Genomic DNA, 71,659 nt, shown 5'->3' on the forward strand with positions numbered 1-71,659 from the left:
AAGAGGGGAGTGGTCTGACCCGATAATGGTATCAGCCACCAAAGAACACAGGGGGAAGAGACTTTCCCACTCGGGGGAGACCAGCACCCTGTCAAGGACACAGCGAACGGGGGAAAGCTGTTTGTTGGTCCATGTGTACCTCGCCCCGGTCCTGCGAATCTCACGAAGCGCCAAAGAAGCAATGCAGTCATTGAATCTCTGGACTCGCGGCCAATCGATGTTGCCGTTGTTCTTGTCCTCCGATCCCCTGATCAGGTTAAAGTCCCCTCCCACCACCAACGGGAAGGGACAGGCGGTGACCGCCGTCGAGAGCTCCCCCAAGAAGTCGGCGGTTCTGCGGTGATCCGCGGGGCCATACACCACGAAGATCGACCACCGCGACGTGTTGCTGAGTTGCCTAACACCCGCCTGGATAAAGAAGGCACCCCAATGCCACTCCAAGACCTCAAACGCATCCTCATTCACCCCGAGGAGCATGCCTCCCGAGCGACCCTGCGCGGGGGTGAACTTCCAGGCAAATCTGCCTTGCGGGTCCAAGCTCAGAAGCTCCGCGGGGGTAAAAGACGCCTTGATGGTCTCTTGTAGGCCAACAAAATCCAGCCTCTCTCGGGAAATAAACTCCTTGATCTGTGTCCGTCGTCCCGGCCGACCGAACCCACGGATGTTGTAGAAGCCCGCCCGCATCACGCACGGGCTCCCTTCCTCCGCCCACGGCGGGAAGCCAACACGGCCTTGGAGCGCCTCAAGTTGGGCTGAGGCGCAGCCATCACAGGGATATCCACCAACGTGGACTCCAGCTCCCTATCCGCCGCTGCAGTAGTCCCAACTACTACAGACGACGACGGGGAAAGGGGCACGGAGCGTGCCGCCTCCACCTCCTTGCGAAAAACCGCAAGGGCTAGCGCTGCTTGCGCCTCCTCTTTAGCCCTAATCAGGGAGAGGGCTTCCTGGGGCGAGTGCGATTCACAAGTAAAAGAAAGTCCCGAATCGTGTGTAACCTTCAAGAGATGCTCATCAGAAACCTTAGGAAGAATAGCAAAGTCATCGAGTTTACCTGACGGGTCGAGGTTCCTGGTCGACGTCCTCTCCTGCGCCCTCTGCAGGACCGGGGTCGCCGCGCCCGGCCCTGTGAGGCGGGCGCTCTTGCGTGCAGGCTCCGCCGGGACGGTCCTCGTGCGCCTCCTCCTCGGGACCCCAGGCTGCTGGACCGTCAGACTGCGCCACCGTCGCCTCGTCCAACTCCGACGCCTCTCTCGTCAACTCGTCGCTGTCTAGGACCCCAATCGACACGAGCGACTCCGCCCCACCCAGGTCCTTGGACGGAGATCCCGTTGGAGTGGTATCCTCCGAGTCCGCGGTGATGAGGGTGGAGGAGTCGAAAGGTGGTGAGGCCGGCCGAACCGGCGCGGGACCCGACCCAACCGGCGCCTCCACCACCAACCGACTCGCGCGCGCCTGCTCAAGAACCGCAAGGGGGGCCGGCCAGGGGGAGCGCAGGTTGCTTCCGTACTGGTCCAAACCCGCCCCAAGCGGCTCCTCCACAGCGGGCTGCACGGTAGCCACGACGGCCTCGGGCGTACCCGACTGGGCTCGGGAGCGCTTCGCGCCTCCCGGAGAGGTGGCCTTGCCATGGGAGCCGCTCGGGACCCCCCTGCCGGTGGGGCTGCCACCCTCATGCTCGCCGGCACGGTCTTCCCGCCCCTCCGAATCCTTTCGCGAGGGGGAGAGATCATCCATGTCGTCGTCATCCTCCTCTTCCTCATCCCGAGGGTGAGGAGGCCGCGGTGGAGAGCGTGGTGGAGCCGACTCGGACGGGCCGGCCAGGGGCTCAACATGGACGCCAATGCTGAATCCCTGCTTCTTGTGGAAAACCTGCACCACACCCTTGAGTTTGTCCAGGTTGCGACAAGCAATGCGCATCCGAACGGGCTGACGGCACCGAAGCGAGACCTCGTCCACCTCCATCGGCCAGCCCAACATCCTCATCCCGGCCAACAGGCGGCTGGCCCGGCGCATCCGCTTGGGAACCCCGGTGAGCTTGACCCACACCTCCTGAAGGAGCTCCACCGGGGCCGGGTCAGCGTCCGCGAGCCTGATGTCCGCCACCGTCCCACTGAGAGGCAGGAAGAGGCGTCCACTGCGGGTGCTGAACTACAGTGACTCGCGCGAAGGGAACAGCACCGCAAACTCATTGCGGCCCACCTCCCGGACCTGCCGGTCCCGGCCGGCCTCCACCAGGTGCTGCAGCTTCCCGGCTGAGGTCACCCGCCGAGAACACCACCCGGCGAAGGAGATGACCGCCCCATTGGTCACCTCCTCATCCTCGTCCTCGTCTTCGTCGAAGTCCAGGTAGAAGAAACTCTCCCCGGGCACCGCTTGACTGAGGATGCGCAGCTCCGGCTGCTTACCCTTGGACAGGCAGGCGTTCGAGTTGTGCCCCTCCACCCCGCAGAGAAGACACACAGGCGGGAAGGTGCAGCTAGCTTGGAAGTGACCCATCCTTCCGCACTTGAAGCACTCCATGTTGGACGCAGCGGTCGTCACCTCCTCCACGGCGGCGGCGCGGTTCGGACCCGAGCTCGCCGCAGGACGTCCCTGCACCACGGGCTGTTTGCCCACCACGGTCTCCGAAGCCCGGCCCCTGCCGAGCTCCGGGATGGAAGGGGGAGCGAGCGGCGTCGCCGCCTCGAGAGCCCTCCGGGCCTCCCTCTTCTTCTCCCTCGCCACCCACTAGGCGGGAGGGGCGTTGTTGTTGCTGTCACCTGCGCTGGCACGGGAACCTCCCTGCCCCTGCCGACGCCGCCCTTGCTCCACGAGGGCCCGCTCCCGGAGCGCCGCCTCTTGCTGCAGTGGTTGCTGCTGCGCGCGGCCCGCTCCCGACGACCCCTGCGGCCGCCCCGCCGCCGCCTGCGAGCGTTCGTCCAGACGGCGCTTGTTGCCGGCCTGCCCCCGCTGGCCTCCGGCCCCCGCGCCTCCGCCCGTACCCGGACCGCCTCCCGCCGCCCGCTCCATGGTCACTTGCGCGAACGAGCGCGAGAGCGACGGAGGTGGTGCAGTTCGCCGAATTTTGCGCGCAGCGCGGTGGTGGCGGCGCACGTCTTGTGCAGAAGCGGGGAACCCTAACTCCAGACTCGAGCACCCTCGACGAATCCAGAGCCAGGTAAGTGGCTCAGCCACCACCGGGCCTTGCGCACTCCGACTATGGGCCTGGGACGCAGCAACCTCCTCAGCCTATAGTTCCAAAGCCTTTTGGCTCTCCTGGGCCTGAGAGGAGAGGGACAGGGAACAGGCCGGCCCAACATCCAGGCCCAGCCCAACCAGCAGTGGGGGAAACGGGTCCTCCCCGTCCGCCCGAGCGCTGCCCCGCCCCGCCGCCAGCGACGACACCGGCGCAGCATCCTCGCCAGCTCCAGGGACAGCCGCCTCCGGCGACCCAGACCCCGGCGACGGACATCGGGCGGGGGCCCAGTCCTGCGCCGGGAACGTCCTCCGCCGGCGAGCCTCCGCGCGCGCGAAACCGCGAGTAGAGCTGCTCCGACCAGAGATGGAACGAGCTCCTCCTCCACCACCGGAGGGAAACCGCGAAGGGCGGCCACCAGGCGCGAACGCCGACCGCCGGGCCGACCGGAGGGAGCCCCCTAGCGCCTCCGCCGCCCGAAGAAACAGACCAAGAGAAGGGGAGGGGGAAGGTTTACCTGCGTCCGTACCTGGAGAGGAGGGGGGGTCGTCGCTGGCCTCACTCACCGCCTCCGCGTCGTCCTCCGCCGGCGTGAGCACCCAGAACCGTCCGCCCAGCCCACCCCCAACCGGAGACGGCCGGGAGCAGAGGACCGACGGAGGGGAGCTCGACTTCGGGGAGGGGCGGGCGCCGCCGCCCGTCGCGTCGCAGGAGCGCATTTCCATAGTCGGCACAATCCTTGACGATGTCGCTGAAGCTCGATATGTACCCTTTTCGTGCCTATATACAACACATTATTGTCAACCACGTCATACATCACACTTGTTTTCAAAGGAATGAACCCAACCTAATTGTTCAAACAACATCGCAAGCATCAAGATTAATACATTCCAAACTACAATCCTGAGCCGAGAAGTAAAAAAAAAATAACTATGCTAGGCTACGAGACGCTTCAGTTGCTATTCTCCTATCAACTGCCATGAAGACTGAAAGAACCATCATTCCAACAAAACCTTAACTATTTCCAAACATATTAAGTAATGTCACGAGCACAATTTCACATGTAGAAGCACTGGGCAGTGCTACACTCACTCCATTTCTCAAAACTCACATCATTCTTTGACTTAACTATCTGAATAACATAGTTGGGCAAACCTATGGATATTTATATAAGCAGAAACTGTCAGCAGCTCTATATGAGCATTCCCTTCAGGGCAAGAGCCATTACCTCAGCTGGCTGCATTTATTTGGCAAAAGCTTAGTATTAAACAAGGATTCCAGTTCTTAAAACAGTGTGTCAACGGTGAGAAAACAGAAGTCCAATAAGAACGTAGCATCTTGCCCTCGCCCTCTTGACAGTGATGGCAGCGAGTCAGTGACTTGTCGCAGTGGGCACACTGTATAGTTCTTAGAAGCACTAAATAGTGAGAACTAAACTGAACATATAGTTTTCCTATGCACTCAACTAACAACTCCCTCCTGAAATTCAAATACCCTCAAGTTATAGAAACAGTTCTGCCTATGTCGGACAGTTTTCCGATTGCATCACCAGTGCAGCTAGATTTTGCTGCTACCTAACCATGCTTGCAAATTTGAAGGTAATAAAACTTCATCGGTTCAAATTTTGAGTAAATATCACCAGTACAGCAGCATTTGATAACACAACTAATAAATGTAACAGTGTTCCATCAGCCAAAGCTACGAACAGATTCTCAATCTTTCAAATGTATAAAATGAAACTTTGAATGGAAAACTGTGTAAATAATTATGTACTCTCGGTGAGGCAAGTGAGGCAAAAAGCTTCGAAAGGAAAAGTGGTCACATAATTATGTGTGTCATTATATGGTTCATGACTTCTGTTGCGGGAAATCAATTCTGTTTTGTTTTTCTTCGTAACTAAAACATTTGGTCTGCCACACAGAAATATTGCTAACCAAAAAGAAATGACATAACTTAAATAGCATCTCACAGCTTCTCCCACACACTATCTATTGTGTATGTATTTGTGCAACTAAACCTGGGACCTCTTACCCCCCATCAGCAATGTAACTTTTCTATTGTAAAGTAGCAATATACCGGACACAATATATTAGTGGCACAAACTGCACTTATCTTTGAAATGAGAAAAGGAATTATAAGAGTGTAGGATGAACAGATCGAATAAAAGCATATGATAGTTGCAAAAAAAAGAATAAAAACATATGATTTACACTACAGAACAGTAAAAAACATTACAACTTATGACCTGGTGGACGCACATGATAAATTTTGCCTGTTCAAATTACACTGCATAAAAAATTTGAACATTGTCACTATCACAAAGAGTGAAAAGCACACAACAGAAGTGGTTAATACTTAAAAAGGATCTTAGGTTCATCTTGCAGTCTGCGGCGCTTATCAAAATTTTAGTTCTATGAATCAGGGTTGTTTAATATTTACAACTTAAATTATCAACTGGTTGTGTTGTTATCATACCAACCTTTCGATTTTCTTTAATGGAAAAAGAATTATCATGGTTGATGTAGAATTACTGAATAGTGCATCTTAGAGCTGTTATCCAAGATAAAAATGCAAAGAACAATGATAAGTCTTTATTAATTATAACCAAAGAACAAATATCAGTTGACCAAAGAATAAAAATATCTCTAAAAATATATCCAATACAACATGCATGGCGTGGAGGGGAAGTCTTCTATATAAATGCCATGGGAACTTGAATTTGTTCTGCACAAATACAAGATATAACATTCGATACAACATCCAATTAAATGCCATGGCAAGTAACAATATATTATCTCATGCTAAGCGATGTATACCCATACAAAATAGTTGACTCTTTACAGTGTCAACATGATACCGATATTATTTGCTAAAAATGTATGCGACAATTAACAAACCTGGTAAATCAACATCATATTTGAACACTCACTGAAATGGCAGAAATAATGATCCGTAATAAGATCCAAAAACCTAGGCTAGGCTGTCAAAGTCACATTATATTTTCTCAACCAGTGCTATCAATAAGGTTATAGGGATGGTACTCTCAATGGGGACACCCTGCATAGAACGGAAATATGTCGGACTGAGAATTTATGAGAAGATCCTTAAAAATGCAGAATTACCATGATGAATGAGCATATATCTTGGGGGTGGGACAAGTACATGGGAAAGGCTCCTAGATAAATATAAGTCCGGAAAGAGATTCCCTGTGATATGGTATAATAATAGAATTAGATCAGTTGTTATAAGTATTTTTAGGACATACTGAACCGCAACATGTCAATAAGAAAGCTATCTTTAAACACAAGTTGACTGGGAATAGACAAAGGGGATTCTAGAACTGGAAATAGCCAGTAAATAGTGTGTTAGATCCAGAATGGAACATATCATTTCAGTTATAATAAGAGACATGTTTAGATGCGCAGGAAGAAGAAACATCCGTATAGGAGTCTGTTGTTCTTGGTCAGGGGCGTTGCACAGAATCTTACCAACAACACCTTACCGAGTATTATGGCTGCCATTGAGATCGAAGAGTAGCAGCCCAATGGATGTATGATCGTTTGCCGTCGCCAATGCCCGCCGTTTGCGATCGAGCGGAATTCATGGCTGCTAGAACTGTCTCCTAAAACAAACAACAAATTCACTGGATGGGGATAAGCAAGGTCCTCGCTTGAAATCACAAAGAGGAAAAGGGCAGCGGTCATATCCGTGTCGAAGAACATGGGGAATGATAGGACGTCGACCGCGCATCTCATATGAGGAACCATCGAGAGGAGGTGGGATGACATGAAACGGTCGTCGACCACCACCAGAAGGGAAGGGAACGGAAGGCGCCACACCTTCTATATACCATTAATGGCGTGAATTAACAGCGGTGCTCACCGCCATGTGGTCTTCTGATCTTCTCCCTGCCGCCGCTTTGCCGTCGTTTTTTTTTTTTCGAGGGATCCGATATGCCTTCGTGAATGGAGGAATCTTGCTGCACATACATTACGAAGGAAACTGGGCTCACCCAAGCGCCTAAGCCCATCAAAAAGTGGCTGAGCGTTTCCCGTGATTTCGGCCCGGTTTATGGCAAAGCACCCAGATCCGTTTCAGGAGTAGCGGCCCTATTACATTGGCGGGATGTCACGCGAGACCGGATATGGAGAAAACGTCGAGCGATGTTCGGTGATGATCTAGGACGTTCAATTGCAGAATCGGACGGTTCAGGGTGTCAAATCGCTGTGGAAAGGTCCTAATGGTTTCATTTTACTGTTACTCAATTCGCACACTGCCCCCAACGCGGTTACAGCACACACGGGACAGTAATATTATATTCGCACATTGCCCATTTTAGCATAAGCGTTACCGCATAGGCCACCATCTCAAACGGTTGGTAGGTCATGCACCGTGTGTAAACTGTTTGCTATATTTCCTTTATTCTGCTCATCTTATTTTCTTCTACCCATTTCAAATAGTAATAATTGAAAGTCTTGTGTAGAACTTTTTTGATGTTGTCTTCTGGTATTCCGTCACGTCTGTAGCTTTTTTGCCTTCTTACCGCATGGCACATACGCTTCGCCAACGACTTAGGCTTCATTGGCCGCGTTACATAAAACTCCGTGCCGCCTCTTGGCACACACCATCACTACGGTAGACACACAACACTTCAACATGGTTCGCAGCAAGAAGACCACTCGCCTCTCTTGCGTCTGGAAGTGCTCATCGACGCAGCCTCGCCGTGTTGATCCTGCACCTCCGGTGGCGGAGGAGGGACAAGCATATTTGGTCGCGGAGGAGGAGCAATCCCTCCTGCGGATTGACCATGAAGTCGGCTCATCGTACTCCAGTTGGTCCTCTGACGACGACGAAGGTGGAAGAATTTGAAGGACGACGAAGACGTGGCGATTGTGACAGACGAAGACGAGTTGCTGCAGCTCGAATGGTGTGTAAGTGTTGCCCCCAACTTTTATTTTGTGCCCCTGACCATTGATTTCTGATGTGGGAGTAAATCTAACATTTTTTCTAGTTCACAAGTCAGGGCCACAATATACAACATGTGCGGCCCCAAATATGTTCACGGGCTCCCCTTTCATCATGTGACCTAGTTTCCAACCATGGGCTCTGATACCATGTGTATGAACGCACATCAGTCTTCCTAACTCGTTATACCCACAAGCCGATGCCCTACCAGGCCAAGTCCCCTTGAGCCCGCAACCAACCAGGCATCAGGCTAACTCAAACGAAAAGATTAGCCTAATAGGCTATAGGTCTATAGTTTGGTATCTATTTTTGGCTGCCTTTAGAGAAGTACAAGATCGTGTCATGGAAGAAAGAAGAATTTGATGATCTGGATGAATTGACGGTTTCTTTTATACTTTATTTCGTAATCGTTGGATTCAGCTCATGTATCTCTACTATGTACTATTTCTTAGTACTATAAATATGTGTGGTATTGATTGTAACAAAAATAGGTCTAAATTGGTGGACGAAGCCATGTCCTACGCCATAGGATAATGAAAACGTGAAGCAGTCAAGGAGAGAGATTGGGCTTTGATACATGTAGATTAATAATAGCAAAATGGATGTAACGCACATTATATTCATCTTCATCGGTTATACAAGTGCATGCGCAACAAGTGATGTCTAAAGGAAACCAGAGATCGTATCTAACGTGCGCATGATGAGGATTATGGCAGAAGATTAGGGAGATGATGTAATTTAGGCAGTTTGGCAATGGTTAATTAGAATGCATGTACATGAAAAGTTGAAGATCCATTCCAACAGTTGGCTTTGACCATTTGTTAGCACAGCTCATACATTTTGCCGATTTCAGAAAAAGCAGCTCATAGCACAAGTATGGAGACGAAAAATCCCGAGGACAAGTACAATGTAGAATTTTCAGCATTTTGATACTACAATGTTACCATGCTCTTAATTATCCACGCTTGATGGGCCGAAGAACAGCATTCCATTCTTGTTTGGATTGCATGAACGTTCTTAATGCGATGAAGAGCAAGGTGGTCAGTTTCACCCGGTAACTCAGATCCTCGATGAGTGTAAATCCCTGGATAGGAGATTCTTATTTGCAGAGTTCTTTCCTTGACGGGGAGACCACGTGGATTAGTGCCACGTTTATTCCGTCGTGTTTTTGGCCGGATGAGCAGGCAGAGTTCCTGCTTGCTCTGTTGATCAAGGATGTAATGGTGATTGATTTTTTTTCGAAATGGAAAAAAAAATACTACAACGGTCCTAAACCGGGAATGAATCTCTTCAGTTCTCTCATTTGTAGAGCAAGATAGCACTGACGTACAGCCACTAATTCAGTTCTCTTCTAATATCGCATTGGCAATTTGTTTGTAGTACAGTAAGGAACTTGTGCGAGACTTTTGGGGTCGATAGCTATCTTGCAGTCTGCGTTCATCCCCTTTCTTGTCTCGGCTAAGACAGCGCGCCAAGCCATGCTATTAAATACGTATGGTAAGACGCTTAGGAGATGAGCATTAACCTGTCAAATGCGAAAGAAAAGAAACAGAATCGTTCGCCGTACAGAAACATGGCAAGAGCTTGATGGCCATTCGTCATACAAAATCATGATTTGACCGCCAAAATTTTGACGTACTTACTCAGAGTCCACATACTATGAAATCGATGTCAAAATATGCACGTTATACACGAAATCCAAAACAGAGATCGTTCTAAATGGCCCAACAAATTCGGAGAAAGCTGCACTTGCCAAAAAGTAGTCCATGCTAGCTAGCTAGTAGTAGTATCGGCATCGGGCCATTGACAGCATCATCACCATTTACCGATGCGTAGTGATGTACTGATGTTCACCCCCAACAAAGTTGTAGGCTGTAAGTCGGTGTGAAGCAAACGGGAAGAGTGTGATCCAGCGATATGCTTGATGAGCAACTCAAAACAACAAACGGGAAGAGTGTGAATTCCGGTCCGGGTACCCACGCCTTAAGAGCATCTCCACTCGTCTCCCCGACGAGACCCCCGAGCGACGTTTTTTTCATTCGGACGGCGAAATTCGGTCCAGTCGCGTCCCCGGTTCCTCGTTTTCGTCCGGATTTGGCCCTTCATCCATCCGGCGAGCCCACGCCATCCCCGACCCCCCGGGGACCTATCGGGGACTCCGGACGAGTGAAAAGAGGGAAAGGGCCCGATCTATCGGCGACTCGACACACGAACCCCACCGACACCTCGCTCAAAATCTCCCCCACCCCTCGTATCTCTCTCGCCGCCGGCACCACCCCGCCGGTTTGTTGCCCAGATTCCGCCGTCCCTCCTTCCCCACCTGCCTATATTCCACCGTCTTTCGACGACGGCCTATCTGGCTGCGCCTCCGCCGGCCTGTTTTCCGACTTTGGCCTACTCCTCGTCGCTCGCGGCTCGGGTTGCCTCGACCACGCCCGTCAGGTGTTTGTCCATTTGCCTCGCCGGCCATGGACTCGGACGAAGAGGAGGAGCAGATGTTCGTCGAGCTTATGCGAGAAGAGATGGCAGCCGCCGCCCAAGACGAGGAGCACGTGATGATCCTCGGTTGCTTGTCAAGCATGTACGCCGGACTGGCAACTGGTCGACGTGGTGGGTCGGCACCAGGTCGCCGGAAGTGCAAGCCGAGACAGCTAATGGAGGGCTACTGCATGTTGTACGCGGACTACTTCGCCGACAATCCATTGCACGGTGAGAGTGTTTTCCGGCGTCGTTTCAGGATGAGCAGAAAGCTATTTCTGCAAATTGTGTATGCCATCCGAGACTTTGACCCCTACTTCAGATGCAAGGCGGATTGCACTGGTTTGGTTGGATTTTCGTCACTGCGAAGTGCACAGTGGCTATGAGGATGCTGGCGTATGGAGCTCCCGGTGATGGTGCAGATGACTATCTTCGGATGGCGGAGTCCACCGCCCTTGATTGTTTCTACCGGTTCTGCAGTGCCATCATAGCAGTGTTCGGGGACTATTACTTGAGATCACCCACTGTCAAAGACACACAGAGGATCCTTGCAACAAATGAAGCTAGGGGTTTTCCAGGGATGCTTGGAAGCATTGACTCCATGCATTAGCAATGGAAGAACTGTCCGTTTGCGTGGCAGGGAATGTACAAGGGTCACAAAAAAGGCTGCACTGTAATACTTGAAGCAGTGTCTACCCATGATCTCTGGATTTGGCACTCTTTCTTTGGTATGCCTGGATCCAACAATGACATCAACGTCCTAAACTGCTCCCCTGTAAGGGTATATTGCCCCTATGTGTGATTTTGGTAATTAATGACAACCCCTATGGACTAATGTTTTCATTAAGCTTTTATGAAGGAATATTCCATAGGTACTACTTGTACTCCATGTGTTGGATTCAAGTATGGATGCCATGAAGATAAAGGTATATCTTGTGTATTGGCATCAAGATCATCGGTATGAGGATATATATGTGATATGATCAAGAAGAAGAAATAAAGATGGAGTTCTTATGTGGAACTCAATATTAGCCATGCTCCATCTTATGTGAGTATGAGAAGATACAAGGTTGAGTTGGGCAAGTTCAAGATGAGCATCTTGAGTGAATCACATGCTTGAAGCTTGCCGTCCATTTGGTGATAATGGACATGTGAAGATGTGCTTCAATGGAGCTTTCCCATCATAGTGTATGGGGGAGTATTTGTGAGTCTTCACGAAGCAACATTGATCAAGTGAGGCATTCCGGCTTGTGTAGAGCTTGAAGAGTTATCATCAAGATCAAGCGGGATGCGCAAGGCAAAGGTATGGCCTTGCTAGGTTTTCCTTTTACCGGTCTCAAGGTGGATGTTGGGAGACCTGATTATAGGATAGATAGCCGCACTATTAAGAGGGGCTTTCGGTTGAGTAACTTGATCACATCGTCTTAGGGAGCTCAATCCTTTGCATACTTTGCATATCCTTATTGCTTCTTGGTGTTTCTCTGTGTGAGGTTCTTGAGCTTGTTGCTAGCTTTACAACAAGCCCAAGTTCATCGAAAACGGAATCCGCATGCATCTTCTATTGCGTTTTCGAGTTTGGACGTCTTCACCGTTTCTTGACGGTGGGAGACTCCCTCTCTAAAAATCATCTAAAAATGTTCTGTGAGGAGTATCCATATTTCTAGTTTTTGTTGGGGTTCTATTCGTCGTTATCTTTCCAACAAAATTGGTTTCATGCGAATCGGAATTCTGGAGCATATTAGTTATTAAAGAAAAAGGAAAAAGGAAAAAGATTTGAAAGGGGAGGGGCAGCCGGCCAGGCGTCCGGTCTGCCGGCCCACACGCCGGCCCACCCGGTCAAAACCGGAGCCGGCACTGGTGCCATCCGGCCTGTGTCCAGTGGCCGCGGGGCCATGACCGGTTGCAGGCCCGGTCCACGACCGGCCTGCCTGGCGCGCCTTTCGGCCCGACCGGGATCCGCACTGGGCCGCCGAAGGCCCACGCGGCCTGCCTCTCCCCCGCGCGGCCTGAAGCAATCCGCCGCCTGTGCGCTGTTTGGCCCGCCCGGTTGCTGGGCCGGTCGGACCGCCTGCTAGCTCTGATACCAGGAAAAGCTAGCCATAAGGAAAGGGCCATTATCGTTCGTGGGTGTGGTTCGGAGAATAGGGTGAGCCTTCGTGGCGCGGGGAATCCTTCGTGGGACCTCCACTCCTCCAAACGTGACGTACCATGTTGCAAAGCAAGGGAACACGGGAATACATCCTCGTCTCCGCGTGCCTCGGTTATTTCTATACCCGAGCTCTCTTTCCTTGTGATAGCCATCGTGCTTGAAGTACATATATCTTGCTATCACTTGTGCTACATATATCTTGTGCCTATCTTGCTTAGCTCTAGTTGCTACCGTTACACTTAGTTGAGCTTAGCATATTTAGGGTTTGTGCTTGTCAACTAAACGATAGTTTAATTCCGCATTATTACAAGACAAATCCGTAAGAGTTTTTAATTGCCTATTCATCCCCCCCCCCCCCTCTAGGCGACATCTCGATCTTTCAATTGGTATCAGAGCAAGGTATGTCCTTGTTTAAGGCTTCACCGCCTTGAGAGTAAAGATGTCGGCTAGTATAGTGCACAATGACACAATTGTCTTTAATGGCACAAATTATCTTTTGTGGCGAAATTGCTTGCTTTGTAATCTTCGGACCTTGTGTCCACATATAGAGCAATTTCTAGATGTTGGTTTTTCTCCTCCGATGGATTCTCAAAATCTATCTTTAGAGGATGAGAAAAACTTACATCTTGAAGCTCAAGTATCTAATGAGCTTTTATTCTCCTTGAGACCCGATTTTCGTAGGTTCTTGATATATATAAAGCGAAAATCGTCTCATGAGATGTGGATCAAGCTTAAGGAAATGTTTGGTGGATCCACTTCTCAATTGGTCGGTGGTGACTCCGAGGAGCTCTCTTTCCCTTCACATCATGAAGAGCTCCAAGTTGCTTCCACCTCCGGTCGTGATGAGTTCTCATCTTCTTCCACTTCACCAACGTGTAGCAAGACACGAGGTAATGATATGGTGAGTGGTGAGGAAAATTGCAATGTTGATATTGTGCTCAATAGTGATGATTCTTCATCTCTATCCCATTGCAATGCTTCCTCTTTGGACTTAAACACATCTAGCATTGAAAATAATCTACATGCTTGTGTTGATAGTCCTTGCATATCATGTGTAAATTGCTTACATAGAACTCATGATGATATGCTTACCTTGTCTTGTTCCCATAATCGAAATGCTTCTATTTCCTCTAGTTGGTTGTTGACTAACAATGTAGAGGAAACCGAACACTCTATGGATCAAGACAAAAGGATCAAGACACAATTTCAAATGAGGATTCAAGAATATCTTCATCTTCATTCTCCGGTTTGCACATGTGCCTTATGGCAAAAGGATCAAAGGTATCTCCTACTTTGACTCCTAACACATCCTCTAATGATGAGAATGATGATGATGATAATGATGAAGAATATAATACCTTGGTGCATAATATGGCAATGGTATATGCTTCTCTTCATGGTAATAAAGAAGCTCGTGCTAATCTCGAACACTCTATGGATACCTTGAATAAATATAGGGAAACCATAGTGGAGTTGGAGTCCCATGTTGAAAATGAGGAAATGAGATTCACTCTCCTCAAGCATGAGTTAAAAGATGAGAAGCATACTAATTTTATGCTTACACAAAAAATTGAATCCTATGAGCTTGAAAAAGAAAAATCTATTGATGATGTTTGTGCTACTAACTCTACTTCTTGTGAAGCATCTATCTTAGAGGATAATGTTGAGCTAAGGGCTCAACTTGAGTTGCTAACTAGCAATTATAGAGAATTGGAAGAAAGTCATAAAAAGCTCTCAAGCTATCATGATGATCTTCTAATTTCCTATGATGGGCTAAAATTAGCTCATGAGGCAAGTATCACTAAGGTAACATCTTGTGAGCCTCATATGGATGTTAGCACAATCTCTACTACAAATGCTATATTGCCATGTGCTAGTCCTTGTAATCCATCTAGTCAAACTAGTGATACACCTTGTGTTGGATTACTCACTTTGCCTTGTTGCTCTAACAATGAAGCTTCTACTTCCTCTAGTACTTGTATTTCTACTAATCATGTAGAGGAAATAAAAGAGCTCGAGGCCCAAGTCCTTTCTTTGAAGAAAGACTTGGAAAAGCGTCATGAAGGGAAATCCGCACTTGACAAGATGTTGAGTATGCAACAATCCCCCAATGACAAGAGTGGACTTGGATTCAACTCCAATAACAAGAACAAGTCCAAGAGCAAGAGCAACAAGAAGAAGGGCCAATACAAAGTCAAGGATCCGGCCAAATTGGTTTGCTTCAAGTGCAAGGTTGAAGGGCATCATGTTAGATCATGCCCATTGAAGAAGAAGAAGAAGCACTTGAGTGAGAAACAACAAGGGAAACGGCCACAAGGTCAAGTTCAAGCTCATGCTCGACCTCAAGTTGAAGATAGGCCACTTCCAAAGAAGAATCAAGATATTGTTCCCCAAGAGAAGAAATCAATAAAGAAGAGAAAGGGGAACACTTGCTACTTATGTCATGAGAAGGGGCACTTTGCTTCTTCTTGCTTAGGTGGTACCTTATCTAACCCTATAATTGTTGATAATGATTATTCTCTAGGGAAGGATAAGGATGGCAATGTGTTTGCCAAGTTTGTTGGAACTCAAAGTGGTTTCAAGAAAAGAACCATTTGGGTTGCCAAGCCTATTGTGACTAACCTTTTAGGACTCAACTTGGTTGGGGACCAACAATCTCGAACTTGATCAATAGGTACAAATGGAGGTCATTGGAGACTTGGCTACTTCATGAAGAATTAAGGGATCTTCATATATTATATTTTGACCAAGTCAAGTCATATGGATTATCATCTATATCTTATATCCAATGTTACTCCTTGCGGTAACTTATACTTCAACTCATCATATTTATTGTAAGTTACTTGCCCCTTTGCATGTTTGGTTTTGTACCAAATATTTGTGTGTAAATGTTGTGTCTTACTTACCTATCTTGTGTATTCAAGTATGTTTGTTTGACTCATCATATACTTGTGTATTGTTTTGGAGCCTAATGCATCTTGATGATATCTTATTTGGCTCTCTTTGAAGTGATTAATGGAACATCCCATTTTGGGGGAGTGATATGCTTTGTGCATCTTTCTTTCTTTAAAATGTGTGTACATGGGTACCACCACTTAGTATTGATATTGCAAGATTATCTAGTCACTATGTGGTGTGTCATACTCATGAGAAATTCAAATTCTAAAATATCCATTTAATCATCTCTAGTTGAATTTTAGTTGCCTCTTGTTTAGAAGAAATGTTTTATCACATTATGGGGGAGTAATATGTTTTGTACATATCACAAACCTAAGAAAATGTGAACATATGAGGTTATGCCACTTGGAGTTGATACACGTAATTATCTTGTTCCTAGGTGGCATGTTTGCTCAAACAAGCTCCACTTCTATTAAAAAGCTTTTATTGGCTCATCCTATGGATTCTTGTTTGATTAAGAGATTCTTGGTACGGTTTTCCTCAAATACATATCTCTATATCTTATTTGGGACACCGTTTGCTTCAAGTTATTCTAATCATTGCCGTGCGTGATTGTTTGACTAGTTGAAGCTATCAAGAATCTTCATCCGTGCATAGTGCTTAATTCTATATACTTATCCTATGCCTTTTATTGTGAAGTTGATCCTTGCTATCATTGTCAATTCACCACCGGAAACTATTTCCAATATACTCATTGTCTTTGACAATTGATAACCTTGTATGTGGTTGAAGTCATGGATCATCTTCACCTTGGATTGCTTCTTATTCACTTATTTTATTTCCAAGAAATCTTTGTTGCTCCCACGTGTCTTCTTTGTCCCTTTGAAAAATCTTTGGATAAATTCTCTTGATTCATATCAAGTGTTTGTTTTGGTAGACAAACCTTTTCCTTACGGTACATTGTGCCATTGTGTAAAGTGTAGAGGGTTTGGTTTATTTGTTCGAACCTTGCTCTTTTGGGAGTTTGCTATCTCATTCCTTCCTACATGTTTTATTTTCTTGAATGAGATAAATCTTTGAGCATGTTTGCTTTATTTCATCATTTATGCTCAATGGTTTCTTCTTAGTTCATTTGTTGAACTTTGTTGACCAAATCTTTTGTGATTTGCGTCTTTGATATAATTTGGACAACAAATTTGTTTGGTCACACCTTTTATGCCGTATTCAATTCATTTGGTGTTTTGTCCAAAGTATATCTCTCTTGGATCTTTAAAAGTCTTTGTGCGTGCTTATATGTAATTTATTTATATTTATAGCATGCTTTTCTTTCTTCGATCCATTATATAGTATATACTCCATCAAATCCTAAACGGCTAAGATGTGCATGAAATTCAAATTTCATCTATAAATATGCACATATTTATATGAGTGTGTCCTATGTATTGTGGTTAGTCTAACCATTTTTGGACCCAATGAGTTTGGGGACCAAGATGTACTTGAATGTTGTTTTAGGTACATTGGAGATGCAATGGAGGCTTGTCTCATTTATAAGGAAGGTGTCGTCACCATATGAAAATTGGAGTCAAGCTAGGATGATCGATGAACTCTTATCTACTACATCATGCCATTGCTATCTCGGTAACAAGTATCTTATTCATGCATACTCATATAGCATCCAACCTCTTGTAGGTTGCATCTTGGCATGAAATTCTTCATTTCGAAAATATTGCGATTCTTGAAAAATCCTTTTAAAAGAAAACTTCTTATTGTACATTTGAGTAATTTGAGAAGATGCATATGATAGGAATATATATATATATATATATATATATATCATGTTTATGATTCACCTATCTCAAATATGCCCTCTAGCAAGTTATTGCACATCAATTCCTCAAAGAGCTCTTATGTGCAATATTGATGAAATTGCAAAATAAATCCATATTTATGATACTTGTTGCCTTTCTCAAAACATTCCAACTAGCTTTACTTCCCTTATTGTTGGTTGTGATGTTTTTGAGATTTTCTTAGTTGAAGCTCATTCATATACCACTAGTGAAAATTGGAGCCATAGGCTATATATGCTTTATAAGCAAATACCCTTTGGTATATTTTATGACTTCATCTTGGATATCTTGTCTTATCTATTTTGTTAACCTCTTGTGTGTGCATGTTTCTTTATGGATCACTTTGTCCACTATAGAAACTCATATACATAAGAGCGTTAATCCATCACCTTGATATCCTTGTTCTTTGCCAACCATCTTATTATCCTTTTGATTTTAGTGGTGTTGGTAAAGAAGATTTATGAGTGCTTGGTTTATTTGTTTTTCTTCATACACTCATATCTTGTAATTGTTGGACTCAAGTTGGTCTTGATAAGCTATTCTCTTTGTCCTAGTTGTGTTCTAAATGATATATAGGGAGTGAGGATTCCATGTTTGTGCATATTGTATTCAAATGCAAACATTATAAATTGTGCACGAACCTTGGGGAGCTTTCTTACTTTATTTAGAGCACTATATCTCTCTTATCTTGATATCTTTGTTTGTCCAATTGGATCTTTGATTGCTTGTTTTATTTGTTAAAACTTCCTTCACCATGTTATCTTTATGCAATCTTTGATCCTCAATATAGTTTGACTTCCTTCAAGTATTCATCATTGGATATGTGCACTTGATTCCACTCAAATTATGAGAAGTGCACACTTTGGGGAGGAACTCACATTATATTGGCCTTCTAAATTTTTCACCCATTTTGACAATCGATGCCAATGGGGGAGAAGTTTAGAGGGTTTAAGGGAATGGTTTTATACTTAAGTTTGGTTTGTGCTTAAGTGTTTTGCCTCTCATGCATTCCATATTTATATGTCTTGCATGGTTGTATATATATAGTGGAAACTATCCCAAAGGTTTATCTTGATAATATATGCAATGAATTCATGTTCATCACACGTGCATACATTGTGGGGGAGTTTTCACTATATATATTGGTTCTACTCACATCTCTTGCATTTGTTGTAGTTGTGTGAGTAGAGCCGGTTTTGATATGGGCTAGTAGCTTTGTGTTACTTGACCATATCAAATACAACCTCTTGTATACAACTTATTCTCGGATAAGTTGCGTACTTGTTTCTAATATTCATTATATAAACCCTCTTATTGTGGTTGTCATAATATATGCAATGAATTCATGTTCATCACACGTGCATACATTGTGGGGGAGTTTTCACTATATATATTGGTTCTACTCACATCTCTTGCATTTGTTGTAGTTGTGTGAGTAGAGCCGGTTTTGATATGGGCTAGTAGCTTTGTGTTACTTGACCATATCAAATACAACCTCTTGTATACAACTTATTCTCGGATAAGTTGCGTACTTGTTTCTAATATTCATTATATAAACCCTCCTATTGTGGTTGTCATCAATTACCAAAATGGGGGAGATTGTAAGGGTATATTGCCCCTATGTGTGGTTTTGGTAATTAATGACAACCCCTATGGACTAATGTTTTCATTAAGCTTTTATGAAGGAATATTCCATAGGTACTACTTGTACTCCATGTGTTGGATTCAAGTATGGATGCCATGAAGATAAAGGTATATCTTGTGTATTTGCATCAAGATCATCGGTATGAGGATATATATGTGATATGATCAAGAAGAAGAAATGAAGATGGAGTTCTTATGTGGAACTCAATATTAGCCATGCTCTATCTTATGTGAGTATGAGAAGATACAAGGTTGAGTTGGGCAAGTTCAAGATGAGCATCTTGAGTGAATCACATGCTTGAAGCTTGCCGTCCATTTGGTGATAATGGACATGTGAAGATGTGCTTCAATGGAGCTTTCCCATCATAGTGTATGGGGGAGTATTTGTGAGTCTTCACGAAGCAACATTGATCAAGTGAGGCATTCCGGCTTGTGTAGAGCTTGAAGAGTTATCATCAAGATCAAGCGGAATGCGCAAGGCAAAGGTATGGTCTTGCTAGGTTTTCCTTTTACCGGTCTCAAGGTGGATGTTGGGAGACCGGATTATAGGATAGATAGCCGCACTATTAAGAGGGGCTTTCGGTTGAGTAACTTGATCACATCGTCTTAGGGAGCTCAATCCTTTGCATACTTTTCATATCCTTATTGCTTCTTGGTGTTTCTCTCGTGTGAGGTTCTTGAGCTTGTTGCTAGCTTTACAACAAGCCCAAGTTCATCGAAAACGGAATCCGCATGCATCTTCTATTGCGTTTTCGAGTTTGGACGTCTTCACCGTTTCTTGACGGTGGGAGACTCCCTCTCTAAAAATCATCTAAAAGTGTTCTGTGAGGAGTCTCCATATTTCCAGTTTTTGTTGGGGTTCTATTCGTCGTTATCTTTCCAACAAAATTGGTTTCATGCGAATCGGAATTCGGGAGCATTAGTTATTAAAGAAAAAGGAAAAAGGAAAAAGATTTGAAAGGGGAGGGGCAGCCGGCCAAGTGTCCGGTCTGCCGGCCCACACGCCGGCCCACCCGGTCAAAACCGGAGCCGGCACTGGTGCCATCCGGCCTGTGTCCAGTGGCCGCGGGGCCATGACCGGTTGCAGGCCCGGTCCACGACCGGCCTGCCCGGCGCGCCTTCCGGCCCGACCGGGATCCGCACTGGGCCGCCGAAGGCCCACGCGGCCTGCCTCTCCCCCGCGCGGCCTGAAGCAATCCGCCGCCTGTGCGCTGTTTGGCCCGCCCGGTTGCTGGGCCAGTCGGACCGGACGGGCCACCGGCCTCCCCAGCCCAGGCTCCGGTCAGCCGGCCTGGCAGTCGGCCTGGGCACTTTTTTAGCCCGATTTGCTTGTCTTTTTCTCTGTGTTTTCTCCCAACGGGTATATTTGCTCCCTAGCTATAAATAGCCCTTTCTTCCACCTTGAGCAAGTTAGTTCTTCTCATTCTCTCTCCTCCATTGTTGCATTTGAAGAACTTGCTCTCCCCTTTGATTCCTCCAACCATTCTTGCTCATTCTTGAGGGATCTAAGAGAGGAGATCTAGATCTACACTTCCACCAATCCATTTCTTCTCTAAGTGAGGGAATCTCTTGGGATCTAGATCTTGGAGTGTTTGGTTGACTTTCCCCTTGTTCTTCCTCTCCAATCTCATCCTAGCATTCATTGCTTTGGTGGGATTTGAGTGTGAAGGACTTGAACACCTCCGGTGTTCTTGCTTTGCATCATTGCATAGTGTTGAGCTCTCCACCACGATTTGTTCGAGTGAGAGACCGTGAGCTTGTTACTCTTGGAGGGTGACCTCCTAGTTGGCTTGGTTGGTGTCCCGGTGATCTCTTCGTGGAAGATTGTGAAGGGGCACGGGCTTCTCCTTCGTGGAGCTTGTGAAGTGGTTGTGGAGCTTGCCATCTCCGGAGCGGAGGAAAAGCTAGCCATAAGGAAAGGGCCATTATCCTTCGTGGGTGTGGTTCGGAGAATAGGGTGAGCCTTCGTGGCGCGGGAATCCTTCGTGGAACCTCCACTCCTCCAAACGTGACGTACCTTGTTGTAAAGCAAGGGAACACGGGAATACATCCTCGTCTCCGCGTGCCTCGGTTATTTCTATACCCGAGCTCTCTTTCCTTGTGATAGCCACCGTGCTTGAAGTACATATATCTTGCTATCACTTGTGCTACATATATCTTGTGCCTATCTTGCTTAGCTCTAGTTGCTACCGTTACACTTAGTTGAGCTTAGCATATTTAGGGTTTGTGCTTGTCAACTAAACGATAGTTTAATTCCGCATTATTACAAGACAAATCCGTAAGAGTTTTTAATTGCCTATTCACCCCCCCCTCTAGGCGACATCTCGATCTTTCATCCCCGATCTTTTCCAAGCTTGTTGAGGTTCATGCTCCCCCGGTGGACTATGTGATCAATGGCCGGCACTACAACAAAGGATACTACCTTGCAGACGGTATCTATCCAAAGTGGGCAACATTTGTGAAGACTATCTCGAAACCTAGCACCCCCAAACTTTGCGAGTTTGTCAGGAAACAAGAAGCTTGCCGAAAAGACGTCGAGCGTGCATTTGGTGTCCTCCAGCAGAGATTTGTTGTCGTCCGGTTCCCCGCTATGACTTGGTCCAAAGATCAGATGTGGGAGGTGATGAATTGTTGTGTGTGCCCACACAATATGATTATTGAAAATGAGCGAAAACATCCGGTTCCTCTGGCTAAGCAACAAGCACCATATGAGAGAGAGGGTCCTCTTGCACAGCCTAATCACCAGGTGCCTCCATCATGGGCCGCCTTCATTGCTATGCGCCAGGAGATTCGAGACTCTACAATGCATCAGCTGCTGCAAGATGATCTGGTGGAGCACATATGGACGCTTCGAGGCAACGCCAACGCCGACGCCAACTAGTCTGTCATAATTTGTTTGAAAAATTGTGAAATTGTGTGCTTGTTAAACATTGTACTGATTATCGCCGAATTTGTTTCAGCAATTTTCGTACTCTTGCTCGCCGAACTTGTTAAATTTTATGTTAAATTTGTTTGAAATATGTCAAATGGTCGAGGTTGGGGGTTTCCTGCCAGGGGGACGGCTGGAACTTCGGCGCTCCCCAGGCCAAATCTTCCTCCAATCCAGACGAAAATTTCGCCGGATTTAGGCGTGGGGAGCGCCAACGAGTGGAGATGCTCTAAGTCGAGCTACACAATCTGAAGTTAATCTCATGAGTAATGACCATGCATGATCACTGATGCCAACCGTTTCACTATATGACATCATCTGTTCCCATTCTGAGCCCCGCGCAAGGGATGGTGAAAGCATTTGCATGGCATGGTTAAGGAACTACTCCCTCCGGTCTCTTTTAATTGACTCGGATTTAGTACAACTTTGTACTAAATTTAAAAAGAACGGAGGGAGTACATCCCAGAAAATACCACCTCGAAAAAAGGACAAGAGTTTTTTTATCTTGCATGTGTCAATATTTTGTTTACAATATTCCGAAATCAACAAGAAACAATGGTAAGCCATAAGTACTATATGGAACTATATGTCAAGGAGAAGGAGACGCACAAACAATATCTAGCATCAATCGACCTAAGTATGGTCATAAGGATGTCAACATCGACAACCAAAGGGTGTTGGACAATTGAATGCATTCTAAGGATTGCTGAGTGCATTAGATACGGATTATGTTAGCAGATTCAATGTAGATTTATATTTGTTTCCCGGCTTTATCCCTAGGAACCAAATTATCAACTCTCGGAGAAGCGACAACGACACACTAACAAAAGTGTTTTGTACATAATTGTTCTGAAGTCAATGATAAACAAATGTGAGCTAGAGCAAGTAGTGCATGGAACTATATTTCAATGAGCAACAAGAGCGGATCTTCGACCACAACCAGTTTCTCCCCCATCGATCAACTCATGGGCTTATGTCAATGCAAGGCACTTTTTGTGATCCATGAGATGTAAATTTGGAATCTCTGAAAGTTGGCAATAAATGAGGCTGTGTGCATCAATTGATGCATAGGCAGGGGCTATGTTTCCTATTTTGAAAAAAAAAATCAGTGCAAGGATACCATTGATCTTGCAACAGTGTTGCCATCCACAGCCACAAGGCATCGAACATTGGAATGCATTTCAAGAATTGCTGACTGCATTAATTAGATACAGATTGTGTTTGATGTCAAATATAGAATTTTATCAATTAGTCCGCAGACCGGTGCCACATGTAGAAACACCAGTTGTTCTTTTGGTTGATCTTTGGTGGATTATCGAGCTGTTGTTGCGGTTGCGCAAGGCGCTTGGCACAAGATGCTGAAGAAGATGATCGCTATAACCATATCAAGTCATTGCACAACTCTTCCCCTTGCAGACCTTGATAACACTGATCCTACTAATTCAGTTCTCTTCTAATACCTCATTGGTAGTTTGCTTCTACTATGCACCTTGTGCGAGACTTTTGACTCTCCATCTACATTTCTCACTTGTGTTCTTATTCAGCTGAATACATGGCAAGCTAGTGTATTAAATACCCATGGTTGCTGGACTAGTCTCACACGCATGATGCATGGGCGAACATAGTCTCTCAGAGAAAAGATCATCTTAAAGAGAATGGGAAAGGGTATGAGTGTTCGTACAGAACCATGGGAACTTCTAATGGCGGGAACACATAACTACTGAAACAGATTTTCAACGGAGAAAAAAGGAATACTGAAATAACAAACTGAAATTCTGCTTGACAGTTTAGTTAGAGGCAGCAATTGTGTGCCTACCATACCAGAAATTTCGAATCCCACATGAATAATTATCATGGTAAACAGCACAACCAGGTCGACGAGTGGGTTCACTTGCTATTGTAAATCATGAGATGTTTAGGGAACTTCATCCCAAAAAATACCACCTCATAAAAAGGACCCGAGTTTTTTTTATCTTTCTTCTAAAATTCAGAGGCCAGCACCCGAATTCTCAATTTTTGGAGAAGCGACTACGGCATGTGTCAAAATTGTGTTTACAATTATTCGGAAATCAACAGTAATGGCAGGCCAGAAGTACTATATGGAACTATATGTCAAGGAGCAACCTCCGTGGATCTTCAACCACGTCCTTGATGCGACGCAGAAACAGAACAGCTTCTCTGCCATCGATCAACCTATGGTCATATGTCAGTGCAAGGTACATCATTGGTCTCGCAAGGATGTCACCGTTGACAACCACAGGGCGTTGGACAATGGAATGCATTCCAAGAATTGCTGACTGCATTACATGTGGATTGTGTTAGGAGGATTAATGTAGAATTCTAGCAAATATAATAGAAGGCAGCAAACAAAAAGAGAACCTGCGGCGGATTAATGATAGGTGTGCTGATAAGGCTTCCATAGACACCACCATTGGATATGGTAAAGGTTCCCCCTGCCATCTCATCGATAGACAGTGCCCCCTCAGTTGCCTTCTTTGCAAGGCCATTTATCCCCTTCTCAATGTCCGCGAAGTTCATCCCTTCTGTATCACGGATAACAGGCACCACAAGACCCTAAAGCAAAATGGCATTCACATCATCTCATTACAACAGGATGCATGGTACAAAATATGCTCATAGTTTGGTTAATCAATATAGAGAAAAACAGGTGTCAATACCTTGGACGTGCCAACAGCAACACTAATGTCAATGTAGTCTCTGTAGATGATGTCATCACCATCAATAACAGCATTGACAATTGGCTGATTTTGAAGCGCAGAAACAGCAGCCTGCAAAAACAAGTGGGTTTAGGACAATCCAGCATATTACGAAACAATTGTTTAAGAAGCTCATCAGATTGTCACTACCTTAACAAAGCAGGACATCAGACCCAATTTGACACCATGCTTCTTAACAAACTCATCTTTGTAGTCGGAGCGCAGCTTCATCAAATTAGTCCTAATGCAATGAATAAAAAGTTACAATAAAAAAGAAACAACTTGTTCAGGGGCATATCAGCAGTTTATAGTAAAAACATACTGATAAAGCATTAGACACTAAGCACAACGATGTAAACTTAAAAGAACTGCTCCACTATATATCATTTTAATCATTTTTTGTGTTCCTCTGATTAATATTATCGTAGCATAACATATTCGAAGGATACTTACACATCATTTATAATTGATGATACAGTATCATGATGCTTCATTTACACAATGATCATATCAACCCAAAGGACATGATGAAGAGGGGCACTGTTTTACGATTGATGTTAGTGGAGAAATTTGGTCCTGTTTGGGTTAACTAGGGCTTATATATGCAAGTGCCAAAAGCCAGTGAGGTGCATTACACGGTTACAGCAACCACAGACACTAGAAAAAATAGAGAACAACCAGTGATGGTCTGATGCACATGGACTTACATGTCAACTTCATTGAATGTAGTCAGCAGTGCAAAAGTGTTCTGAGAATCCTTCAAGCGATTCGCAATACGCTTCCTGAGCCTTGGCATTGACACCTGCAGTTATCAAGTTATCATGGTAAAAATGTGTGCAAAATCCTAAAACATGAAATTCCATAGCACGTCTTATGAACCATATATGACAAAATCATGGATATGACCTTACCCTTCTCTCTCTTTCTTTTGGAGGGAGCTGAGGTTCTGATGGCGAGGCTAGTTTTGACGCCTGCTTTTTGACAGATTCAACTTTTGGTGTTTTTTCCTCAACCTTGGGTTTCTCTGGAGGAGGTGGTGGAGGGGTCTCCTTCTGGGAGGTTTCTTTAGATGGTGCAGCATGGGCCTCACTTGGAGCAGCAGACTTAGATATCGTGGCAATTATTGTGCCTGGAGTAACAGTATCACCTTCACTGGCAGTGAACTGCAAAAGCACTAATGTGATCAGAAGAGTAACCATACTGCTAAATAGGCAATTAACGTAACTTGCGGGGCATGCAAAGTATTTTGAAATCAAAGATGCGGGAGACTGCAGTCACCTTTTCAATTACCCCAGCTTCTGGACTAGAAACATCTATAGTAACCTGAAAAATAGAATAGAACACTTCCAATTAAGTGTCATTCTATCATGAAGAACCTGCAGAACAAACTAAAAACAGATACTAGCAGAGAATGAATGAATGAAACAAATACCTTATCGGTTTCAATCTGAGCTATGACCTCATCAGCTTCAACTCTATCACCAGGTTCTGCAGCAGATAAATGTCAGTAGTATAAACATTAACCACTTAAATCGCAGAGAGGCACAGGGGTCCATACTCTTTAAAAAATTGGCAAGGGTTCCATCAGTTACAGATTCACCCATGTGGGGCACAACAGCTTCAACCAAGTCACCTTACAGCAAAGAAAAGAGTTCATCAGGCAGCAATTCGTAATTATTTACATCTACCACAGGGCTGCTATACCTTACCATTCTCTGAAGCAAATGATCTACTCCAAATTTGATAAGGGGAAGCATTTGGAAGGAGATAGCGTCCACTACAAACAAATAAGAGACCATCAACAACAACGGCATGTTTATAAAGCGTAATAAGTAGTAACAATCTCCAATGAAGAGAGCTTTTTCAGATCACAAAATGACAGTGCAGCACAAAGCTTACTCCTTACCATGTTGGCTTTGAAAATCTCGGAACACCTACAATGAAGGTTGCAGAAAAGCATTAGTTGCGAAGGAAATTAACAGTAATCGACATTGAATGTAACATCTGCAGAGCTACTGACCTTCGAGTAACTGAGTGCTGAAATGTCTAGCATGTCTATAGCTCTGGACAAAACTTACTACCTGCAAGCGAACCAGGACAATTAGAATGACAGACCAAATCTAGGCATAAGAAAGTAAATGAACAAAGGAAACTATTTAATCTGTAGGAACAAAAGAATGGGAGAGAAACTCGTTTTTGCCACTAAGTAGTGGAATCAACTTATTTTTCTACTGGCCGTGTCACAGACAATGGGGTCTGGGCCTCCATGCCAGCAAAAAAAAGTGGCAAGGACAATAATTCCCGGTAGAGAAGAAAAAGTGACTGCATGGTGTATTATTATGTTACTATGTGGAAAACTCACTACTCTAAATAAAGTATGACCAAAAATAATACTACAGATGTTAGTATGTCAATTTCCATCCTGCGAAGGGAAAAAATAACATACATACGCTCCAGCGGGGACGCAAAATGCAATTAAGTTATTGTACTACAGTAATACACTTGATACCCTGTGGCAATCAATTTGTACGTGGTATCTGGATTCACCCTGCCAACTAGACTTGTTTCCCATTGTCCATTTTTTACCTATGGGGAACATTCAACTGATGTTAACATCTACTAAAGGAAAATAGTTTCAGCTTCATAAATTGTCTCCTGACAATGTTTATTGCACAAGCAAGTGCACCTTGAACTTGTGTGGTAGATACAGGGGCATCCCTATTCTTGGAAAATGCACATTTAGGTCCCTTAAGTACCTTAAGTGGGACATCAACTTGCCCAATGACATGCTTTCATGTTTTTCTAACACAGCGAGCCAACTTGGATTAGTGCTAGTGCACAATTAATTCAATTCAACGCACCCAAAAGAAAAACACCTACTGGCATTCTTGTTCCATCAGCCCTTATAATGAAGGCCCATCAAACTAATTCTTACATGGACCAAACAGAAGCTTGACTGGTACACCATTCATCTTCGTCCAATCACACTGGGCTCTTACAGTTACAGTCATGATGTTGAACACACAGGAAGCCCTGACTGCATTTATGATAGAGTATGCAGAAACAGTGTGCTCAGGCTGTATCCTCTCATCGCCGAAACAAGGATGTAGCCATGCCATTTCTTATTATCACTAACCCGAGTAGGCTGCCACACCATGTAATTAAAACACGACAGCGTTTTACTGGAACTCCTAGTGAGCCACTTAACGTGTTACAGGGACCTAAACATGCATTTTGAAAGTTAAATGGATGTAGATGGACCGGCTGCAAGTTCAAGGACCATAAGTGCACTTTTACTCATCTATTGCAACTTATAGTCGAGTCAGCCATAAAAACAAAAGGAAAAAATGAAACTGAAGCAGTAAACAGATCGACGAACATGAGTAAGAATAGAGCTCATCTGCATTTGTGCATGGTTACTTGTGAAAATCTGAGTTCTAGCCCGCTCAACTAGGTCAGGGAATTCACAGGATACAAGATTAAGTTTCAGACATGAAGAATTCCCCGCATTTAGTTGCAACATAGCTAGCAGGTTCTCCTATACGCATCAGGAAGACATCACTCCCATCAAATTACTGCTCGCATTCACATGGCAGCATACAGGTTTCGTTTGGTATCTAGAAACCATCAACCTGAACTCTGCCCAAATAAGGCCAATACCAAGTGCGGAAGCGAGCAAATGATGGTGCACGATCTCGGATCCTCGCAGGTTATTATTCCTTCAACATGGTGTAACAATTCTCTACGGATCAAGTAGCGCTTATCTGACGCAAAAAAAAAATGAAAAAATTCCGTACGGCCTATCCGACGTGAAAATCCGCCACGCGCACCACCCATGAAACGATCTGACGAAAGAGAGAGGGGCTCTAAACTAAAGACCAAAATTACGCGCAGACGGCGTCGGAGGGGCTGTAAATCGCCTCCACCCGTCACAGGCGAAATCGCCCAGGAAATGGTCCCAATCTAGCCGAATCACCGCATCAGATCACCAAAATATACAAGAAAAAAAGTGAGGAACGGGAACGAGGGGTTACCGCAGTGGAGCGGCGGCGGAGGAGGAGGCGGGCGGCGAGACGGGACGCCATTCGCCGGAGACGGAGACGGGGGCAGGCCGCAGGGGTCGGCGATCTGCGCGCGGGGGCGGCCGAGGGAGGGAGAGAGAATGCGGGGCCTCTCCTTCCTAGGATTCTATTCTGCTTTTATTTTCCTTTCTGTTTTGGTTGCCCTTTTCCGCTTCTTCTTTCGCAAATGGTCTTTTTCTTTGACGCCTTTTAAGGAAGCCAAGGAAAAAAAAAAGAATTGTACTCCGTAAAACTCGGCACGGTGTGTCGCCGCGTCGAGAATGCACGCCCTTTGTTTTGTTCGTCGCTATCACGCTTCCGTCTAAACCTCTTTTCTTGAGAACACAGGTGGATTTGCTGTAATGGCGGGTTCCAAGGGGCAAAATAACATCGAGAAATTTTATTCGTTTTTTGGCTGATCTGGCAAAATGCAACGGCAGGTAGATTTCTTGCTCTGGAGCTCTAGCTATCTGTTTATTTAAAACAAATCATGTTTACGAGTTTCCAAAAATGACTACAAAAGTATGTTGCAAATGATGTACTGCTATTTCAAAAATGTGGAAAATCTCAATTGCAAATACTCCGTACTTTCTATTCTAAGCTACATAGTTCATATCTCTAAATTAATGCATATTTTCAAATCTCTAAAATTTATCGGATTTTGTTATTTTTGTGTACCGCATAATACAAAGAGTTTTGCGTTGTGATTTTGCATGCTTGTAGGAACATAGAGCACCGAATTGATCTTTCTCCACAAGATCTCACAAACACGTGGAAGACACAGACAATTATATTATACTTTTTAATTGCATTTAGAATACAATGAGCCGGTCTCTATTTTTAGTGTGTGGTAGAGGGGAAATACATCGGCGCACATGGGTGACAAGACACCCTATACATGGGAAAAAAATCAGTAATTTAAAAAAGGCCAAAACATTCAAATCCTTTGTTGAAATCAAAGATGATCATGTATTCTACTAGTATAAAAATATTTCGACATGGAATGACTTTCATTGGTTCCTAGGTCAAAAAAAAACTTGAAACACGCTATGTACAAGTACTTTCATTGGAGTATATTCGTCATAAATTTGAAATTTTTTACCCTGAAGTAAATTCGAATCATTTCTTGGCCAAACAATTTTATTCTTTGATTACCAAGAAAAAAACTGAATTTTTTGACTTTTACTTGAAATTGCTATTTTTTGTGCATATAGGGTGATGTGGCAGAGACCATAAATTATGACTCTTGTTTTCATCTTGCCGATGTGCTTTTTACGTACTACAGAAAAGTCAGCACTGATCGAGTTTAGTGAGAGAAACTGGCCATACATCAGCAACACATTACCAGCCCCGAGGTGTACATGAGTACATCGAGTTTGCCGACACGGCACGCAGACGATCTCCCATACTTGTTCAACGTTTGACGGCTGCCAACGAGACAATTGTTTTGTTTGAAGGGTCGTTTGCTTTGTTTGCTGTCCCCTCCCTTCTGTCGTGGTGAAGTCATCATTGGGCAACTTCCTTCTTCTGACTGCAACAACTCCTCTTTCCTTCCTCACCTTGCACGACGGCAAACCGTGCAATCTGCTTAATTTGAAGAGCACGCGTGATTCCTCTCGCATAGAATAGGCGTCTATCTGCTAAACTCGATCTTCCCGAAACACCAATTGAGAGGAACTGAAAAGATAAGGGATATGCAAGCTAATCAGTTTATTCGGTACGACCGTGACCTGAACCTGACCACAAGAACCTTACAGAACAGCTGACATATTCCGGCCTTTTTATGAGATTTCAGACCAGCCAAGATTCAATAACCACATTCAGTATAGCACAATGAAACCCTATTATTGCCAGGTTTCATTCAATCAGAATGGTTACTGAATCACTGAAATGTGCGTAAGCAATAGCGTTCCCAGTGCTGATGCTCACCACATGGAACTTGCATGCTAGTGTATCAACACCACAAATGCACTGCCAATTTGATCAAAATAAAAGTCACAAGCCTCAACACCTCTTCATACAAGATAAAAGGATGCCAACTTAACAAAAAGAGTGACATGCATTCCAACCTGGAGGCAATGCCCAACAGGAATATAGATAGTCGAGTACAAAATTCCAATTCATCCTTTTTGGCACCATTGCCTCATGTAGCAAGTTCACATGGAAGTAGTAACTCCTTGCCAGCTACATCATACTACAACATAAACTACTAGCGATAAAACAAGATCACGATTGCCCTTTCTTGGCAAACCGCTGCAAGGCTTTCGGCAGCTCGGTCTTCTCGCCTACCCGCTGTTTCTTGTCAGGCTGTCCCTCGATCTCCTTGTACTGATCCAGCAAAGGCCTCTTGGCTCTCAGGACCACTTCCTCCATCTTCTTGGCCCGCTTGCTGGGCTTGCTCCTACCCTTGGTCTTCTTCTTCACCCTGGTGTTCTTGGCGGCATCCACGGCATCTTCAATCTCCTCTTCAATCTCCTTCTTGGTCTTCTTCTCTTTCTTCTTCGGCTGTCTTACGCTACCAATCATATTCGGGTTGAGCATGATAGTCTCCGGCTGAAGCTTACTAAGGAGTGCCTGCACCTCCTTCTCCCTCCTTTGCTTCGCAGTCTCCACAGGGTTATCAACAAAGGTGTCAAAGTTCGCCTCACCTGATCCAGGAACTAGAATGGCAGAGAGACCCATGGAGTGTCCAATCCCGCAGATATCCTCGTATGGGCGGAACAGAACCTTACCAACCTGATATCCCTTCACCATTCTATGCTTCATATAGAGTTTATAATCCTGGCCTCCACAATCCCTGTATATCTCTACTAGAGATCCGTTACTGCCAGCCAACAACCCCTTCTGGCTGAAATCTAAGGACTGAGCACGTGCAGGGTACGAGTGCACAACCTCGTACTTCCTCATATCCCAAATCTTAATCTTCCTGTCAACACCTGCAGTTGCCATAAGGTGACCGCCCCTGTCAAATGCAACAGCAGTCACGGGGCCATTGTGGCACAGCATTGTCACAAGTGGTTTCACACTGGTTGGCTTCCACATGGTAACTTTGCCACCAGCATGTCCAAGGCCAATGACAGCATTGTAGGGATTTACCCGCATAACATCCGTGCGCCCAAGACCTGTCCTGTAGTTTGCAATCATCTCACCAGTGCTCATATCTTGGTAGTGGAGCTGCCCGAAGCTGTTTATCGATGCCAACAGAAAGTGCTTTTCCAGAAACTGAAGTTTCAGCGCTTTACCATGTTCCTGTGAAACAGAAGAGTGGTCACTGATTAGACTCTCAAAAATAAGGTATAACTGCATATTAGAGATGGCAGTATGGCACATCTTCAAATATGCACCAAGTACAAATTGATGAATGATGATAGATAGCTCTAAGAACTATGTTGATACACAGTTATCATGCTTAAGAAGCAACAGTATTGTCCCACGAAATCCCTAACTGTCTTCTAGTGCAAATAAGTACATAACTGGAAGGCCCTCTGCCCTCTGGCACAAAAAAAAACTCATAAACATTAGTTGATGAATAATCTATTTGGAAATTTGCATGCAGGCATTTTGCCACTCCAAAGCTAGAAGTTGTAAAAGATGCATCTGCATTTCGCACTGACATGTGGATCTCAAGCAACACGTGGTTTGGGTGGTACTTTAAAAATCATTTCTGTCATTAGTTAAATAAGAATAACTATGAATAGGAACATTCTTTTATTAAGTACTTTTTTCTACAAATCAAGCATATGTAAAATTGACATTTACAATAAATTTCTCAAAATCATAAATGACTAGGATACAATTACCACGAACACACAGATAATAACATCAGAATTACCTTTAGACAATGAATTTCTGTGCCGTGACGATTATATATGTATGGATACCTGTTTCAACAATATTCCTGTGAGGAACTACATAATTTCAAAGAAACAGTATCATAAATTGCATGAGTGCACAACCCTTCAACGGTCCTACCATGAATTGGTGTGAAATGAGGAAAAAAGAGGCGAGGCAGCAGACATTTACAACTGCTAAGCACCATTTCTATGTACAGTATTAACCAGCAGCGTATTAAATCAACAATAAACAGTCCCAAAGTCAAGACCAACAAACCATTCACGAGTATTGAATTCAGAAGGCAATTCTAAGCTGCACCTACCTCGCATGTTTATGTGCAAACAATTCAAGATACTGCCAAAAATTAGGCTTCTTGTTCACAGATGTCATATTATGATGATACCCCTCAAGGTAAGTGTATAAGGAACCCCTTAGTGAATTATATAGCACTGTTGGTCCACAAATCAAACCACTGTGTAATATTGGTTCTTATGTTTTGGGATCTGAGCACAAGTTGGTGTGAACTTTCTAGAGCATCAGGCCATAGGGTGCTCTTCTTACGTTCTTTAACATTACAAGATAGAAAATGTTGATATATTCTGTGAGCAATGGAAATATGTCGCAAAGCTTAAGTACAGTCAAGAAATTACTTTTTCTGGGCGACTGCAAAGAGTTGATCGTTGTGTAAGAATGCCACATCACGCACAGTTTCCCTCACCTAGAAAAAAAAATATCAGATAAGTACAGTATAAATGAAGTGCAATATAAGAAATGACATTAAAAATGTCTACATTGTGATTATAAGAATGAGAGGATAGTTCTGGAGAAAAGTGGGGGATAACAGTAACATTTCGACCAGGGACAAAACAATGCAGGGGGTCTTTTCCTATAAGTCACCATCAAAAGTGAAAGCTACCAGAAAATCATCTAGACAATACAGACCATCAAGGTTCAAATAGGTACTATTAGCCGCTGTCTAGCTGTTCCAGACAAAAGGAGAAAGAAGAACAAATGCCATCCTATAAGAAAGATTTTGACTACACTTCGACTCGCTAAACTTCAAACAGAAATGGAAATAAAGTAAGTAAATCCACATGCTGGGAAACTTCATGGATACTGAAAGCTGACCTGAAACTCCTTGATGAGATCCATATTCAACATATCCATCATAGCAATATGGCCTTTTCGTCCACCTACTATCATGTAGCGACCATTTGATGTGTATTCAAGAGTATAAGGACCAAGAACTGCAAGAAAACAAGAGCTAGTAAGCCCCCTCATATTTCAGTGGTTATAAATCAATGATTGAGGAAGTTCAACAAGGTGGCCACATAAAGTATGTCTAATGTCAAAGCATAAGAGTTGCAGCAAAGTTGCCTCAGTCAATTACTCAAATAACTGAAACTGTTTAATCATATGAAACTGCTAGTGTCAATATGATGTTAATAAATGTTTAAAAACTAACTTTCGCCCGTATCTGTAGAAGACAAGCACAGGAAAATCTGAAGAAGACATGCCCAATAAATATCAAGAAATAAGTAGTTTAATTTGGAAACTATAATCATCTAATGGTACTCTATAAGTATCATCAATGGTGTTTTCTGCCGGAATCTGAATTATACATTTGCTGTTATTGGTACTGGGACATGTAGCAATGGTGGCATAATTAGAAAGAACATAAAACTAATTACGTAGTTACCAGGCAAGATCATATCAAATGGTTTTTTTGAACTCGAAATGTCGACTTCCTGAACAATAGATTGTTGGTCGTATCTATATGTCTTCTCGAAACCTTCAGGCTCTAAGTAGCCCCCCTCGATAGGCAGAAACCACTGCAAGTTGAGTAATAGAAAATCAGTAAAATGCAAATTCTCTCATGTTTAATTAATAGTTGTCAAGTACAAAGGTGAAGAAGCGTAAGGTGGCCGAATATGAAAAATATACATAACAAGGAGTTTTAAATTGTTGGAGTGCTAGTGTGCTACAATGTTGTTCCAACAAGCCCCATGAGGTTATGCAAGACAGCAAGAGTTCATCATCAAAGTGACATGAAAATGATAGCCATGTCCGTAATAACTGGTGATGTGGTATGAAAAAATTAATCGAAATCAACAAACTATCCCTACAAAAGAAAATTGTACTGAGCAATCTTTTGTTGGCTATCACTCCTTTAATCAATGACAAAGCCAGATAGACCCATGTCAAATTTAACATGTAAATAAATCCTGTAGACATGAGCTATACGATAGAACGTTAACAATACAGCAGTTCAGAATACCAGATTCCCTTGCATCATGCATTCATGCACACACTCTTTTACTGGGTGCTATTTAGATTTCTATTTGAGACAGCTACTTGTATAAATTTGTATATAGCAACAAATCCACCACGCCTCACCTTTTCAGTCTGAGCGGCAGCCTTGGCAGATAGCCCAATCAGTTTCTCCTTTCCAGTCAGCTGTCCTTTCAATTTCTTGTCACGCAAATTCTGCGGAGCCATTCCAGTAAAACCAAAAAAGTCGGAGGTAGCAATTAGCGCTACAATAATAAACTTGCACGACTAGACTTGTAAGGAGAGTAATAGTCCTACCGCCAAGTTAGCAGCCTTGCCCCGCGAGAACTTGGCCACCTTCATCTCCATTACTTCCACCTCGTCTTGGTGGTTCTTTATCCCCTTGGTGTCTTCTTCCTTTGCGATCCCCATTCTGCTCAGTTGCTCACAACCCTGCTGCAGTGGAAGAATACGGATAATGAGTCGGCGAAGAAAAGTGGAGTAAGTTAACAGCCATCAGCAGCATTCATCTGCCCTAGATTTCAGTGACGGCGGATCGGGGAGGAGAGACCGGGGGTGGAGAGGCCGGCACAGGAGAGAGAGAGAGAGAGAGAGAGAGAGAGAGAGAGAGAGAGAGAGAGAGAGAGCCGCTACTGGAGAAGGGGGGTAGGGGGCGGCGTGAGCTCGCACCGGCTGCGACCGTTTCCCGTAGCTTTCCGGCGGCCGGCGAGTTGCCGTGCTCGGGCGGTGGGAATGGGTTGGAGATCAGCGAGAAATCGTATGGATGATCCAAGGAGCTGTGGCGGCGGCTTGCAAGCTCTTGGCGCGGCGCGGCGGCGGCCGTCTGGGGAGAGGTTGGTTCAATAGCCGAATATTGGGTCGGCTTGAGGTTGAGGTAGGTCAGGACGTGAATATTGGGCTTCGGCCTGCCATTTTTAAGGCCTGTTTAGAGGAAGGGTGTATACATTGGGCTCCCAACTTCCTCCGTGCTGGGCTACTGCACCTCTACCACTTCGAACGTCATTTTTTTTTCGTTTCAAAAACTCCGTTGAAAAAAAACAACACTCGGACTCCACAAGTAAACAATGAATGGCAAGGAAAGCCCTTACCACGCGCACCTAGCAATGCCAATCTCACCATGGAGAACTGCAGAGATGGGTCGGGAGTCGAGGAGGGCGGCACAACGCTATTCCGATGTAGGTCTTGCGGCAGGTGCGGGGTCTGAGTGGTAGGAGGAGTGGAGGAGACCGTCGGGTCAGCGTCATCTCGGCGATGGCAGCGCGCAAGCGTGTGGTGTGGCAGCGCAGGTGAATAGGGTCGGGTGCTTCCCTTCTATGCGACTCACGGCAAAACCTATTTGGCGCTTATAGCGGGCGCTCTGCTCGGAGCTCGGTGGTGGATCTGGGCCGACCCATTAGAGAAGGCAGAAGTTTTCCTTCGATTTTTTTCTTCGGTTTTTCTCTTTTTCGTACGGATCTTTTTTTATTCTTGGCTCAGCCAGTTTTTCCACTCCACTTTCTAGTTTTGCCGAACGAAATTTTCCATAAAATTTGAAACATTTTCGAAATTGCATTTTTTTATATTTGAACTTTTTTGAAATTGAACAAATTTAAATTTGAACTTCATTTTGAAAAAAAAATATATCTGAACAATTTTTGAATCTAAACTATTTTTAAAATTTGAACATTTTTCAATTTGGAAATTTTTAAAATTTCAAATTTGTTTGATTTTGAAACCTGTTCTTTTTTTTAGAATCATTCAATTTTAAGTTTTGTTTGGTTTTAAATTTTGCATAGATTTAGAATTTTGTTCAAAGTTTGGAAAATTGAAGCAACTTGCAACTCACGTCGCTAATGCAAGTAAACCAGAGAACACCTGCCCAGCGTAGGTTCTTCAAGCAGACCAAGGCTTGCTCCCGCTTAAAGCGATATATAGGAGCCCCATGACTCACGGGCGTGCCTATACGACGCTTCAGTGCGCACGCGCACCTCCGCGCTCCCTGGTAGGCCAGCCCACGAGCTTTCCCAAGTTTCACTTTTTTATTTTGAAAAAAATTAAATTTTAAAAAATTCAGGATTGTAGCGAAAAATCAGATTTGGAAAATGTTCAAACTGAAAATTGCTCAACCAAAATTTATTTTATATTTAAATGTTAAAGAAAATTCAAAAAAATAAAAAATTGATTTCAAAAATGTTCAAAAGATAGAAAAAACAGACAGGAAACCGACTAAACTAGGAAAAGTCAAACAAACGGAAAATTACAAAAAAAAAAAACGTGCAGAAAACTTTGCCATACAATGCTAATGGGTTGTGGCCCATGTCGCCCCATTAGCGTGCATGCTCGTCTCCGCGTTACAAGGTTGTCCACGCGCTCTTTTGCGCCTGAAGAACAATGGTGCTTCCCAATCTTAATTTTAGTCCACCTGAAGAACAAGAAGAGGATGTCAACAATCCAGGTATTGCACTACTCCATGAAAGTGCAAAAAACAATTACTTACGCAAATTTGACTAAAGTTCTGTAATGGAAAATTTCAGTATAAATTGCAGCAGTTCATTTAATCCTTGTGATTAGTTTCCTTGTCAGTACTTAAACTGTCAAGACCTGATTAATATACTGAAGCTAACAAGTGGCATAATAGTGTAGATCTAAGGGGCACTTAAACTAACACAAAAAAATTCAGGAGAACAATTTTAACTTTGTTAATATGAGACTATACCAAGCAGCTGAAAATTGATATTATTCCAGTTAATTGCAACAGTGCAATACAAGAGTTCATTTGCACATTGATGAAAGTTTGTATTAAAAAACAATCATGTAATATACTGCAATTTGTGGTTTGCAAAATCAGTCTTGTATGGGGTATAAACTTTTCCATTTGACACTACAGAAAATAAGGTTTTCCCCCTGAATGAAAAAAGAACGAAAACAGGGGTGCGAAAAAAAATTAAGACGGTGTGCCTTAACATATATCGGTGCTAGTAATACCAATTGCTATACCGATGTCAGCGAGTTTAAGAGTAGGGAGTCTGCCCTAGAGAACAGAAGACTACTTTTCCTTCACACAAGTGTCTTCTTATCCTCAAGTGCCATGAACTCCTTTCGAGTATAGCTCTTCAAGCTAATGTCTTCATCAGGTGAAAATACACCAATTTCATGGCATATTGTCTCACCAGTTTCTTTGTAGTTTCCTGATACCACCATAAGACGGATACCGGCAACTCTTCCGGTCCTTAATAGCATCAAAAACCTCTTACCTTGAAGGATCCTAACATATTAGAACATCCACAATGAAAACTTGTCAACATCGTATTAAAAATAAAATAGAGAAACGTATTATATCAAATCCTGATGACCGATGAAAATCTTTTTGCAGATATGAAGGAATTAAACAAGTCAATATACTCAATACACTCAATCTGGCAATACACACAATTTGTTACTAACTAAATTTGCTACTGAATCAACATACTCCTTCTGAATCGACCAAACTGACATGTCATCACTCCATAAATTTACATATCAGAAGTCAATGTTATCGTTGGAACTATCCAAAGACATTGGTTTACTAGTAAAGCAATCAGTACAAGTGCAAGCAAGAGTATATGCTGAAATTTAATCTCGAAAGAAAAACTATGTACTCCACCAAGTAAAAAAACTAAATGTTTTTTAAAATTATGCAGGCAATGTCAGGCCACAATCATATTGCAGCTATGGATGGTCAGTATAATCGTTGGCGTTATGTGCAACACTAGAATGGTCTAGCTTTGTTTAATTCTGGCGACAACAAAATAGTCCATGTTTTGTTTAACTGACGGAAACTCTGCAATAATCAAATTGTAGGAGCAAACTTGTTACCCTCTACAGCATGGTGAGCAATAGCTTAGAGCATCCCCACTCGTCTCCCCGACGAGGCCCCCGAGCGACGATTTTCCCATCTGGATGGCGTAATTCGGTCCAGTCGCGCCCCCGGTTCCTCGATTTCGTCCGGATTCGGGCCTAAATCCATCCGGCGAGCCCACGCCAACCCCGGTCCCCCGGGATTCTATCGGGGAGTCCGGACGAGTGAAAAGCGGGGAAGGGTCCAATCTGTCGGCGACTCGACACACGAAACCCAACGCCACCTCGCTCAAAATCTCCCCCACCCCTCGTGTCTCTCTCGCCGCCGGCACCACCCCGCCGGCTTGTTGCCCAGATTCCGCCGTCCCTCCTTCCCCACCTGCCTATATTCCGCCGTCTTGTGATCAATGGTCGGCACTACAACAAAGGATACTACCTTGCAGACGGTATCTATCCAAAGTGGGCAACATTTGTGAAGACTATCTCGAAACCTAGCACCCCCAAACTTTGCGAGTTTGTCAAGAAACAAGAAGCTTGTCGAAAAGACGTCGAGCGTGCATTTGGTGTCCTCCAGCAGAGATTTGCTGTCGTCCGGTTCCCCGCTATGACTTGGTCCAAAGATCAGATGTGGGAGGTGATGAATTGTTGTGTGTGCTTACACAATATGATTATTGAAAACGAGTGAAACATCCGGTTCCTCTGGCTAAGCAACAAGCACCATATGAGAGAGAGGGTCCTCTTGCACAGCCTAATCACCAGGTGCCGACATCATGGGCCGCCTTCATTGCTATGCGCCAGGAGATTTGAGACTCTACAATGCATCAACAGCTGCAAGATGATCTGGTGGAGCACATATGGGCGCTCCGAGGCAACGCCGACGCCAACTAGTCTGTCTTAATTTGTTTCAAAACTTGTGAAATTGTGTGCTTCATTTGTTTCAGCACTTGTTAAACATTGTACTGATTATCGCCGAATTTGTTTTAGCAATTTTCTGACTCTTGTTGGCCGAACTTGTTAAATTTTATGTCAAATTTGTTTGAAATATGTCAAATGGTCGAGGTTGGGGGTTTCCTGCCGGGGGACGGCTGGAACTTCGGCACTCCCCAGGCCAAATTTTCCTCCAAACCGGACGAAAATTTCGCCGGATTTGGGCGTGGGGAGCGCCAACGAGTGGAGATGCTCTTATATCTTGATTCCCACACGGTCCATCTTCTTTGCATCATGATTCCCACACTTATCATAATAAACTCTGTATAAAACGCAGCTCTTTGAGTCCTATCCTGCTCCTCTCCAACTTCTTCAGCAATAGCTTTGCATCCTTCACATAGTCCTTCTACACCATCAACAAAATGTGATCACAATATGCTCTTTCAATCCAAAAAAATATTCCTAGCACAGATAGATTCAGATCGGAATGGAGCTCAAATACTGTGGTTTTTCAGCAAGAACATTTACTCCTACTCCATAATGCACAGAATGAGCGAATTATTCATGCTGAAACATGAGTACTCTTGCAATGTAGGGATGGGGAGGGGGGATACCTTACCTCTGCCGCCGCGGAGAGAGAGTGAGAGAGAGAGAGAGAGAGAGAGCAGTTGATCTCAAGACGCAACTCCCGCAGCAGCTTTCCATCAGTCCAAGCACTGCCCTGGTACTAGAGCTCCTTCGCAGAGATCTGGGAGGAGTTCTTCTCCCACTACGACTGGAGCTCTGCACCACCACCACCACGACTAGGTCTCCACCCTAACCTTGGCTTGAAAGATCGAGCACTGCCGCTACAGATCGAATCGCCGGAGAAGGAAAAAATCACATATTTTACTCCATGCGGCATATTTGTTGGAGAGCTAGGGAGAGGCGATGATGGGCGAGCAAGAGGGCGGGGCCAACGCTCGCGAGGGAGAGGGCGACGAGGGAGAGGGCACACTACGGGAACAACCTGCTACGCCGACGGCCCCGCACCATCGGCACAGTACATTGCACCGTCGGCACAGGCTCTGCCGACGGTGACCGTCGGCGTAGCCTCGTCGGCACAGCTGGCGTCGGGGCCTGCGCAGGCACCGTCGGCGTAGCAGGTCACCGTCGGCACAGGCGTACGCCGACGGCTGGACGGTGGCCGTCGGCCGCCCCACCGTTGGCACAACCACCTCGCCGTCATGCCGGCTGCCGTCAACGTGCCCATCTGTGCCGACGGTTACAGTTTCACCTTTTTTTTCCCAGAACCGGCGGCAAACCGTGCCCCATTTGAACTGGAAAAAAACGCGTGAAGCGGCACCGTCGGCATAGACCCTCCCATTTGGCACAGTTACGGGTCTGTGATGGCACCAGTGAGGGTGCGGGTGAGAAGGAGTTGGGAGAGAGGGGGAGAGGTTCCCGAGCTAGAGAAGGTGAGAGTGAGCGGTTGTCCGTGTGACAGGAGCGAGTACATCCGTGTGATGTGACGCGAGGGCAAACATGAAAACCCGGAAAAATTCATAACATGCTGAAAGTTGGCCTACAACCGTAAAACGTATTATATTGTGAAACGAAGGGAGTATGATATTAGTTTCATGTTACCTTTCACCATAAATGTGACAACTCGTACTAAACCACGTACAATCGGATCGTGCCACATTGAGCACGGATGCCGACGCCCGATATTTGAGGAGCAGGGCAGGCGGCAGCATAGTCCGGCTCGAACACAACCCCATCGTAAATAACTAACCATCGTATCACACGCGCGCGCGTGTCGTCAAACTCGCGTGGGGTCAAACGGGTCCACAGCTCAGTCCGAGGCCCTCCCCTCCTAATTCCCTCGCTAATTAACTACTCCGATTAGGAAAACTAACCCTCGATTTACTTGGCCGGCCGCCTCCTCGTCTCGTCCTCGCCTTTCCCCGGCCCGCCCGCCGCGCGCGATCGATCAAACCCCAGCCCGGGGCGGCGCGGCTCGCCATGGCCAGTGACGACGAGTGCTACGACTACTACGATGAAGACGAGGAGGGGCTGCTGGTGGACGAGGACGACGTCGGGCTGCTCGAGGACGAGGAGGCGCTGCCGGAGTTCCGCGCGGATCATTGGGTACGTGAGCCAACCAACAGCCCCTCTCTCTGCTCTTTCCAGCCCTACGAATTCCAATCTAAACTCCGTGCAACTTTCGTGATGCCACTGCTGAAATCGGCATCGGACCGGCTGAGTTCCGATGCGATGCGCTTAGCACAGGGGTTTTATGGCCGGCTGGTTTTCGAACCCTAGCTATGGCTAGTGACGCACAGCTAGCTAGATCTTGCTGCTACGAATTAGTCAACCGATTCAGCTCCGATGTTACACTGCTGATGTTGTATAAAGGTGCAATCATTGGTGTTGAAGTCAACAGGTTTTTTGTTTACCGCAAATTTAGATGTTTCGTTGTAGCCAATTATATATGATGAGACAAAAATAGCATCTACGTAGTATTATCCAGTTCCATTTTTTTCCACGTGCTAAACTCTTCCAGTGGGAGCACTTCTACTGCTAATAATTACTCCGTCCGTTGCATAATTCTTGTGGTCGTTTTAGTTGAAGAATTATGGGATAAAGGGACTAGTCTGGATTGCTTATCACATGTTCCACCACTTGGCCCTTCTTGGGTATGGTCACGACTCACACATATTTTCACATTTGACTTGGGTCTTACTGGTTTAAGGTGCAGCTTATGTTACTGAATTGTGAAGTGGGTGTTTTTAGACATTGACATGTGGGAGAAAAGTTGCTTATTTTGATTGATGAAATCATTCACTCTTATTGTTTTGAGGATATATATGTACTAATTTAACCATTTGCATATCTATCAATTGTTGCAGGCCATCACAAGAAAGTCCCTTTCAACCGCTCAGGTGAACTAAATGACATTACTTAAGAGTTCAAAGTTTATAACCTCTTCCCATATAATTAATTAATTCCATCTGATGACATTGTTGTTTGACTACAGCAACAAGAACTGTCCATGGTTATGACCTTGGTGAACCTAGAGCCACACAATGCCCGCGCTCTCCTTATGCACCATCGATGGAAGATGGACCGCATCACCGACTTCCTCGAGCGCAGAGGGCGAGATGGCTTATTCAAGGAGGCGGGCATCATGGTGCCGCCAGAGGAAAATAACACGGCATTTCCCTTTGGAACCGCTGCAGATAAGGGGGCTCACAAGAGATCCAGAATTGCCACATGCAATGTGTGCTTTGATGACGTCTCCCAGTTGTCCGATGTCTCCACCATGGACTGTGGGCATTGCTTCTGCAACGACTGTGAGTACCTACACGCCTCAGCTGCCCCCTTCCAATAAAATGTTTATTATCTCTTGATATGCATGCATGCAATTCTATCGTTTAAGAACTTATTTGGTAGATTTATGGTCTTTCTAGTTCAAAGGAATGTCACAAAATCTTGGAGGTTTCATTCACATTTTTTCTTCTATAGAGCTTGTTTGGTTAGTAAGATTTGGAACCATAGGAATGTTTTCTATAGGGGATGAGTGCAATTCAATTAGATACCAACCACATGGAGTTTTTTCGTTGTTTCTATGATATACGCATGGGATCCTGCGCGCAGAAAATTTTGAAGGACCTTTATTAAACAATCCTTGTTTTATTACCCATGTAAGATTTAACATGAATGGCATCTTAACCCTACATTTTTCTATTTATCCGTTTTGAAAATCTTGCAAACCAAGAAGACCCTTAATGTTCGTGTGTTTATCTCTCAAAAAGAAAGGAGCGGAGATCTAACTTCGTTTTGCTTATACTTTGGTGGCACTAATATAATGGTGTGATTGTTCAGGTTGGACAGAGCACTTTTTGGTCTCCCTGGACAGCGGCAGGAAACACATCCACTGCATGGAGGTGAAGTGCCCGGCCATCTGCGACGACGCCACCGTGCGGCGCCTCCTGGGCCTCAAGTACCCCGCCGCGGCCAAGCGCTTCGACGGCTTCGTCCTGGAGTCGTACCTAGAGAACAACGCGGCCGTAAAGTGGTGCCCGAGCGCCCCGCACTGCGGTCGCGCCATTCGCGTGGACGCGACTGACGCGAGCGATTGGTGCTGCGAGGTGGAGTGCCCTTGCGGCGTGAGCTTTTGCTTCAACTGCGCGGCACCGGCGCACTCGCCAGTCCCGTGCTCCATGTGGGACAAGTGGGACGCCAAGTTCCGCGGCGAGTCGGAGAACCTCAAGTGGATCCAAGTCAACACCAAGAGCTGCCCCGGCTGCCTCAAGCCCATCGAGAAGAACGGCGGCTGCAACCACGTCTCGTGCCCATGCGGCACCTACCTCTGGTAAGACCAAACCAACACACCGGCCACTTCTTCTCTCTCAGCATGCAGAAGTAAACATAACTCACATGTGCTGATTTACTACAGCTATGCGTGTGGCGGGAAGCTGGATGCAAGCCACAACTGCAACCGCTACGACGAGAAGACGGTGGCGAGCTACGACGCCATCCGGCGGCAGATGCTGCGGTTCACGCACTACTGCGACCGCTTCAACGTGCACGCCGCCTCGCGCAAGGGGGAGCAGGAGGGCACGCTGTGGCCGTCCATCCTCAAGAGGATCCTGCAGCTGGAGTCGGCCCCCAACGTCCGCCCCCTCAACCGGGACGCCAGCTGGCTTGCCCGGGCGTACCACGCCCTGCTGGCCTCGCGCCTCGTGCTCTCCCGCTCCTACGCCTTCGCCTACTACATGTTCGGCGACGAGGTGCGCACGCGCCCCGCCGACAGGGCCAGCCTCGCCATGGGCAAGGAGCTCTTCGAGAACCAGCAGGAGCAGCTCGAGCGCAACGCCGAGCGCCTCTCCAAGGTGCTCGCCACCGAGGCGCCCACCGTGCTGGAAGAGGACCAGGTGGTGCGAACCATGCAGGAGACCGTCAACCTCGCCAAGATCGTCGACTCCCACTGCAGGGAGATGTACACCTGCATCCAGGACGAGCTGCTGCCGCTGCTCCTCGAAACCATGAACATCGCCCCGTACCGCCCGAACGGGCCAGACAAGGCCAAGGACCTGCCGGCCTAACGGATGTATACCAATATAAAAGTTCGAGAACTCCTTTTTTTTAGCTCTGTTGCAGAGCTCGGCAACGAGAATACCAGCAAATAAAAGTTGGGCTGAGTTGGTGAAATTTGTACTACAAATACCGAATGAAATTGATTGGTTAAAAGTGGAATTCATAAGATTGCAGATTCGTGTGAACAAATTTGTCTCTGCGAGTGTCACCAGCCCCCGGTGACAACTACTCTTTACTTTGGCATCATTCTTTCAGGCTCAGTTGACGCTACTAAAGGACGTCTCCAAGTTACTATGGAAAGTATAGAGGCGAAACACTAACTAGATTTTCAACGCAATGCCAAATGATTATGCTCAATTAGTTTGCAAGTTATTAAACTGCTGTGTTTTATTTCATAATTGGTAGTGAGAAATTATATTATCCACAAAAGTGGGAACACCGTGTTTCCATCATGCACCGTATATACACCCATGTTTCACCAGTTGATTTGTTGCTCCGAGATTCATGCTGGAATGTTGTGCCAAGTTTTAACGTGTTTCAGAAACTTAATGAAAAAATGCAGGAATGCACATTACAGTTCGTGCTGGAATGTTTTGCCAAGTTTCATCGCCTTTTAGAAACCTCATGAAAAACTGCACGAATTCACATTGCAATGAAAGTAATTTCTCACCAAAGTAGGCAAACAAACAAAAAAAAAGCTGGATGGAGCCAACGGAGCCAAAGACTCATGTTGATCTCTCGTCTTTTGGTACCATATATGTTATATGACTTCACATATTAGAAAGACAAACTAGTTAGAATTAACTTTTCTAAAAGCAACTCAATCCTACAATGCAAATCAAACACTTGAAGAATATTATAGGTACATTCTCTAGTCAAAAGTGGTTTTCAAATCGATTTCGTATCCCTGTTTTGCACAATTAACCAAGATAACATAGCTCCACGAAATCTACTTTATCGCCCCCAACCGTACTTCATCTGCACCCGAGGAGAGGATACACTTCCTGAAGCCTTGTAGTGACCTTGTGGCATAATCTAATGGGCAAGTGCCCCCCGAAACAATTCATATCACACTCATTCAACTTGATATGGGGTGTATTTAATTCCGTAAAATATATAACCGTAGATTTAAAGGACGTTGAGAATTTTGTTAAGAGATGAACAATGATGCAATCATCTGGTTGTGAGATAAGATCCAACATCTCCCACTTTGACATGTGTCACATGTTAGTGCCTTCTCCTAATCTCCTTTACATTTTGTTCCACTGCCTCGATCGCCTCATTTCGTCTGTCTCATTTGATCTAATCGCCCTACATGCCAAAACAACATCCAAATATCCCCTTGCCCTTCTCATTTTAGTTTGCCTTGTTCTTCACTGACACATACTCTCGTTTTTCTTCTGTTGGCTTAATGATGAAGCACATCCCTTGATCAAGATATCGACGGTGGTAGTGTTTGTGATGCATTTGTGCATGGTGATGGCGTGATGGTGTTTGGCCTCGTCTCCGGTGAAGTTTGAAACCAAACCTTGCCGCCAATCCCACTAGCCGTCTCCTCGACATTTTTCATCTCGAGGAAGATGCAAGAGAAGTCGAATGAGGGGTGAGAAAATCAAGAGGAGGAAGAAAACCACCTATTGCGCTTCCATCGCTCCATGTGATGCATATGAAAAGTCCCCTAGAAGAAAGCAACCTTGGAGTATCTGTTTTACTGGGAAATCCCTAATTATAATTTCCTCCAATTTACTTGTTTCAGACATTGGTTGGTTGTGCAAATCTCTTTTCGCCTTGACAAACTGTGGTGACCCTGCATACCACTGCATGTTGTAGTATGCCAGTCGTTGATATAACATTCACGAAGTACCAATCCGCGAATATTACATCCCTCAGAGTAGTACAACAGAACATAGCAGGTCCATAACTCATTCATTTATTATTACAAGCATAATATACATATCATCTCGGAGCTCCTCTTGGGTCCTAAGAGGGATACTCCTGGGTTCGAGGCGAACCCATCTTAACTTACAATATAAAAGTCTTACTAGGTGATACATTTATAGCAACGAGCAGTTAAGTACTAAGAGTTTGTACTGCTCGGATACTACTACTACTTATCGGTCTAACCTTGTTCTCCTCCGGAACCCTCCCCGGTTTCGTAGACTATAAGGTAGTCTACACCTTCGACACCTCCAGAGAGGTCTGGTTCTTCATAGCCGATGATGTCGGCTCCTTCAGGGTTATCGTTGTCCTCCTCCAGATGGTTCAAACAATCTAAGCAGGGGATTTAAGAGTGGTATGAGTACGAGCGTACTCAACAAGTTCATTATAGAAAAGAGGTGTTTAATGCACTAGCTACGATATTAGACCAGAAAGTCTAATACCAATGCAAGTTTTGATAAACATTTCTTCAAGAGGTTGCTTTTATTTCAAAGAACTATGTCCGTCAGCCTTCACCGGTTTACTAGAACTTCATGGAGTTCCTTTCCGGCAGCGTTCGCAGTTCCAAATCCCGGAAAAGGGAGTGACAGTCACGATTCATTACACTCTGCAGAGGTGTGTTGCTTTACCCATAAGAGATCTTAACCTTGGTGCCAACCGGGCAGCTTTCCCGTCCACACTTCCTTCGGTGTGAGGCCCGGTATAAGGTCATAGCCAATCATATTCCTCCGCTACCTCGCACACCCACCCTTTGTTGCATACCCCGACCCTCGGGTCCTCGCCGGTCCTCATTATTACCATATTAAGGATGGACCCCGACCACGACGACAGTTCCGGGACTCGTTAACCATAAACTCCTTCGCCGGTAGCCGCAACCCATCATAGACCACTATACCGTGGGGAACTTAGAATGGGATTCCCTACCCCACCGCTTGCCCAACCGCGGCATGACAAGTGTCTATGGTATAGCGCGTCCGTTGATGTACGAGAGGTGGAAATACAATTGACTATTCCGTCCCACTCCAGATCTTATGGTTAACACGGGTATTACAGCACAAGAATCACTGGACGACATTTGTTGTTTAATCCTAGATGGATATAAACCCTTGCAATGGAACCACCACCATGTCAACACAATCCATGGTTCCATTTCCAACCACTTAGTCATATTCATAGTTATGAAAATAGTGGTTTTTTTTATGCATTAGTGATAAACATAGTACTTCGCAAGTAATTTGATAAAAATACTCGAATGACATGAGCAAGTGATGAACTTGCCTGAACACTGCAAAGTGTTGCAGTTGGATGGTGTGGACTCGACCCTTGTCCTCTGTTGCTGAAAAATAGCATCATTGTCCGATAAGGGCAATGGTTAAAGAAGCATTTATGCATGATTCCAGTTTTTAGGGTTTGTTCCCCCCTTCCGATGTCTTTATCATTTCATGAGAGGTTAATACTAAGAATGACTTAGGGATACTTTATTTAGGGTAAAATACAACCTTGAAATGTTGTCAAGGTGTTTTTAAAGTCCAAAATACTTTATGGACTTATTTTCATTATTGAAAATAAAAGGTGTGATTTAAATGATTTTTTAAATCATCAAATTTGAACTTATTCTTGTTTAACTTGAAAAATTCTATTGCATATTTTATTATGATAGAGATTTTTATACTGAGTGGTTTTCATATTTTTAATTATTTTTTAGAGCTATTAAACATTTACTATTGATTTTCAAAGTTTCAGCATTTTTATCAATTTGTGAAATGACACAATTGCCCCTGGGCCCACCTGTCAGTGGAGCCCAGCGGGTTGGGTTAGACCAGCTCGGGTCCAACCGACCCGAGCGGTCGCTCACACTTCGCCTCCCCCGCGCCGCCTCGACGAACCCCAATTCCCCATCTCTCTGGCGACTTGCGTCGCCCTCGCCGTCGCCATTCGATTCCGGCGAGCTCCGCCGGTCTTGGCCCTCGCCATGGGGCGCAATCGAGCCGCCGCATGACGCTGGTCAATCCCTCCGCGTCGATCTGGAGCAGGCGCTGCTCCCGCTCGTCCTTGACCCTCTTCGCGGTGGCTAGGGTTACGGGATCTACGGCGATCCCGCTGCTCCCAATGTTCCTGGCGCGATGGCGCCGCCGTGGGCCTTGCCGCGGTGGTGCGGGGCGCTGCGGCGCTTGTCGGAGCATGGCCTGGCCTGGCCAGGTGCTGCCGTGCACTCGGCGCGCGCCGCCGTGGCCGCCATGGCTGCGTCTGATGTCTGCTCGCCCCGGGTACGTGCGCCACCCTTCTCTCTCTCTCCTGTGCCTGTTCTTCTTCCTCCTCCTCTAGCTCTGGCCACGGCTGCTCCATCTCATGGAGAGGCTTGCCGTGCCCATGCTCTGCTGCCGTGCCTAGCTAGCTGTGCAAGCTCGCGTGCTGCTGTGCTCCACTGGCCTTGGCCATTGTTGCCATGGCCATGCTAGTGTTTGTGTTTCTGCTGTGTGCAGCTATGCCATGCCTCTGTGCAAGATTGTTAGGGCTGTACTGCCCTGCCATGCTATCCTTTATCCTGTGCAAGAATTCCTAGTCTAAGTGCTTGCTATGCTTGCATTTCTTGCTTAATTCTAGCTCTGTGCCTCTCGTTCTTGTTACTATGCTTGCCGTAAACTCAAGTGTATTCATGTATGCTGCCCCGGCTTGATTACAAGTGTGCAATTCTTGCAAATTTGCAAGTGCCGTTGCTATTATGTGCTATAGCTTGTGCTTGATTTCATGAGTATGCTCAATTGATCATTGTCGTTGACTTAACAGCATTATTCGGTGATGAATGCTATGTGCTTTACTTGTGTAGCTTGATCCAAATGGTTCATCATGCCTTTGATGTGCTTCTGGATACAATCATAAAGTCATTAATTCAGTTATCTGTTTATTCAGTTATGACTTGGTGTAATTCTTCAGTAACTGGTTAATTCCTGTTGTTGTGCTTGGCTATGGCAATCTGTAGCAAGAGCTAGTGGTGCTCTGATGATCAATTGATCAACAGTTGCTTGTGAGACATTGGTGTGCTCCTCTCTGTGACTGACTGGTGCTCATCCAGTGCTGTGTATGCATCATACAGGCTTGGCCTGTGTGTGCTGGTGCTTGCTCAAGCATCAGTAGATGCTTGCAATGATCCATTGGATCATCTGCAAGGCTCTGTGCAGCAATTACTTGTCTGTTTCATTTATCTATTTATCTTTCCTTAATAAATGGATGTATAAATGATGTGAACTGGTAATCAGTGATGATCATTACAATTAATTTGCTAGGGCTAGCTGGATGACAACCTCTGGTTGGTACCCTAGCCCTCTACCGAATCCAAATGGATGATGAAGTGGTGGTTTCATGTGTTGGCTTTGGGTTGAGGTGGCCCCGGCAGCAGCTTGATGCCGTCATGGGTAGCTCCCCTCTTCTGCGGCTTGCTATAGTTGGTGATTGCTCGGCTGGATTTGAACAATCGCTCACTGGCTTGATCCAATACTGGACTTCCAGTGGCTTTTGATGTTGAGAAAATATATAGACAAGGATTTGTCTATAGTCTGATGGCCTAGCTAGCTGTAGGTGCTGAGTGTGTGGGCTAGGCTAGCTGTGAATTCATTTTTGGCTGATTTCCTTTAGTTATGCATTGATTTTCATAACTGATGTTCCCATAGGATGATTACCTAATGGTCTTACCCATATTTTCTTGCACCAAATGGCTTTGTAGCCAGATGATGACACAAACAGGGTATTCTACCCTTCTGTGCTCCTGTGATGCATTGTATGCTTATTTATGAGCAAAACTTGGTTTTGCTCAGGTTGATTTGGTTTATACCTCACTCCAGCTCCTAGATTGTTTGTTGGTGTAGAGGATTTCTTCAGTGTTGAGCTTATGCTTGCCCTGCTCCTCCTTGCAAGCCTGTGGTGCTTGAGTTGATGTTGTGATGGTGTGAGCAGGTTGAACAACAGTGCTGTTCCTCCTGTTCTTGAGTTCTTGATTTCTGGTGGACTTACCCAAAGGTAGCATGTCGATGGATATGGCTTAGGGTTTACTGTGGAGGCTTTTATGTGGCCTTCTCCTTCCTCTCTGGTCGACAACAAGGCCTGCAGCTTGTGGTGACTCACTGGCCTGTGTGTGCTGTTGAGCATGCACACTGCCTGGTGAGCAGTTTGGCTGTGTGTGTACCAAGTGCTTGGTACCTGGCTTGGTACTTGGCTGTGAGTAGATCAGCTCGGCAGAGCTGTGAGCATATCCTCTCTGTTGCCATTTTCTTTCTAACCTGCCAAGTGGCAATGCCACTTGGCATAATTGTTGCTTTGCTTTGTTGTGTGCGGGGAATCAAGATGATAATCAAGTGAAGATGAAGATCATCGTGCTCAAGCATCTTATGAAAATAGACTTGTAGTTTAGGATAGGTCATTAATTGTAATCTTCTTTCTTTTTCTTTTTCTATCTTTTCCAATTCTTGTAATGTGTTGTAATATTCTTATATTTCATTTCTGGATATTGTAAAGACAATGTATCTTGTGTGTTAATCAATAAAGCTCAAAGTTTTCTCTAATGAGCTTTACTTATTATTTGTATTGTTCATATTGTTTATTATTTATAATTTACTTAATGAATTTCCTCACAATTGAATTATGAGATATTTATTTGATGTTTGAATTTGAAATTCAAATTCAACTTAGGTTTGAATTCAATCATGCAACTTAAGTTTGAATTCAATCATGCACTTAAGTTGTGATGCAATATCACTCCTCTCTTCTCAAAACCCTAACTTACTTGAATAAGAAACAAGTTTATCGCACTCTCGAAACCCTAACCCTGTAAGGTGTCGAGAGAGAAACTTGTCCCCCTTCGATGCAGTTTTGTTTTAAAAGCGCGAAATTTCCCGTAATTTACGATGCAATGCACATCCCTTTCTAAAATCTACCCCTCGATCGTCTCTAAACCTCGGGACATTACAGCCTTTTCCCCTTAAAGAAAACTTCGTCCCGAAGTTGTGGTTGTAATACCTGAAGAGTTCGGGGTATGTTTTCCTCAGGTCTTCTTCCTTTTCCCTGGTGGCTTCCCTCTCGAGGTGATGTTTCCATTGTATCTTGCAGTACTTAATAGCTCGATTCCTGAGTTGTTTCCAGTTCTCCTCGAGAATCTTTGCTGGCTTCTCGATGTATGTCAAATCTGGTTGTAACTCGAGCTCATCATGTGATACTGGCTCATCTGGGGTCTTTAAACATTTCCTGAGTTGCGACACATGGAATACATTGTGAACTTGAGCTAACCTTCCCGGTAGTTCCAATTCAAAGGCTAACCCTCGGTTCTGACTCAAAATCTTGAAAGGTCCGATGTATCTAGGGCTTAACTTCCCCTTTACTCCAAATCTCTGAAGACCTTTCATCGGACTCACCTTGAGATATACCATGTCTCCAACTTGTGGCTCCCATGTCCTTCTCTTCTGATCGGCATAACTCTTCTGTCGACTTTGGGCTATCTTCAACCTATCTCTTATAATGTCAATGATCTGTTGCTTTTCCTTGACATAATCAGGATTGAACTCCTTGCTTGATCCCGCCTCATACCAACATATCGGTGATCTACACTTCCTTCCATACAGAGCTTCGAATGGTGCCATCTTGATGCTGCTTTGATAGCTATTGTTGTAGGAAAACTCTGCTAGTGGTAAGTGTTCTTCCCATGATCCTCCGAAGTCTAGGGCACAAGCCCTAAGCATATCCTCTAATATCTGGTTTGTTCTCTCTGTTTGTCCACCTGTCTGAGGATGATAGGCGGTACTATAGTCTAGCTTGGATCCTAAAGCTTCATGTAATTGCTTCCAAAATGCTGATGTGAACACGGATCCTCGATCTGACACTATCTTCTTGGGCACTCCATGTTTACTCACGATCTCTTTGATGTAAAGATCGATGAGTTTCTCTCCTTTATCCTGCTGATTTACCGCTAAGAAGTGTGCACTTTTCGTCAACCGGTCCACGATTACCCATATCATATCCTTTTATTTATTTATCATGGGTAGTCCGGTGATGAAATCCATTCCTATCTCCTCCCATTTCCATTCTGGGATTGGTAAAGGTTGTAACTTTCCTGCCGGACTTTGATGTTCAGCTTTCACTCTTTGGCAGGTATGGCATTCCGCCACGTATTGTGCTATCTCTCTCTTCATATTATTCCACCAGAATAACTCTTTGAGATCCATATACATCTTTGTACTTCCCGGATGTATAGAGTAGGGTGTTTGATGTGCTTCCCGGAGTATAACTTCCTTGATCTCATCAATATCCGGAACGCAAATCCTCTTCTGGAACCATAATGATCCAGACTCTCCTCGGTGAAATTCTGATGGTCTTCCCTCATCTATCCTTCTCATCTCCTCCACGATGAATGGATCGTCCAATTGACCCATGATTATCTCATTCTTTAAGTTAACACTTAACTCATCGGCTACTTGTAAAGCCGAAAGTCCTTCATGAGCTTCTTTCTCCCAAAGTTGTATTTGGGCTTGACTTATTTCCTTCCTCAACTCTGGTGATAATTCTTGTTCCACTCCTCCAGTGCTCTTCCTACTCAAGGCATCTGCTACAACATTAGCCTTTCCTGGAGTATAATTGATGGTCAAATCATAATCCTTGATTAGTTCAAGCCATCTTTTCTGCCTCATATTGAGTTCCTTCTGAGTGAAGAAGTACTTGAGACTTTTATGATCCGTATATAGCTCACACTTGGCTCCATAGAGAAAATGTCTCCAAGTTTTAAGTGCAAATACTACTGCTGCTAATTCTAGATCATGTGTTGGATAATTCACCTCATGAGGTCTGAGTTGCCTCGATCCATAAGATATTACTTTCCGATCCTGCATGAGTACGCAACCCAATCCATGTTTGGATGCGTCACAATACACGGTGTAATCCTTGCCAACTTCCGGAACTGCTAACACCGGTGCTGTGGTGAGTTTCTCTTTCAGGGTTTGAAAACTCTTCTCACACTCGTCAGACCACACAAATGGTGTGTTCTTCCTTAACAGCTTAGTCATCGGTCCTGCTATCTTGGAGAATCCTTCAATGAACCTCCGATAGTATCCTGCCATTCCGAGGAATCCTCGGATTTCTTTGACAGTCTTTGGTGCTTCCCAGTCTAAAACTGCTGCTACTTTACTTGGGTTAACAACTATTCCATCCTTGCTAATAACATGACCAAGAAATTCTACTTGATCTAGCCAAAATTCACACTTGCTGAATTTGGCATAGAGTTGATGATCTCTTAGTGTTTGCAACACTATCCTGAGATGTTCAGCATGTTCAGCTTTGTCTTTGGAATAAATCAAGATATCATCGATGAATACGATGAAAAACTTGTCTAGACATGGCATGAAGATCTTATTCATAAGATTCATGAAGATTGCTGGGCATTGGTTAATCCAAAAGGTACTACTAGATATTCATGATGTCCGTACCTCGATACAAAGGTTGTTTTCGGAACGTCTTCCTTCTTGATCTTTATCTGATGATAACCGGACCTTAGATCAATCTTAGAAAAGACTCCCGCGCCTCCAACTTGATCAAATAGATCTTGTATTCTAGGAAGTGGGTACTTGTTCTTGATAGTAACATTATTCAAATTCCTGTAGTCTCCGCACATCCTTCTGCCTCCATCTCTTTTATCCACGAAGATAACAGTGATCCCCATGGTGAGATACTCTCCGTATGAATCCTTTCTGTTCTAAGTCATCCAATTTCTCTTTAAGTTCTTTCAAATCCTTAGGCCCCATCTTGTATGGTGCTTTAGCAATCGGAGCTGTTCCTGGAATTAGGTCGATAGTAAATTCTATCTCCCTATCTGATGGCATTCCAAGTAATTCCTTAGGAAAAACATCCTGGAATTCATTTACTACAGGTATATCCTCCAACTTCACTTCCTTCATACTATTCAACTGTAGCTCTACTTCAATCTGTGTATGCTTGTCTCCTTGGTAGATCATTCTACTTCCATCGGGGCTTTTCAAAGACACAGCCTTGTTCACACAGCCGATCAATGCTCCATTAGCCTCTAACCAGCTTCATACCAAGAATGACATCAATGTCCTTCATTGGTAAAATGAACAGGTCTGCGTCAAACGCGCATTTATTGATCATAATGACTTGTCCTTGTTTGGTATGGGTTACTACTATCGTTCCCCCAGCGGAAAGTATGGTTATGGGTGAATCTAACTTAGTGCAACTAATCCCATGTTTGATGATGAATTGTTGAGAAATGAATGATGTAGTTGCACCAGTATCAAAAAGTACTTTGCCAGGATGAGTAAGTATCTGAAGCGTACCTATCACTGCCTGATCGGAGTTCACCACCTCCTCCAAGCTGGTGCAGTTTAACTTGCCGAAGGGCTTCTTGTTCTTCCAGTTCCCTCCGGTGTTTCCTCCTCGGCTTCCTCCTCCTCCTGACTGGCCTCCTACATTCTTATTCTTAGGGCAATCCCTAAGCATGTGTCCTTCCTCACGACAACCAAAGCAGATTATCCTTGGCCTCTTGCAATCCTTGGAAACGTGCCCTGGTTTCCCACAGCTTCTGCAAAATATTTGGTTTGCAGGCTGGAATCCTTGATTCCTCCTCTGGTTGTTGTTGTTGTTGTAGTTGTTGTTGTACCTTGGTTTGAAACTCAAGCCAGTATTAGGCTTGTTGCTGACATATCTCTTAGGCTCAAACTTGGCCTTCTTCCTCTTCTCCTCTTGCAGTTGTTTGAAATCATCTTCTAGAGTGATGGCTGCATCCACCAACTCCTGGAACTCTGTCGCTCTCATCATTCTGAGCTGCACTTTAAACTGGGGACTTAATCCCCGCAAGAACCTCTTCTTGTTTTTGTCCTCGGTGTTGAACTCCTCAACTGCATGCCGAGACAACTTCGAAAACTCCCTGACATAAGTCAGGATGGCCTTATCCTTCTGCTCGAGACTCTCAAATTCTCGACGCTTCAGTTCCACTATGCTTTCAGGGACATTGGATTCCCTGAACTTCCTCTTGAACTCCTCCCAGGTGAATACCTTCTCAGCCGGATATACGGCTACTATATTATCCCACCATGATGCGGCGGGTCCACACAACAAGTGTGTTGCATACCTGACCTTCTCCAGGTCGTTGCATCCAACGGTATTGAGCTTCCGCTCGGTGTCCATCAACCAATCCTCCGCGTCCATTGGTTCGGGCGCGTATGCGAAGGATATTGGCTTTGTATTCTGGAAGTCTGACAAAGTGACTCCCTGGTTCTCGGGCCTCTCCACCCTGTTCTGCTGAAGCAGCTCCTGGAAGAACTTATTTTGTTGCTCCATTGTCATACGTTGCCTTTCCTCCAACATTTGCATGTATTGGAGGAAATTCTGCTGCGTCATAGGTGGTGGTGGTGGTGGAAACTGGTTTCTGGCTGCTTCATCAGCCTCTTCCTTCTGCTTGGCCTCGCGCTCGATGCGCTGTGCTTCGCTCTCCTCACCCGTCAATCCCGACATTTCCCCCTAGTTCTGCAACACAAAGTGGTACTCATAGTTACTCCATGCGCAAGTTTTCTGAGCTCAACTTTGTGCACAGAACTAGTCACGCAATGAAAATCAAGAAGCAAATCCAAATCATACAAAACATATACCATGTATATACATACTTAAGTGGTCTTATTACAATACTCAGTGACGATGTGACTATGCAAACTCACTTATTGAAGTATATGTACAAATTTCTACAAAATATTACATACTACAATACACGTGGTACTACTGTATTGTAGCCTCGCCTCCCATGGTAGTCTCTAGTCGTGCTTCACTCCCGGTACATCCCAGGCTTCCATCCGGTCGAACGTGTAGTCCTCCTGACAGAATCCGGAACATAAGGTCTTCCCGTCGGCCGGTAGTCGGAATCGCAGGATGATCCCAGGGGAGAAATCTGTGTTCATGAACCGGTCACTCGATGCATCATAATCCACCCATCGAGTGTACTCCCTCGTGACTCCGCCATAGGTATATCCACCATCGGTATCCGACTCGACTCGCAGTCGGATACCCTTCTTCGTCTCCCTATTACCCCGATAGTTCGGCTCCGGGTTGTGGCGTCCTCATTCATCTTAGGATTATATCTAATCGAATCACTATGGGTTCCAGTATCTGATCCCCAACGCCAACCCGTGGAGTTTTCTACAGGAGTCACGGAACGCTGATTGTTTCCGGATTCCTCTCCACCCTCATAACCTCCATGGGAACTACTAGGAAAGTACCTAGGGGTAATGGGTGTGGTTTGTTGTTCGGGATGGTCAATACTAATGTAATCACCAGCTGAATAAACTGGTGTGTGAACCTCATTCTCCATTGGTTCCTTCCCCTTAGTCTCCTCCTTGGGCTTAGTGAACTCTTCCAAACATTGTATCAACCGCTCCCGACAAATGTCGGTTCAACCGAAAGAACAATGACAAGAGGTTGCGGCTGTTATCCATGTACTTAGCGGCTTCTGCTGGTTTGCGTTTTGCAAGCTTGAAGTGGTTAAGCATAGGATCATCTTCCTCCTCCATATGAGGAATATGAGCAAATTCGGAACCCATAAGCTCCTTCGTCTTATGCTCCCGAATATCAGTGATGGCTCTCATTATGGCTATGTGGTAGGCTGTGTTGATAGTTCTAGCCTCACCTGATGGCATCACTACGCTCATTCCTAGAGATTCTGGAAGTCTTAGCCCTACCCTACACTTCTCCAATACTGATCCGTCGTAGTACCAGTATTTCATTACTTGGATTTGTGGATCTCACCCAAATTCAAGTAGCATAGCACGAAGAATGTATGCTAGTCCTCCGTCGTATTCACTCAAGTTTGACGGCTTCACTTTCACGTTACGTCCCGGGCGTGAACTTGCCATAGTTGGTTGTAGAATAGAAAGAATATAATATTAGTAATCATGCATCATAATAGAGATAATAAAGAATTATCGCACTAAAACATATGATTGTTTTATTCTCAAGTGAATATACACCATATTTTTAGAGAATTCTTTACTAATCCTATTTGACTCCTAACGTTTTGTCCCATTTACTAGGTTCCAACCTAAGGTCAAAGCTTTGGCTCTGATACCAACTGTGGTGACCCCGCATACCACCGCATGTTGTAGTATGCCAGCTATTGATATAACATTCACGAAGTACCAATCCGCGAATATTACATCCCTCAGAGTAGTACAACAGAACATAGCAGGTCCATAACTCATTCATTTATGATTACAAGCATAATATACATAACATCTCGGAGCTCCTCTTGGGTCCTAAGAGGGATACTCCTGGGTTCGAGGCGAACCCATCTTAACTTACAATATAAAAGTCTTACTAGGTGATACATTTATTCCAACGAGCAAGCTATACTTGTTGCGTCGAAACCCACCGGCGAGCAGCCGACGGGCAACACCGAGAGCCGGAGGCTCCCAGATCGCGACCGGCCCCGGTCCCTCCCGAGCGACGGCCCGCAGCGACTCGGCACGCACGTCCGATGCCGGTGCAAGGGCGTGCCACCCAACCTATACCTGGTCGTGAAGGTGTTGGATGTGCCTCGCTTAGTTTCCTGCATGGCATACACGTAAACATTAAATACGAGCCTCGGATCGGTTCTCAAAGTTGTCCCGTGAATCGGCTCAAGGAGCCGATCCACCCATGATCCGTGACGAGGTGTACGATCGCATGGTGGTCCCGCTTGATCAAAATAAAGCTAAAACGACCTACTACGATTTAGGGTTTTCACCGCATAATCCGAACATCCTACTTGCGTGATTGAGCTCGGCGGCCACGCACGATGATCGTAGAACCGACCCTAGACAAGGCCTAAAACCAACACGTAAGTTGATCTCTGGAACATCCCGTATAGGGCTAGCAAACTACACCCTACGCGTCACCGGATCCTTCAACCCGCTTGTAAGGCCTAACTATGCAGATATTAAACTAATCCTTGAAGAACAAGGAGCAATCATGACGGATCGGATCTACTAAATAATGATCAAGCGGGTGCCGCCCTTACACCCAAGATAGGTGTATGGGCGGCTAGATGTCTATGGCTTGCATGGACGAAAGCATATGATACGATGAAACAATGCTAACCCTAAAACATCTATGATAACTACGTTGCTCGCCATCAACAAGGCTTCAGTACGAGCACCATGAACGAGCCGAATGACATCGGCACGCTCTAGATCGCAAGATGCGATCTAGGCAGCATGATGCTTACCCCTGAAGAAACCCTCGAGACAAGGGAGTTGGCGATGCGCCTAGATTGGTCTGTGGTGAACGTGATTGTTGTTTATTTCATAAAACCCTAGATACATATTTATAGTCCGTAGACTTTCTAACGTGGGGATAATCCCAACCGGGCACGAGCTCAAACTCTATCTAACCGACACGTATCCTACTATGTTACGTATACACGGCAATCTAGCCCAAACTTTGTATACGAGGCCGATTCATGTATTTCTTCTATGTATATTCTTCAAGCCCATCTTCAATCGCGGCCCACTTCGATCCGAGCCAAATTCTCGGTGATAACACATGCCCCCTGGTTTTGGAAATGACAATTCCAAAATCACTCCGCTTTTTCTTCGCTGGGTCATGTCGTGGCAGTAGTAACCGCCGGGCAGTATCCTTCATCATGATGCCTTGCCTTCTTGACTTATATGCGCGATTCGACAATTCCTTGGCACCACTTCCTCGAAACCGCTGTAACATTAACTCTCCCCAATATCCCATTATTTAACCGCGTCGAGCCCTAGCCGCCCCTTCACCCTCCCCGCTCCGTACTAGCCACCTGGCAAAAACCCCTATTCCTCCGTAGCCATGTCTTCTTCCTCCTCCTCCTCTCCGCTCTCCTCAAACCTCTCCTACGTATCATCTCCCTTCCGTGAGCCGACACCGCAGTGGGGCTCGTTGGCGGCGCACGACATCCTCGCCCCAACGACGTGGGACAAGGAGGAACACGATTCCTCCATCTCGGTCCGAGGATGACAAATCCTTGACCGATGGAGAGGACGACCTTCAATTCCTTGTCGACGGAGGAGGAGGCGAGAGAGCGAGGACGACCGCTTCTCCCGGGACGACTTCACCTCTCCGAGGAAGAGGCGGAGGAGGACGAACACTACCCTCGAAGGTTACCCACCGGCGAAGCGCCTCCGCGCCTGGTGGGACGACGACAGCGATGACGATGATGAGGAAGATGAGGCTCCCGTAGAAGGCTACGAGAGCAGCGATGAGGAGCCTATCAGCAGCTGCACCGGTGGCAACGACGACGATGACGAGGGCAGCAACGGCCCTTAGATTAGGGACTAGTAGTAGTAGTCGGCTTTTGTTCTTTCTTCCCCGAGCAATCGGCTCTTTCTTTGTAAGAAATCCCACTATTAATGAAGAAAATATTCCCAATTAATCTTGCTTTCTTGTCAACTTTACCGATCGTCGAATCGAAGTCAGCCAGTACAGAGAGCCGATGGCAGGGCATCGGCTTGTACTATAAACGCGATTTGAGGCCAAGCCGTTGCCTATCCACACGGTCCAACAGGTCTAGCTCACGTCCAAACCATCCTCCAAACTTAAACGTGCAGATTGAACTCCTCCGCAACCACTAGGAGATTCATCCCACATATCATGATTTCTGATTTGAAACAGATCTGTTAACCTGCTTAATTGAGCTTGTTCCTCTAGAGTCGATGGCAATGCATCGGCTTTATTATTCGGGTCGATGCCCGTGCATCGGCTGTACGCATACCGTTGTCTCCACATGTTTTCTCAAGTCGATGTATGTGCACGGCTGTGATTTTTTTTCTCCGGCCATTTAGAATCGGCCTCCATATCTCACCGCCCATCCTCCCACATGCTTGGGAAGTACTTCTGAGATGTTGGCCATTGACTCGCCATCCGGGAACTTCACACCATCCAACCGTTCAAGCATGTAGGCATTGCCCTTCGTAACTCCGGATGACTTTGTAAGGACCGTGCCAATTAGGGAGACCATTTGCCGTATGCTTTATCCCTGGTTCCTAGTGGCAACACGGCTTCCCATACTAGATCACCAACTTGAAACTCCTTTGGTCTCACCTTCTTATTGTATGCCCGAGCTACCCCCGGCTTTGTTCTCTTTAATCTTTTCCAACGACCAAAGTCTAAGTTCCGTTGCATCCTCAATAGTGTCACCATCGTGGTTGCATATTCCTCAGCGTCAGTCATTCCAAACGCGACACGCCCTCGATCCAGCTCGTAATTTCCCAAGGTAATATGGCCTCCTCGCCCATAGACAAGATGGTACGGCCAGTCTTTTATAGCTCCATGGCATGACATGCGATAGGCCCACAAAGCCTCCGACAACGTCTCATGCCACACCCGTCCTCCTCAATCTTCCTCTTAATCAGCTTGATCGTGCTTTTGATTGGATGTTTGCTTCATCTGCTGGTTTGAGCATAGTATGGAGATGATCGGACAGCCTTAATCCCCATGTCATCGCTGAACTTTCGAATTCTTTAGAGACAAAACCGAACCTCCATCGGGCCGTGATGGTTTGGGGAATCCCAAACCTATGAATGACATGTTCTTTGACAAATTGGATAACATCTTCCGATTTTACCTTCTTCATGGGAACGGCCTCCACCCATTTGGTGAAATAATCTGTAATGGCCATGAATCCACTCGTGGTTCTTGCTCGACTGAGGATGGATTTTGCGATCATATCCATGCCCCAACCTCGAAATGGCCAAGGTTTGATGATGGGTTCATCGCCGACGTGGTACAATCTGAATTTTTCCAAACATCCGACACGCTTGGCATCCCTTGTAGTACTTGGAAGCGAGTCCCTAAGCATGGTAGGCCAATAAAAACTTGATTCGCTAATTAACCATTTCATCTTATGAGCTGTCATTGGTGAGTCTCCACAAGCGCCTCTCATGCACCCCATGTAAGAGCCGAATAGACTCGCTGGTCCCAGGCATTTGAGTAGTAACCCTTCCAACGCCCCGTAGAACATGTCATCTCCTATACGGACATATTTCATAGCCTTATATCTTGTCCTTTTAGGTAGCCTCCCCGAAAGCCGAATCCTCTGCAAACAATTGAAGATATCGGCTACTCCAATCATCCCGCTCCAGGAACTCGCACTCCGAATCCTCCGACCCATCTCGGCATGTCCTCATATCCCGACGCCATCTCGTGGCCAGATCATTGGCTGCCGGGTACTCTGAGACCTTGGGACCCAACTGAAATTGATGTACCGAAAAACGTGCCATCAGCCTGCTTCTGACACATACCTGCCCAACATGGAAAGTGACTCACTCTCGCATTTGTATTCGTCCGTGAGTTGAGAGATCACCAACTTCGAGTCTCCAAAAAGCTCCACCGCTCCGCTCCCGGCCTCCAAAGCAACTCCATTCCTCTCGCGCAACGCCTCAGCACTGCGATAGCTCGATTGTTGGTGCAAGGGGTGGATAGCCCGATGGCTGGTAAAAGAACATGTTGCCCTCGAGGCGACACGAGCAGAATGCCGATGCCACAACCATCGCCACAAGCCGATCCATCGAAGAACATAGCCCATGCACGTACCGATAGTGCCTGCTCATTCATGATATTAATCCGCTCAGCCTACAAGGATCGGCTAACGCTTGTCCCTTGACTCGCTTTCGCAGGGGCCGGGACATTCAAGATCGAACTCCGTCAACGCAAACATCCACTTACCAAGCCGGCCTCTTCAAAACAAAGGGGCCGACAACGATGTGCTTGGACAACGTCTCGCACTTGCATATGACGAAGGATCTCTCGCTGGCCACAAGTGATGGAGATGAAGCTTGGTGCGGTGAAGGAACAGCAAAGGCAAAGCTTCACGACTCGTCGGATACCTTGTCTCCGCGTCCAACATCCTTCTTCTGAGGTAGAAAACCACCTTTTCAACACCCTCATAGAGTTGCGACTCACCACCTGGAGCGGCGGACGTGCGGGCCCATCGAATTAAGGGTGAGATGGAGAACCGGCGTCTTGTCCTGTTGGGGTGAACTAGCACAAAGCGGGCGTTGTCGACACCGCTAATCTCGTCAAACGCCCGCTTCTGCTCCATGCCTGAAATCCCGTCATCGGATTTAATCTTCACTCAGCCAGCCATGAACGGCCTGACCATGGCCCGACAGTGTTAGAGACGAACTCGTTTCGACCAAGTTGACCTTGCCGATAAGACGCTGAGCCTCTTCGTGGCGGGCGGCCGTATGGTACGCACCGCTCCCGACTTTTCGTACCGATCTCGATTCCTCGCTCATGAACCAGAAAACTCCGGAACTCGGGATCAGCCGTCAGCACCAAAAGCGCACTCTCTTTGGATTCATTATCAGCCCAAACCTCGAGTTCGGTCTAGGACGCGCGGTAAATCATCCAAGTGTCCCTCCATGGAGACAGACACTTGACTACCACGTCATCGATGTAGATTTCCACCAATCCTTGGGCCGCATCAGCATCGCGAAATATATAATTCATGGCTCTTGGCACGTTGCAATCCATTGCGTCTTCAACCCAAAGGTCAGTGACTAGCATATTCAACACGCCTACCGCCTCGTACTCTCGAATGCGGTCTTGTGTAGTATCTTCTCGAGCCATAGAAGATCTGCTAGAACCGCGGCACACACTCCATGAAGTCTCAACACCTTGTGGCCAAAGCAGCTCGCGCTGATTCGAACGCCGCCAAGCTGCATCGGATACTCACTCTTTGGAGTGGGCTCGTGGAGATTCTCGGAATCGATGGCCACATGCCATCGGCCGTCTTCTTTCTACAGAACGACAATCGGGAGATCCATGCAAAGATACCCGCATGGCCCGATGAACCCGGGAAGCGGGCCAACATCTTCACGATCTCTTTCTGATCTCTTCCGTGCACTCGGCCTCTCATCTCGATCGTGCTCGTTAAGTAAGAACGGCCGAAACCCTTCTTAAGGGGGAGCCGACGATCAATGATGCTCCCGTCGAACCTGCATCTTCTCGTAATCCCATGCAAAGCAATCGGGTATTCTTTTACCAGACGCTATCATCCCATCCTAAGATGTGGACTCTAACTTCTTGCCGATAAAAGTTGTGTCGCGGCTATCCTCAGTGCAGACCGATGTCGACTTCTTCTAGCTCATCACCTCGATGTAAACCCATATCCCTAGCTTTCCGCCAACAACGTGAGGCCGACACCAACACGGGAGAACGTGTGGTGAGGATACACGGGCCGATCGCCGAACTCGCCTTTCATCTTGATTGTAATCTCAAGGACTTTTTGGAAGTGTCGGGGCCGATCGCTGCGGAACGGCTCTCCTCCTTGTCTTCGCTCGTCAGAGACAATGCCTCGTCCCTCGCCTCCGCCACTGGCCGGGTGCCTGAGTCCTACCGGAGTGTTGACGCGGACCGAGAATCTTGGCTGGCACTTTCCCCGGGTACGCAGCACTCCACCAAGGTTTACAACGGCGCAGCGCGCCGTGAATTTCAGGCATCTTCTAGTGCTGCCAATGCGAATGGCAGCTGTGGGTCGGGACTCGGAGTGACACATCTCTCCTTGATGAGTCCCCGCAGCCGGTCCCCACTGGAGAGCACCGACGCTCGCGATTTTGACTGGACTGCACACGAAGAGCGACACACCCAAAAGTGTCTACTGTGCCTGCATCGGCGTGTGTGCAGCCGAATGAGCTTAGCCATGAAGTTAATCTCTCGACGCAGTAGACTCCGGTGCGTTCTCTTCCGACGTGGGGCGTGACAGTCCACCGCCATCGAGCGCGCCGTGTGAGAACCCTTTCCACCCGATGCCATGTGAGCGGGTTCTCCGTGAAAAGAGCCGGCGAGGGCCGGCTTCCAGGACCTGCGGATCCGGCCGTACTTCTTCTTGAGCTCTCCACTGGCCGTCCTCTGTACGTGACTGGGATAGTGCCTTCCGCCATCTCGGGATGTAGATGGCGAAGGTGGGCTTGATGTCGATACGTCGTCCCATCAGGCGCCATGTAATGTGTTGTCGGCCGGGAACCCACCTGCTGAAGCAGCTGGGATCGGCAACACCGTAGAGCCGGGAGGCTCTAGGGATCAAGCTTTGGGCCGGCCCGCGGTCCTCCGAGCGACGGCTCCGCAAAGACTCGGCACGCACGTCCGATGGCCGGTGCAAGGCGCGAGCCACTCCGACCCATACCTGGCAACGCAAGGTGTTGGATGTGCCCTCGCTAGTTTCCTGCATGGCATACACGCAAACATTTCAAACACGAGCCTCGACTCGGCTCTCGTGCTGTCCCGTGAATCGGGCCTAAGGAGCTCGTGTCCACCCATGACCGTACGTTTAGGTGTACGCATCAGTACGGTGGCCCTGCTTGGGATCAATAAAGTTAAAACTAAAACTGTACTACTCCACGATTTAGGTTTTCACCTGCATACTCGGAACATCCTACTCGTGACTGAGCTCCGGCGGCCGGCGCACGGTGATCGTAGAACCGACCTCTAGACAAGGCCTAAAAACCAACACGTAAGTTGGATCCTCGAACATCCCTGTCTTAGCTGGCTAGGCAAACCTACACCTCTACGTCGGGCCACCGGGATCCTTCAACCCGCCCAGGGCAGCCCAGGCTCATGCAGAGTATTAAACTAATCCTTGAAGAACAAGGAGCAATCATGACGGATTGGATCTACTAAATAATGATCAAGCGGGGTGCCTCCCTTACACCCAAGATAGGTGTAAGGGCGGCTAGATGTCTAAGGCTTGCATGGACGAAAGCATATGATACGATGAAACAATGCTAACCCTAAAACATCTATGATAACTACGTTGCTCGCCATCAACAAGGCTTCGACGACGAGCAACGCATGAACGGCGAATAAGCTGCATACACGCCTAGATCGCAAGATCGCGATCTAGCGGCAGCATGATGCTTACCCGGAAGAAACCCTCGAGACAAGGGAGTTGGCGATGCGCCTAGATTGGTTTGTGGTGAATCGTGATTGTTTTTTATTTCATAAACCCTAGATACATATTTATAGTCCGTAGACTTTCTAACGTGGGGATAATCCCAGCCGGGCACTGAGCTAAACTCTATCTAACCGACACGTATCCTACTATGTTACAGATACACGGGCAAACTAGCCCAAACTTTGTATACGAGGCCAATTCATGTATTTCTTCTATGCATATTCTTCAAGCCCATCTTCAATCGCGGCCCACCTCTGATCCGGTCAAATTCTGGTGATAACAGTACTAAGAGTTCGTACTGATCGGATACTACTACTACTTATCGGTCTAAGCTTGTTCTCCTCCGGAACCCTCCCCGGTTCCGTAGACTATAAGGTAGTCTACACCTTCAACACCTCCAGAGAGGTATGGTTCTTCATAGCCGATGATGTCGGCTCCTTCAGGGTTGTCGTTGTCCTCCTCCAGATGGTTCAGACAATCTAAGCAGGGGATTTAAGAGTGGTATGAGTACGAGCGTACTCAACAAGTTCATTATAGAAAAGAGGTTTTTAATGCACTAGCTACGATATTAGACCAGAAAGTCTAATACTAATGCAAGTTTTGATAAAAATTTCTTCAAGAGGTTGCTTTTATTTCAAAGAACTATGTCCGTCAGCCTTCTCACCGGTTTGACTAGAACTTCCATGGAGTTCCTTTCTCGAGCAGCCGTTAGCTTCCATATCCCGGAACGAGGAGTGACAAAGTCACGACTCATTACACTCTGCAGAGGTGTGTTGCTTTACCCATAAGAGATCTTAACCTTGGTGCCAACCGAAGCTTTCCCGTCCACACTTCCTTCGGTGTGAGGCCCGGTATAAGGTCATAGCCAATCATATTCCTCCGCTACCTCGCACACCCACCCTTTGTTGCATACCCCGACCCTGGGTCCTCGCCGGTCCCATTATTCCCATATTAGGGTGGACCCCAACCACGACGACAGTTCTGGGCTCTTACCATAAACTCCTTCGCCGGTAGCTGCAACCCATCATAGACCGCAATATCGTGGGGAACTTTAGGCTTCCCCAACCTGCCGCTTGCTCTTCGGGCGACAAGTGTACTACGGACAAAGCCGTGGGGAACTTTAGGCTTCCCCAGCCTACCGCTTGCCCCCGACAGATGACAAGTGTCTACGGTAAACGCGTTCGTTGATGTACAAGAGGTGGAAATACGATTGACTATTCCGTCCCACTCCGGATCTTATGGTTAACACGGTTATTACTGGCACAAGAATCACCTGGATCGACATTTGTTGTTTAATCCTAGATGGATATAAACCCTTGCAATGGAACCTCCACCATGTCAACACAATCCATGGTTCCATTGCCAACCACTTAGTCATATTCATAGTTATGAAAATAGTGGTTTTGCTTTTTATGCATTAGTGATAAACATAGTACTTCGCAAGTAATTTGATAAAAATACTCGAATGACATGAGCAAGTGATGAACTTGCCTGAACACTGCAAAGTGTTGCATTTGGATAGTGTGGACTGACCCTTGTCCTCTATTGCTGAAAAAATAGCATCATTGTCCGATAAGGGCAATGGTTAAAGAAGCATTTATGCATGATTCCAGTTTTTAGGGTTTGTTCCCCCCTTCCGATATCTTTATCATTTCATGAGAGGTTAATACTAAGAATGACTTAGGGATACTTTATTTAGGGTAAAATACAACCTTGAAATGTTGTCAAGGTGTTTTTAAAGTCCAAAATACTTTATGGACTTATTTTCATTATTGAAAATAAAAGGTGTGATTTAAATGATTATTTAAATCATCAAATTTGAACTTATTCTTGTTTAACTTCAAAAATTCTATTGCATATTTTACTATGATAGAGATTTTTATACTGAGTGGTTTTCATATTTTTAATTAGTTTTTTAGAGCTATTAAACATTTACTATTGATTTTCAAAGTTTCAGCATTTTTATGAATTTGTGAAATGACACAATTGCCCCTGGGCCCACATCGGCCGCTGGAGCCCAGCGGTTGGGTTAGACCAGCTCGGGTCCAACCGACCCGAGCGGTCGCTCACACTTCGCCTCCCCCGCGCCGCCTCGACGAACCCTAATTCCCCATCTCTCTGGCGACTTGCGTCGCCCTCGCCGCTGCCGCTCGATTCCGGCGAGCTCCGCCGGTCTTGGCCCTCGCCATGGGGCGCAGCCGAGCCGCCGCATGACGCCGTGTCAATCCCTCCGCATCGATCCGGGAGCAGGCGCTGCTCCCGCTGCGGCCCTCGACCCTCTTCGCGGTAGGCTAGGGTTACGGGATCTACGGCGATCCCGCTGCTCCCAACGTGTTCCTCGGTGTGATGGTGCCGCCGTGGGCCTTGCCGCGGTGGTGCGGGCGCGCGTGGGCGCTGATCGGAGCATGGCCTGGCTCTGGCCGTGGCGCGTCGTGCACTCGGCGCGCGCCGCCGTGGCCGCCATGGCTGCGTTTGATGTCTGCTCTCCCCGGGTACGTGCGCCACCCTTCTCTCTCTCTCTCTCTCCTGCGCCTGTTCTTCTTCCTCCTCCTTTAGCTCTGGCCACGGCTGCTCCATCTCGTGGAGAGGCTTGCCGTGCCCATGCTCTGCTGCCGTGCCTAGCTAGCTGTGCAAGCTTGCGTGCTGCCACGTGTCATTCGTCTTGCTGTTGTGCTCCACGGCTTAGCCATTGCTGCTATGGCCATGCCAGGTGTTTGTGTTTCCGTCATGTGTGCAGCTATGCCATGCCTCTGTGCAAGATTGTTAGGGTTGTACTGCCCTGCCGTGCTATCCTTTATCCTGTGCAAGAATTCCTAGTCTAAGTGCTTGCTATGCTTGCATTTCTTGCTTAATTCTAGCTCTGTGCCTCTGTTCTTGTTACTATGCTTGCAAGAAATTCAAGTGTATTCATGTATGTTGCCCTGGCTTGATTACAGTGTGCAATTCTTGCAAATTTGCAAGTGCCAGTGCTATTATGTGCTATAGCTTGTGCTTGATTTCATGAGTATGCTCAATTGATCATTGCTGTTGACTTAACAGTATTATTCAGTGATGAATGATATGTGCTTTACTTGTGTAGCTTGATCCAGTGGTTCATCATGCCTTTGATGTGCTTCTGGATACAATCATAAAGTCATTAATTCAGTTATCTGTTTATTCAGTTTATGACTTGGTGTAATTCTTCGATGACTCGGTTAATTCCTTCGTTGGCTGCTTGGCTATGGCAATCCTAGCAAGAGCTAGTGGTGCTCCGATGATCAATTGATCAACAGTTGCTTGTGAGACATTGGTGTGCTCCTCTTCGTGATCGACCGTGGTGCTCATCCAATGCTGTGTATGCTTCATACGGTGCTTGGCTCCGTGTGTGCCGGTGCTTGCTCAAGCATCGAGTAGATGCTTGCAATGATCCATTGGATCATCCGCAAGGCTTCGTGCAAACAATTACTTGTCTGTTTCATTTATCTGTTTATCTTGCCTTAATAAATGGATGAATAAATGATGTGAACTGGTAATCAGTGATGATCGTTACAATTAATTTGCTAGAGCTAGCTGGATGACAACCTCTGGTTGGTACCCTAGCCCTCTACTGAATCCAAATGGATGATGAAGTGGTGGTTTCATGTGTTGGCTTTGGGTTGAGGTGGCCCTGGCAGCAGTTGATGCTGTCATGGGTAGCTCCCCTCTTCTATGGCTTGCTATAGTTGGTGATTGCTTGCTGGATTTGAACAACTGCTCACTGGCTTGATCCAATACTGGACTTCCAGTGGCTTTTGATGTTGAGAAAATATATAGACAAGGATTTGTCTATAGTCTGATGGCCTAGCTAGCTGTAGGTGTTGAATGTGTGGGCTAGGCTAGCTGTGAATTCATTCTTGGCTGGATTCCTTTAGTTATGCACTGATTTGCATAACTGATGTTCCCATAGGATGATTACCTAATGGTCTTACCCATATTTTCTTGCACCAAATGGCTTTGTAGCCGTGATGATGACACAAACAGGGTATTCTACCCTTCTGTGCTCTCCGTGATGCATTGTATGCTTATTTATGAGCAAAACTTGGTTTTGCTCGAGGTTGATTTGGTTTATACCTCACTCCAGCTCCTAGATTGTTTGTTGGTGTAGAGGATTTCTTCGAGTGTTGCGCTTATGCTTGCCCTGCTCCTCCTTGCAAGCCTGTGGTGCTTGAGTTGATGTTGTGATGGTGTGAGCAGGTTGAACAACAGTGCTGTTCCTCCTGTTCTTGAGTTCTTGGTTTCTGGTGGACTTACCCAGTGTAGCATGTCGATGGATATGGCTTAGGGTTTACTGTGGAGGCTTTTATGTGGCCTTCTCCTTCCTCTCTGGTCGACAACAAGGCTCGCAGCTTGTGGTGACTCACTCGGCCTCGTGTGTGTCGTTGAGCATGCACACTGCACCGGTGAGCAGCTTAGTCGTGTGTGTGTACCAAGTGCTTGGTACCTGGCTTGGTACTTGGCTGTGAGTAGATCGGCTCGGCGAGCTGTGAGCATATCCTCTCTCGTTGCCATTTTCTTTCTAACCTGCCAAGTGGCAATGCCACTTGGCATAATTGTTGCTTTGCTTTGTTGTGTGGAGGGAATCAAGATGATAATCAAGTGAAGATGAAGATCATCAGGCTCAAGCATCTTATGAAAATAGACTTGTAGTTTAGGATAGGTCATTAATTGTAATCTTCTTTCTTTTTCTTTTTCTATCTTTTCCAATTCTTGTAATGTGTTGTAATATTCTTATATTTCATTTCCGGATATTGTAAAGACAATGTATCTTGTGTGTTAATCAATAAAGCTCAAAGTTTTCTCTAATGAGCTTTACTTATTATTTGTATTGTTCATATTGTTTATTATTTATAATTTACTTAATGAATTTCCTCACAATTGAATTATGAGATATTTATTTGATGTTTGAATTTGAAATTCAAATTCAACTTAGGTTTGAATTCAATCATGCAACTTAAGTTTGAATTCAATCATGCACTTAAGTTGTGATGCAATATCACTCCTCTCTTCTCAAAACCCTAACTTACTTGAATAAGAAACAAGTTTATCGCACTCTCGAAACCCTAACCCTGTAAGGTGTCGAGAGAGAAACTTGTCCCCCTTCAATGCAGTTTTGTTTTAAAAGCGCGGAATTTCCCCAGAATTTACGATGCAATGCACATCCCTTTCTAAAATCTACCCCTCGATCGTCTCTAAACCTGGGACATTACAGTGGAGGAGCTCGAAGAGGGGGAAATGGGGGATTTGAATTTGGCGGTGAGAGTGGAGCTCCTAAATACGGTGACAAAATTTTGTGGACTGTGACCGAATTCGTCCCGCCGCTTTTTCCCCGTTACGCTCGAGCTCGTGTCATCTCCGTGGCTTCCTCTGCAGGAGTGTCGCAGAGGCCACAACACAGAGGAAGCCCAGGCATCCTATCAGGTTATTTTTGTTTTCGCATAGCCTATCTAGAGAGCATGCGAGCTACCAAAGGCGCTATTCGTAATCACTAGCAGCTCCAAGTTTACTTGTTCTGTTGGTCTCTTTCATCCATGTTGGATCGTGTTTTGTTTTCTATTCTTTTGAGGAAAAAACCAAGTGCCGTTTACTATTCCCTCCATATAAAATGTAGATATCTTCACTTCTTCTATATACGGATGGATGTATCTATAATTAAAGTATGTCTAGATACATCTATATCTGGGTAAAACTAAGACACCTATTTTTAGACAGGGGTAGTATTATTTACCTCTGTTGTTGGCTGATGGGGGGAATAACCGAACAGATTTTGAAGAGATGCAGGGTGACATGAGGCGATCAAGCCAATCCCTGTGGCCTGTGGGGAATGAACCCCTGGCAAACGAAGGAGGCAAGTGTGGGTAGAGGCAGGGGCAAGCCTTTCAGATTGTTGCATGGGCATGTACCACTAGAATTGTCAGTGTCCGGTGCATGGCGGACCTTGGG

At 45.8% G+C, this 71,659-nt stretch overlaps 3 protein-coding genes across 3 annotated transcripts; 1 reads left to right on the plus strand and 2 right to left on the minus strand.

Annotated features, from left to right (window-relative positions):
• Window positions 1–23,964: 23,964 nt before the first annotated feature.
• Window positions 23,965–28,929, minus strand: LOC124703713 (dihydrolipoyllysine-residue succinyltransferase component of 2-oxoglutarate dehydrogenase complex 1, mitochondrial-like). The gene is made up of 13 exons (XM_047235937.1): window positions 28,840–28,929; window positions 26,826–26,886; window positions 26,712–26,739; window positions 26,515–26,582; window positions 26,364–26,438; window positions 26,238–26,293; window positions 26,084–26,128; window positions 25,717–25,968; window positions 25,513–25,607; window positions 24,956–25,046; window positions 24,767–24,877; window positions 24,468–24,662; window positions 23,965–24,385 (listed from the first exon to the last, which is right to left on the minus strand). The coding sequence occupies exons 1-13, from the start codon at window positions 28,888–28,890 to the stop codon at window positions 24,194–24,196; spliced, it is 1,320 nt and encodes a 439-aa protein (XP_047091893.1). The 5' UTR covers window positions 28,891–28,929; the 3' UTR covers window positions 23,965–24,193.
• A 1,937-nt stretch (window positions 28,930–30,866) lies between these two features.
• LOC124699862 (probable U3 small nucleolar RNA-associated protein 7) lies at window positions 30,867–35,792 on the minus strand. Its single transcript, XM_047232092.1, has 8 exons — window positions 35,662–35,792; window positions 35,290–35,427; window positions 35,098–35,187; window positions 34,400–34,532; window positions 33,829–33,947; window positions 33,351–33,418; window positions 32,699–32,747; window positions 30,867–32,115 (listed from the first exon to the last, which is right to left on the minus strand). Exons 2-8 carry the CDS (start codon window positions 35,401–35,403, stop codon window positions 31,093–31,095), a joined length of 1,596 nt encoding a protein of 531 aa, XP_047088048.1. The 5' UTR covers window positions 35,404–35,427; window positions 35,662–35,792; the 3' UTR covers window positions 30,867–31,092.
• Window positions 35,793–41,739: 5,947 nt separating this feature from the next.
• On the plus strand, window positions 41,740–44,825 carry LOC124699863 (probable E3 ubiquitin-protein ligase ARI1). The gene is made up of 5 exons (XM_047232094.1): window positions 41,740–41,865; window positions 42,627–42,659; window positions 42,755–43,070; window positions 43,603–44,092; window positions 44,177–44,825. Exons 1-5 carry the CDS (start codon window positions 41,740–41,742, stop codon window positions 44,823–44,825), a joined length of 1,614 nt encoding a protein of 537 aa, XP_047088050.1.
• The last annotated feature ends 26,834 nt before the right edge of the window (window positions 44,826–71,659 follow it).

This window comes from Lolium rigidum, chromosome 3 (assembly GCF_022539505.1).
Source record: "Lolium rigidum isolate FL_2022 chromosome 3, APGP_CSIRO_Lrig_0.1, whole genome shotgun sequence".
NCBI classification, from domain to species: Eukaryota; Viridiplantae; Streptophyta; class Magnoliopsida; order Poales; family Poaceae; genus Lolium; species Lolium rigidum.

What these genes read in the sequence shown, in the direction of transcription:
- LOC124703713 (XM_047235937.1), bottom strand. Translation starts at nt 28,890, where the DNA reads ATGGCGTCCCGTCTCGCCGCCCGCCTCCTCCTCCGCCGCCGCTCCACT. An exon ending in CTCAGATTGAAACCGATAAG is followed by an intron (nt 26,129 to 26,237) that starts GTATTTGTTTCA and finishes TCTATTTTTCAG; the next exon opens with GTTACTATAGATGTTTCTAG. An exon ending in CTATCATTAATCCGCCGCAG is followed by an intron (nt 24,386 to 24,467) that starts GTTCTCTTTTTG and finishes CATGTAATGCAG; the next exon opens with TCAGCAATTCTTGGAATGCA.
- LOC124699862 (XM_047232092.1), bottom strand. Translation starts at nt 35,403, where the DNA reads ATGGGGATCGCAAAGGAAGAAGACACCAAGGGGATAAAGAACCACCAA. An exon ending in CTGCCGCTCAGACTGAAAAG is followed by an intron (nt 34,533 to 35,097) that starts GTGAGGCGTGGT and finishes CTCAACTTGCAG; the next exon opens with TGGTTTCTGCCTATCGAGGG. An exon ending in ATTTGATATGATCTTGCCTG is followed by an intron (nt 33,948 to 34,399) that starts GTAACTACGTAA and finishes GTTTTCTTGCAG; the next exon opens with TTCTTGGTCCTTATACTCTT.
- LOC124699863 (XM_047232094.1), top strand. Translation starts at nt 41,740, where the DNA reads ATGGCCAGTGACGACGAGTGCTACGACTACTACGATGAAGACGAGGAG. An exon ending in AGTTCCGCGCGGATCATTGG is followed by an intron (nt 41,866 to 42,626) that starts GTACGTGAGCCA and finishes CAATTGTTGCAG; the next exon opens with GCCATCACAAGAAAGTCCCT. An exon ending in GCATTGCTTCTGCAACGACT is followed by an intron (nt 43,071 to 43,602) that starts GTGAGTACCTAC and finishes GTGATTGTTCAG; the next exon opens with GTTGGACAGAGCACTTTTTG.